This window comes from Heterocephalus glaber, unplaced genomic scaffold, assembly GCF_053883595.1.
Source record: "Heterocephalus glaber isolate CG9 unplaced genomic scaffold, H.glaber_assembly_v1.0 deba00001444, whole genome shotgun sequence".
Lineage (NCBI taxonomy): Eukaryota > Metazoa > Chordata > Mammalia > Rodentia > Bathyergidae > Heterocephalus > Heterocephalus glaber.
Window position 1 is genome coordinate 26,459,187 of NW_028258297.1, and position 61,663 is coordinate 26,520,849.

Below are 61,663 nucleotides of genomic sequence, written 5' to 3' on the forward strand. Positions count from 1 at the left end.
AAATAAAACATAGGTAGAAAGGAAACAAGGGAATCATAACTAAAATCTGTACTTTAAAAAAATCTGCCACTTCCAGGATCCAACCAAAGTTATTCAAGGCGATCTAGTTCTTTGGTTAAATTTAGGCTCCTCTCTTCCAGACACATCACACCCAAAATTCCTCAGAAATATTAAAAAGGCCTAATCCTAAAATAAAAGGACAGGTTGAGAGAGCCCAAAGAATGCTAAGCTTTTATTAAAAAAAAAAAAAAATGGGTCCATACCTATAGAAAGAGCTAGTACCCTTCTAAGGAGCTAGCCCACCTTTTTTTTTTTTTTTTTTTTGGTACCGGGAATTAAACTCAGGTCCTTGCACTTGTGCAGCAGGCTGCAAAACCACTGAGCTAAATCCCTGCCCCTGGCCAACCTTTTTCCAGTGTTTTCACCTCCAAGAAAAGAATAGATGTTCCCTGTCCAGGAAATCATGTGCTTCTCTCTCAAGGGCTCACACTCTATTTCTTTGAATGTTAATATCTGTCTTTTCATATCTGTCTAATAAACCCTCCCCAAACCTCTTACTGAGATATTTTAAAACTTTTATTTCTGTGATGGGGGTCAGCTAATCTGTGAGTCCATTCTAGGGCTAGGGTGTGATAGATTTCATATTTCATCTTTAGGAACCTCCTCAGACCCAGTCTGGTGACATTTTCTCTTGGCGAGCTAGCCAGGAGGTACAAGAGACATCAGGACTGAGACTTTGGTAAGGTTGGCCAAAGGCTTTTCATTTTATTCTTAGACACTTTATCCAACTCCTTGCCCTGTGAAGTGTAGTTTATCTCTTTTTTACCCCTCTCTTTTTTTCTCTCCCTGTCAACAAACTTCTGCAGCCTTAGATATTTTTCCTTTTCAACAGATAGAGTCTCCCAAGTCCCTTGAAAATAAGAGCGTCTTGGGCCGGGGATTTGGCTCAGTGGTTTCGCCACCTGCTGCACAAGCGGAAGGATCTGCGTTCGATCCCCGGCTCCAAAAAAAAAAAGAAAGAAAAAGAAAATAAGAGCGTCTTAGATCATGCACATCTTTCAGTTTTAAACACTAGATAAAAGTAGATCCTCTAAACTGTTCTTTCAATTCTCTCTTCCATTCTCACTCAAAACCAAGGGGCATAGCTTGGTCTGCCTGGTGCCATGGCTCCTCTTTTGTGGGTGGCTGTAAATAGTCCCTAAGCCATGCAGATTCAAATGATCATTCAGATGATAGCTGACATTAACCTTAGGACCTGGTAAAGTCTATGGACTCAAATCTAGAAAAAGCCAACTGATTTTCTTTTTTCCCCCTCTTGCTCCTAAGAAAGCCCCAATTCCTTTCTTTTCTTTTCTCTCCCCCTGAGTCTTTCATCTGTCAGAAAGCTTAAATCCTTTTACTTTCTCTGATATTAATTATGAGAGAGGGAGGTAAAAGTTAGAAAGGCATCAATGGGACCTGAGGAACTCAGGAAGTTTTCTTATGGCTTTGTGGACAGTTCCTAGAGTGTCCCACCATGTCGGAAAAGGAAGCACATTGTCCCTGAATTTTCTTCCTGGTAGTGATATAGGGGGAATGGATGCAACTCCCAAACCTGGTAGATATCTGAAACTTGTGTTGGTGTTCTCTAAAATCAAAGAATGAATTCTAGGAACAATGGAGGTTAAGAGTAGGAAAAAATTATTGAGAGAAAGAAAGCTTCTGTCTAAGAGAGACAGAAGGGGGACCAGAAAATGGGTTGCCTGCTCACCTTGCTTCTCAGTGGTGTTTCATGGGACAAAGACAGAAGATGAGGCAGGTTCAAGGTGGGACAAAACTATAGTCAACTAGTAAGATTGCAAGTACAGTCACTTAGGCCTTATTGATCCAATGAGAAATCACCAGGTGGACAAAACTATGATCAACCAATAAGATTATGACAAGTATAGCTGCTAAGGTAATACTGATTAGATGGGGATCCAATGGGGAAGCAAGTCATGTAGCAAGTGTGTAAGGTTTTTTGGTCAGGGACCTTTCCTGGAAGGGGTGGGTAAGATCTTGGTCCCCCACCCAGATGATTGATACCTATTTAGAATATCAAATCACTGCTATTCATCCTTAGGAGAAGCAAGTGGGTTTGGTAGTTTCTTTTCTTTTCTCCAAATTGACTCCTCCCTAGCCCTGTCTAACTGCCTACAAGATATCTAATTAACTTGTCTATCTATAATAGTAGGAAAAGGCCAACAGGCCCATGGGAAGGGCTGCATTTTAGCCCTTTTCCATTGGGAGCAATTCTACATAATTTTGGGGAAAAATCATTTCACAATTAAATTACAATTAGGCCCAGTTTTCCTGCCTGCAGGCCAGCTGTTGCATGTTGAGATATAACTCCATTTTTGCCTCTGGTCACAGCTAGAGCCTCAATGGTATGGTGATGCTGTGATGCTCCAGGGCAGGATTACGTCAGCTGAAGACATCCTGGGGAGGAACAAAATCTTCATCTGCATAGTTCCTCATTGTTCTAGGCTTATCCCTGCTCCCTGAGTCATCTGTTACTCCCAAGGTACCAAATAAAAGTGTGGCAAACTCGAAGTCTTTCATCTTTGTTGCCCAGAGCAGCATTGATCAGGCCCAAAGCTCAGCTTCTTCTCTATGTCTCATTTTCTGTCTTAATTCATCTTGTGCTATCATGGCTCACAGGAGACTAGGACATGCTGCAGAGGTTCTAGTAAAATCCCCTTTCCCTGTTCCCTACACTTCTCAGCTGTATACCATGACCTTCCGGGATTTTAGGGCTGCCTATTGAACCCTGCCTATGTTTTTTTTTTTTCTCCTGGAGCCTTTTGGGGTTTCTTTATTCTTTACCTTCTTAAACTCTTTTATTGGTAGATTTTAGGTATACAATACATTTACATTTCTCATTGGGAACTTGTACCTTTATATGATGTATCTTGGTTCTTATTTTTTCCCCCTTCCCTTCCCCTCCCTTCATCCCCTCCACCCTTCCCTATTTACAAAGACTTCGTTTCCATTTTTTCCTTTTCTCATATTTTTTCCTTTCCCTTCTTTCCTTTCCTCTATCCCTCCCACCTCCCCTACCCCTTTGGACCTTTTCTTCCTATTTCACATTATCAATTATTCATTTTATTTTATTTATTTATTTATTTATTTATTTATTTTTTATCAATTATTCATTTTAATCCTTATTTACACTTTCAGTTTCTCACATCAGAGAAACTACTCGGTATTGGGTTTGCTTTTCTAATGCCAGCTTGCTTTCTTCTCTATCTTATTTATATCTGGTATTCTTATCATAATTTCATCAAGTTTATCTCCCTACATGAAATGGTATGTGATTTGCAGCTTCTGAGTGATATCTCCAGACTTTTTAAACCCTCTGTGAGTTTCTCATATATAGTACAGATACCTAGATATAAAGATCTTTGGAGTAAATTTTTGAGTAAAGCCCAGCTGTTGTTTACAATTCTTGTCCTCCTTTCCTGTGTAAGACCGAGGGCCTTACCAAATGCTCCAAGGAGCTGACTAGTGAAGCACACCCAGGAATCCCAGCGGTGCCTTCAGAATGTAAGACCAAAAGCCTTACCAAACGCTCCAAGGAGCTGACTACAGTGAAGACCACCCGGGAAGGAACACACCAGCCAAGTTGGGAAACAGACTTTTATTAGTCTGGCCAGACGGCACTCCCAAAGCAAAATAGCTTAGAGAGGTAACTGGCTCACAATCCCAGGCTGTTTTTATAGGGGGTTGAGGGGGAAGTTAACATATCAAACAAAAGGGGACAAAGGTTAGTGGTCAACTGTCACATATTGATGGTTAGCAGACATCTGCAGCTTGTTCTAACAATTGTGGTGCCTATAATATCGGTTCTGGATAAACAAAGAGTTGAGTAGTTTACTCTGGGACCCTAGGTTGGTTACAGATCCCTATCTAGCATCTCTAGACTAACAAGCATCTCCATCTATTAACTCACATTTTAATCACAATGGGGCTGGAGAAAAAGGGGCAAAGGTTATGCAGTCCCACACCTGGTCAGTTGATGAAGCTTGGAGTAGCTGTGTACCAGGAACAAGAACACTTATCCTGGACATGGGCAACATATTTCTGCATGAATAATAAGGATGCCTGGACTAGTCAATGACAGGAAATAGGGCAGAGCTGCCAATTGCAGGTAGTTATGACCCTGGTGAAACAGGACAGAACTGCCCTGGGCAGTTTGGGCTTTGGGAAATGGGGCGGGTTACACATGCAGCATTGTAAGACCGAGGGCCTTACCAAATGCTCTGAGGAGCTGACTACAGCGAAGAACACCCGGGAAGGAACACACCAGACAAATTGGAAAGTAAAACAGACCTTAGTCTGGCCAGACGGCACTCCCAAAGCAAAGTAGCTTAGAGAGGCGACTAGCCCAGAGTTCGAGGCTCTTTTTATAGGGGGTTGCAGGGGAAGTTAACAGGTGAAATTTACAGAAGAGGAACAAAGGTTAGTGGTCAGCTGACATGTACTGATGGTCAGCAGATGTTTGTAGATTGTTCTATAGATAGCGGTGCTCCGAACATCAGTTTCGAACAAAGAGTTGAGTAATTTTCGTTGGGACTTTATGGCTGATAAAGATCTTATCTAGTGTCGGGAACTAACAAGCATCTTTATCTATTTACTCACATTCACAGTTGGGGCTAGGGGAGTTTTACGATTACAGAGTTATGCAGTCCCACAGCATGATTCCAGGATGAAGCAGGCTGCCTCAGGTAGGGGCAGGCTGGCTGCACATATATTGTAACCCCATGATGAGGCAGGGAGCTCACGTAGCCTAATGTCAAGGACCTAAATAGGATTCTGCCTTCTCTATTTTTTTCTTTTCTTTCCCTCCTTATGTGTTTCCAAAAGTACACAAGGGAGATCTTAAAGGCATGTAGTACATCTTAAATGATTAGGGTAATTTAAAGTCTGTCCCCAGAATGTCACCCTTAGGTTATGTTTTATAAACTTAGGACCAATATAAGATGGAAGATTTTTTTTAAGATTTTTTTCCTTCAAATGTAAGTTTAAGAGTAGAGAGACAAGGTATACAATACATTAGAATGCTTTTAGAATGAGGAGGTAAAATGAACAAAGATCCCCTCTATCAATCTACAGCTCTTTTCTCTTCTGATTCCTACTGGTTGTAAATGTGTGATGTTAACTAACAGGAAAAAGGTACTCAGAATAGTTTAAAATGTTTTTAAATTTAATGTCATGACCCACATAAAAAAGAAGCATTGAAAACCCCTAGGGAACGTTCTAAATGACTAGTCTATAGTTATAAACCTGAAACTAAAACTGTGATTATAATTCAACATGGCCAATTCATCTAAAAGTATACTCTGATTTAATGTAAATATTTTATGTGTTCTATAGGTTTTCTTGTCTGTTCATCTTCCTGTTAATCTGTTTTACATTATTTACATGATTACATTGTAAGACTGCATAACTCTGTAATCATAAAACTCCCCTAGCCCCACCTGTGATTGAATGTGAGTAAATACATAAAGATGCTTCTTAGTTCCCAGACACTGGATAAGATCCCTATCAGTCATAATTATCCAACCCTTTGTTCGGACACCACTATCTATAGACCAATCTACAAAGCATCTGCTGACTAACAGTACATGTCAGGCTAATTAACATACAAATATAAGACCACTAAACCTTTGTTCCTTCTGTAAATTTCGCCTGTTAACTCCCCTGCAAGCCCCTATAAAAAGAGCTTCGGACTCTGGACTACGCCTCTCTAAGCTACTTTGCTTTGGGAGTGCCTCTGGCCAGACTAAGGTCTGTTTCACTTTCCAACTTGTCCAGTGTGTTCCTTCTCGAGTGTTCTTTGCTGCAGTCAGCTCCTTGGAGCATTTGGTAAGGCCTTTGGTCTTACATTCTGGAGGCACCGCTGGATCCCTGGGTGTGCTTCACTATAGTCAGCTCCTCAGAGCTTTTGGTAAAGACAGCGATCTTACAACATTACCGTCAGCTGTTTAATTGAAAAATTAAGCATATCAGTTTCATTTGTTTGTTTAACTACTGCCCTTACATACTCCTGGCTGTGTGAAGGCTTTCCATAAAAAAATGATTATACAGATATTCAAGTGTAACAAAAACCACTTAAAACATTAAGAGGTAAAAACTGCTAGGCCCAAGGTTTACATGCAACTTGCAAAAAAACCTTCAGGTATAGTGGCCCATCCTTATAAGCCCAGACTCAGAAGATTGAAGCAGGAGAATGGTCATGAGTTCAAGGCCAGGCTGGTTATACATGATTTAGGTTAATATGTATGTTTCTCTGTTAATTTCCAAGTATATATGGTCCTGTAAATGTTCTAAGTTGGTTAAATTAACACTTATTAGCCCAAATGCTTTTTGTTCACATGCTTAACAGTGAATTAATTTAAATTGGTTGGTAAGATAAGAGTAAAGATTTCTTCACAGTTGGTGACATATTTTTGTCTAGATTATTAGCCAATTGAGATAATAAAATAGTAAGAATAAAAATAGTTAATACATTGTGTATCATTATCTTCAAAGTACTCAGAGTACAAGATATAGATAAAAAATATTTTCATTTACAAAGAAGAAACAAACAATAGTACAAAACATTTTTTCAATGAATTAAGAGAAACTAGTAGTATAAATAAAACAAATTAGCATATATGTTAAAATATTTCTGAAACAACAGAATAGGTAATTTGGGAAATTGTTTAAAATTCTCCATACTTCCTATTTATCTGTCTTCTATTTTGCTCATTATGGTATATAGATAGAGAGAGAGAGAAGAGAGAAGTCATGTGATACTCATGCTTGTATGTCTAATTTATTTCATTTAACATTATGTTCTCAAGTTGCATCTATTTTCCTATGAAAGCCTCAAGTTCATCTTTCTTTTCTTTATGGCAGAGTAGTACTCCACTGTGTTTGTTTCTTTTTTGTAAGAAGGAATATTTTTTGACTATGTCTTCTACTCTGAGTGACTCTGAAGATAGACCATGTATTGTTATTCTCATTATTTTGTTATAAAATTTTGTTTTATTTTATTTCTTCATAAAATAAAAGAATTGGTTTTACAAATACAATGTCCATTATTTTCTGTGTAGAGAATTTTTTCCTTGGTTAAAGATATATATATATATATATATATATATATTTCTTTATACATCATATATAGAGAGAGAGAGAATATTAAATTATAAGCTAGGCTAATATAAGATATGAAAAGAGGGCTCTAAATACTGTACCAGCCCCTGATGGCAGCCCTAACTTATAGCTGCACCTATAACTTAAAGCCATAAAAATTTTTGAGTATGAGACTCACTTAGGTATCCCAGAAATGTGTCCTTCAGCCTCTCAGTACATTTCCATTATGTTATTTGAATGTACTTTCAAGTACTTTTCAGATAAAAATTTAGCTTCTCATATAGGCATGCCTATAAAATAAAAATGGCAATGTAAATACTCTAGTTTCTGGGAGAGGTTTTTTTTTGGTACTGGGGATCAAATTCAGGACCTTGTGCTTTCGAGGCAGGTGGCAGCACCACTGAGCTAAATGCCCGGCCCTAGTAAATACTCTAGTTTCTAATTCTTATTATTTTTGTGTTATAAACTTTTGTTATCAACTTCAGATTTTATGTTTATATTATCTAGAGTCAGTCACTAAAAAGGGTCTTCAAGTTGACAAATAGAGCCCTATAGTAAACATTTTAATGGCCTAAAGGACAAAAAAACAGATATTTTTATTTATTGTACTCATCATTGTTATAGTTAAAATAGGAAGACAGTAAGAGGAGTCTGTATGCTCTTAAATTCCGGCTGTTATATTTGAGTAAAGGCCTCTAAACAAAAGAGGTTAATATAAAAGATAAAAAGCTTATGGCATTACTACTGACTTTAACCATTTTTAGTCACTATTCATCAATATTCTACTTTTAGTGTCTAGCTAGTGCTTGTTTAACAAGGTTCTAAAGCAAAGCTTAAACACCAATGACTTTGCTAATGTCATTGTTCTCTTTCAGACTATCAAGAAATGATGGTTCTGCAAACAACAGAACCTAATATTTCTATCTCCTTTAGACCAGTCAAGGTGAGACTTTTGATCCCTGGCTGGGCAAGATCAATGTCTGCCTTGGCCTAAAGTGGTTACAAGAAGATGGACCAAAGGGCTTGTGAATAAAGGATCAAAATCTTAGGGGTGGAAATGAGGTAGGATAGAAGAGATAAAAGTTAGAAAAGAGACAAGCAAATCCTAACTAAAAATTGGACTTTTAAAAAGATGCAATTTCTGGACCTGGCCAAAGTTACCCAAGGTGATTTACATCGGTATTCCTTTGGTTAGAGATAGGGCTTTTCCCTTCCAGACTCATCATACTCAAAATTCCTCAAAATATTAAGTCCATAAATTGGCTTAATTAAAGTAATAAAGAGCAGGATCCTGATCATAAGATAAAGGAACAGGTTGAGAGAACCCAAAGAATGTTAAATTACCTATTCAAAAGAAAGATAAACTGGGCCCATAGCTATAGAATGGGCTAATATCCTTCTCAGGGTGGGCTACCTTTGCCTGGGAGTTCCACCCTGTCAAGGGAAGCATAAATGTTCCCATTTTAGGAAATAAAACCTCTTTCTCTCTGTCTCCCCCTCCCCTTTCACTTGCATTCTATATCTTTGAGAGTGTAGTAAAATTTCTGCCTAACAAATCCTTCCCGTGCATCTTATTGACATGTCTTAAAAATTCTTTGGTCAGGCAGGGAGTCACCAAACCTGTGAGCCCATTCTATGTTCAGGGTGGGTTAGGTTCTTTTTCTCAGCCTCAGGGACCTCCTCAGACCCAGTCCAGGACAAGACCTCCAACAGGAAGTCTTTCCCTATGTGATGACTTTTATTTTTCCTATCGCTCTGCATTTAATCGCAATCCTAGAAAAACAATGAACTAATTCGAAGAATTTTTAAAATAAACATAAATTTTAATCTTCAACTTTTTTCCTCCTTTTTTCCCCTTTTGTCCAGGATAAAGCAAGCAGTGATTATACAGATCATTTGCAAACTACAAAAACAAAACCGTCAGCAATTCTAGTCAGTGGGTGGAATAACTCATGTATTCAAAGAAAAAATACCTGTCATTAAATGTTAATGTAAACCAACCTAACAAAAGCAAACAAAAAGTCAGATAGGGTGGGGATGTAGCTCAGTGGTGCCCTGCCTGCCTGACAAGCACAAGGTCCTGAGTTCCATGTCTGATACCACAAAAAAAAAAATCAGACAAAAGCAATTATGTAATTCACATTCTTTGTGAAATTTCGTGAAAAATTGCACCAAAGAGTAGAGAATCTTGCCTGTTATTTAACGATTGTACCCTAAGAACCTAGGATAGTTTCTGATTCATCATAGGATATCAATAAGTGCATGTTTGTCAATGTGTAGATTAATGTACTTGTGCATTTATATATATTTATTTATAGACACTAAAAAATACATACTTTAAAAAAGCAATTGTTATTCTTCATGTTGATAATTCTCTCTGATTAAAAATCAATTATTTATCTATATTTCATATAAAAGCACATAATTCTTTAAAAGTAATAATATATATACAATATATATAACATACATATATTATAGTCTAAAATTGTTTGTCTCTTGTAGCCAATTCCATTATCTGACTTCATTTATATACTTCAAAAAGATAAGGACCCTGTCTTTATGCATAGGTATTCTTAGTCAATGTCTATTGCAGTGTCTCAATATTTTCCTGTGTAGGGGAGAAAATACAACAAGAAAACTAACAACTATACTTTGTATAAAAGTCCTCAAGTTAAACCAAACATAGTGGTGCATACCTGTAATCCCACCTGTATGTAATCCCTCCTACTTTAGAGTCTAGGCCAGCCTGGGCAATTTAATGAATCTTGTCTCAAAATAAAAAGCAAAAAACTAAAATTGAAGTGGACTAAAGATCTAAATATTAAAACAGAAACACTAAACTTGCTGGAAGATAAATTAGGTAGAACTCTTGAAGACATTGGCATAGGAAAAGACTTTATGAACAAAACCTCAGTAGCATGGGAACTAACACAAAGAATCAACAACTGGGATTTCATTTTATTAAGAAGTTTCTTTATTGCAAGAGAAACCACCAACAGAGCTAAGAGACAACCTACAACGTGGGAAAAGAATTTTATCAGCTGTACCTCAGACAAAGGACTACTATCTAGAGAACATAAAGAACTTAAAAAAAATCAGACACCCCACATATAAAGACCCAATTTAAAAATGGGCATCTGAAATGAACAAACATTTCTCAGACAAATAAGTAAAAGCAGCAAATAAACATATGAAAAATGTTCAACATCCCGATCATTGGAGAGATGCAAATGAAAACAACACTGAGATACCACCCCACCCCAGAAAGAATGGCTGCTATCAAGAAATCAACCAATAACAAATGCTGTGGGGGATTGTAGGGGAGAAAGGAACCACAAATACAAATCTTATCTATGATAAGATAAGATAAAAAGATAAGAGAAGATTAAGGTGAAACTAAAGATTGGTAGTTCTGATTTCTAGTCCCATATTACAGGATTTGTCACTGACAGGCAGAAAAGAAACAAAGAATGATGAGAAAGAGATAAAGAATGCTGAGTGTTATTTTAAAGTAGGAAGTGTTTTTTTCAAAAATTAGTAGTAACAGTTTATTTTTAAAATTTGTGTTATTTTAAATTGATGGATCACAGTTTGTACATTTATGGAGCACCATGTGATGTGTTGATAGCACTGCACAGTGTAGGGTGGGCTCTGTATGAGTATCTGTTTGCTTTCGGTGAGCCCTACATTGCCCCTCTCTTCTTTTTCTGTTGCTTTCACTTTTGCTACATTATGAGCCATCTCTATTTTAGTCGGGTATGTTGACTTCTTTCCCTGCACCCCTGAAATCAGCACCGTATTTGTAGACGAATGTAGCAGAATATGATGCAGAACAGCACAAACAGGAGGGTGTCTCACAGGTCCCAGTGCTGGATCAACAAGATCTCTGATACTGTTTTATATGTGGGAATTTCATAGACAGTTTCATTCAGAAACTAACAATTGAGCTTTAAAATCCCCAATATTTAGACGTTCTTCACTTGGCACGTTCCATTCATTTTTTAAAGAGAGGCAGCCACTCAAGATAATGAATTGAATCATGATTCAAGTCACTGGTACAGCTCCTAAATTCACAGTACACAACCTTAATGAATGCAGTGGTGATGCCAGCATGGCTCCTGTCACTGAATTATTAAGTGACTGAGAGCCATTAACAAGCTTCTGTGCTCGCTGTCTCGTCAGTGACATGGTGACAGTCTGAAACCTCTCCTGGGGTATTGGCATGATGAATAAAAGAGGGACAGGAAAATTGACAAATGAAGACAGATTCCCTGTGGTTACAACTGCAGCTAAACTGGTATGAATTAATCAAAAGGAATTAGCAGAATCAGGCAGGAATGAATGAGGTGGTGTTGCCACCTGCTGCTTTGTTTTTGTCATTTCAATGCAAATAAGAGGAAGTTTGTATTGATTCACTTGGGAATAAATCTGAAGAATTTAAGCACCCAGGATCTGATTGATAATAAAAATGTTCCTTGCATTCTGCTTAACGGCATCTATTTATTGTATTATTGTATTTAGAAGTTAGCATTTGTTTTGAGCTGTTTTTTAATTCCTTCAATAATTGGAATGTATGACAATGGAGTATTATTCAGCCACAGGGAGGAATGAAATTTTGTCATTTGCAGGAAAATGAACAGATCTGGAGACTGCCATGTTGAGCAAAATAACCCAGATTCAGAAAGACAAATACCCCATGTTCTCTCTACTATGTGAAATCTACAAAAGATGGCAAAGAAAATAGGAGGGAGATAAGAAGAAGGGAATAAGAGGGAAGGAGAGGGGGGAAAGGGCAGGTAATGAGGGTGAGCAAAATATATTGTACACACTGAAGCCCCCCAAAAAGTGAAACTACAAGGATTACAGGGGGCAAAAGTGACCAAAGTACATTATGTGCCTATACAAATCTGCCAAAATGAAGCTCAGTACTTTGTATAACCAATAAGAAGGGAGAAAAAATAATTACTATGAAGAACATTTAATTTTTAATTTCTGCTACCAAATTACAAGTTCCCAGAAAGAAAGGAAATTGCTTCATTTAGTATGAACTCCCAGTATCAAGAGTAACCTCTATATTGTATTAAATAAGTGAATAAATTTTTAGATGTACTATACCTATTTTACTTTATTTTCTTTCTCCTTACTAGACAATGAGCACCATGAAAATAGTCTCTATGTGTATTTGTTACAGTTTAGACTGTTAGACTTAAAGAAAACCCTTCTTTAGAATAAATTCTCACTCGTACAAAGTAAATGAGAAAAACTTGGAGAAAATAAAATATCTGACACTATTAGTTTGATCTCTAAGTTACTGCAGCATACAATTAGAATTTTATCAACTACATAGTAGATATTCTATATCATTTCCAAAATATAATACAAATGCTTACTATGATGGATAAAGTTGCTTTAGAAAAAGTTGCTTATTTTTTTCTTAATATTTGAGATTTGTTGTAAATAAATATGAGAGTGCTGTGTAAGCATCTTATGAAAGAGATGGTTTACATTTAAGAATGTACTGAGGTAGATTCCTGATGTCAGTATTACGGGATGCTTTACTGGACTTAAATAATTCATATAACTATCGATTTGCTTATTCTGTAAGAGTTGGAATTATAAATAGTCTGTCAAATATGCTCCTAATAGAGTGTGACAAGGGGGATTTGAGAAGAGGGAATCAAAGCATGTCCCACAGCGCACTATTCTAACACAACAAAAAGCAACCCTAAGCAGATTTATATACGCAATTAAGCCTAATAAGCCCCTGGGTTATTTGTTCCACACTCTATAACACTTTAAGAATCTACTAACACTTGGAAAAACTGGATTTCAACCTGTCAGAAATTAAAACTAGACTCATACCTATCACTGCACACTAAACTAAGATCGAAGTGGATTAGAGATCTAAGTATTAAGTCAGAAACACTAAACTTGTGGGAAGATAAGTTAGGTAGAACTCTTGATGACATTGACATAGGAAAAGACTTTATGAACAAATCTTCAGTAGCACAGGAGCTGGCACAAAGAATCAACACCTGGGATCTCATCGTATTAAAAAGCTTCTGCATTGCAAGAGAAACTACCAACAGAGCTAACAGACAACCTACAATGTAGGAAGAAATATTTAGCAGCTGTAGCTCAGACAAAGGTCTATTATCAAGAATATATAAAGAACTGAAAAAAATCAGACCTCCCAAATTCAAAGACCCAATTCAAAAATGGGCATCTGAAATGAACAGACATTTCTCAGACAAAGAAGTAAAAACAGCAAGTAAATATATGAAAAAATGTTCAACATCACTGGTCATTTGAGAGATGCAGATGAAAACAACACTGAGATTCCACCTCACCCCACAAAGAATGGCTGCTATCAAGAAATCAACCAATAACAAATGCTGGCGGGGGTGTAGAGAGAAAGGAACCCTTCTCCATTGTTGGTGGGAGTGTAGATTGGTGCAACCACTGTGGAAATCAGCATGGAGATACCTCAAAGAACTAGGACTAGAGGTCCCATTTGACCCAGCTATTCCCCTACTGGGAATCTTCCCCAAAGAATTAAAAGAATCATACCACAGTGATATATGTGCACCTATGTTTATAGCGGCACAGTTTGTAATAGCTAAAGCTTGGAAACAGCCCAAATGCCCATCAACTGGAAACTGGATAAAGAAGATGTGGGTTTTTTTATAAAATAGAGCACTACTCAGCCATAAAGAATGAGAAACTAGAGACATTTATAGCTAAATGGATGCATATTGAGGCCATACTCTGAAATGAAATAAATAGGACACACATATGTAAATACCGAATAGTTTCTCTAGTGTGAGAAATTGAAAGTGTAAATAAGGATGAAAATGATTAAAATGAATAATTGATAATTTGAAATAAGAAAAGGTCCAAGGGTTTGGGGATGGTGGAAGGGAAAGGGGAAAGGGAAGAAGGGAAAGAAAAAAATTATGAGAAAAAAAAATGGAATCAAACTCTGTGTAGACAGGGAAGGGTGGAGAGGGTGAAGGGTGCACAGGTAATGGGAGAAAAAATAAAAACCAAGATGTATCATGTTCTGGTACAAACACCCAATGATAAATGCAAATGTATTTTATACCTAAAATGTACCAATAAATATACATTTTTAAAAAAAAAATTAAAGAATCTACTAACACACAAAAAATTTGTAAGGTATTAAAAAGACAAAAAAATTGAACAAATAGTATACATTGCTAAGATGTCTTGAATTCTTACCAATTTCTGGGCATAACACAAAGTATTACATAATCATTATCCCATTAAATCTTCAAATATCTACCAGGTAGCTACTCTTCATCTCTCATTTGGGGAAATAAAGACATCAAAAGGGTAAGTAACTTGCCTTAGGTAATAAAGTCAGAAACTCACTGGTAGTTGACTCAGTCAAATTTCTGAGCCTTAGTGCTAACCCATCACGTTCTCATTATAGAAATGGATGTATACAAACAATAACTAACTTACATCAATAACATTTTACTGAAAAAAGTGAGTGAAAAAAAGTATTTTAAATCTTGCGAGCCACTTACAGTCTTTGCTTGCTGCAAGTATAATTTTAATAATCCTTTAAAAAAGCGAAAACCAGTCTTACCTTACAGAGAATACATAAACAAGCTATAGGGCAAGAGCTGTACTTGGAGACCTGACTTACATAATATCAAGAATGAGAACACTCAGGTAGTTGAGATCGAAAGCAGCAAATGAACTAATGGGAAGAGATATCCCCAGGAGAGCCGGGATCTAGGAATTTGCCAGTGTCTGTAAAGACTGGAGACAGAAGTAGGAAGGGTAAGGAGAGATAACTTGCAGGCACTGGCGTGGCTGGAGAAGATGGCTGTGTCACCAACTCTGAAACACAAACTACACCAGAAACAGAGTCAGGAAAGTCCTCCAACCTGACAAAGAACTTCAGTACCTAACTACAAAATACTGACCTTGGACTTCTGCTTAAAGCCAGAATGGAGTGACAGGTACTGAATTTATCTTCTAGCCAAAAAATAAACAACAACTGGATCTAAAGCACCAGTTTTCAAAACAGTGGATAACAAGCAATAAAGGACAATGATCCTTGAAAGATGGAAAACAAGCAAGGGGATCTCTGTGCTTGCCCCAGTTTCAATGTTTAGAGGTTGTGGCCACACATAGGGAAGGAGAGGTAGGGATATTGGCAAAGCCACTGCATTGAGGAAATGCAATTGAGAGTCTGGGAAGACAAAGGTAGTCAGAGTTCACAGGAAAGAGTACAGGAGAAGGAAGGCTGCTTGCAGAAAACCCTCAGAGATCTGCTGAGTTCTCCTTGGGTAATCGGCAGAGAGCAGGTCAATGCGCCAGACTGAAATTGCCAACTGGTCCATGGGTAGAACCCTTCAAGAGGATTAAAGAATACCCAGTTCAGGGAAGAATGCTCTTTCCCCACAGTAAAGGGAAGGGAAGAAAGAGAAAGGCAGGGAGGGAAGAATGAAGCAAACAGATGAGAAAGAAAGAGAAAGACAGGCAGGCACAGGGTCTGCGGGATAACTTCTAATAACCTCAATGCACGTGTATTGGGGCCCCTTAAAGTTTGTAGGTGAGGGGTGGGGAGAAGAAAAGTATTTGAATGAACAGTTAAAAAGTTTTCTAAACTTTGTGGAAGTATAAAATCTTAAATAAAATTAGGATCAAAAAATTAATAATCCCTAACCATAAGAAACACAAAAGAAAAAAATGATACCAAGGGATTCATAATTATAAATGCATAAAACCCTAACAAAACAAACCATCTAGAAGAGATAGTATGTGCAGAGAATGACGGATAAAAATGACAAAATATTTGTCATTGAACTAAAAGACTGTAAACCACCACTGCAGCACAGAAATAAAAATCTGTCACCTCATCTTTCCACACCCAATGAAAAAACTTTTCACAAAAAAGATGAAATAATAATATTTTTAGACATACACTCAGAGCTTCCCTACAGGGAATGTTGAAGAAAGTCCTTAAGGAAAAATGAAAGTGTCACGTGATGAAAAAGTGAATGTAGACACAAAGAAATAACTATACAGGTAAATAGATAATATTTTTTCTTATAATTAAAATGTCTTTAAAAGATGGTTCACTTCTTAAACTGATGAAGCATATCTATAGTTTACACCATACTTAGGGGGCATACTGAAAGATGTCTTCCTATATAAAAAGAAAATCTAGCAGAACAAAAAAATCACTAGAAGAGTTCTTTTCTCCCCACACCCCCACCAGCATTTGTTATTAGATGATTTCTTAATAGCAGCCATTCTTTCTGGGGTGAGGTGGAATCTCAGTGTTGTTTTCATCTGCATCTCTCGAATAAACAGTGATGTTGAACATTTTTTCATATATTTATTTGCTACGTTTACTTCCTTGTCTGAGAAATGCCTGTTCATTTCAGATGCCCATTTTTGAATTGGGTCTTTGAATTTGAGTGGTCTGATTATTTTTAGTTCTTTATACATTCTAGATAGTAGTCCTTTGTCTAAGGTACAGTTGCTGAAAATTTTTTCCCACATGGTAGGTTGTCTGTTAGCTCTGTTGGTGGTTTCTCTTGCGGTGCAGAAGCTTTTTAATAAGATAAGATCCCAGTTGTTAATTCTTTGTGCAAGTTCCTGTGCCACTGAGGTTTTGTTCATAAAGTCTTTTCCTACGCCAATATCTTCAAGAGTTCTACCTAACTTATCTTCCAGCAAATTTAGTGTTTCTGTCCTAATATTTAAAGTGTTAATCCACTTCAATCTTAATTTAGTGCATGGTGATAGGTATGGATCTAGTTTTAATCTTCGGCAGTTTGAAATTTCCAACACCATTTATTAAATAGACTATCTTTCCTCCAACGATGGTGGTTGGCTCCTTTGCCAAAGATGAGGTGGCTGAAAAAAAAAAAAAAGATGAAGTGGCTGAGCATATCTGTAGTTGTTTTTGCATCTTCTAATCTATTGCACAGATCCTTGGGTCTGTTTCTTTGCCAATACCATGCTGTTTTTATCACAGTAGCTTTGTAGTATAGTTTCAAGTTGGGGATTGTAATACCCCCAGCCATATTTCTGTTGCCTAAAATTTCTTTTGCTATTCTAGGTCTCTTCTGGTTCCAAATGAATTTTTGGATTGTTTTATCTAGTTCTGTGAAATACATTGTTGGAATTTCAATCAGCATTGCATTATACCTATATAATAGTTTTGGAAGTATGACCATTTTCACTATATTTGTTCTTCCTATCCAGGAACAAGGGATGTCTTTCCCTTTTCTTATATCCTCCTCAATCTTCTTTTTCAAAGTGCTATAGTTTTCAGTGTAGAGGTCTTTGGCTTCCTTTGTTAGATTGATTCCTAGATATTTCATTTTTTTGGATGCTATTGTAAAAGGAATTGTTTCCCTAATTTCTCTCTCAGTGAGTCTATTATTTGTATATAAAAAGGCTATTGTTTTTTGAGTGTTGACCTTATATCCAGCTACTCTACTCAATCTGTCAATTAAGTCTAGAAGTCTTTTGACAGAGTATTTTGAGTCTTCTACGTAAAGTATCATATCATCAGCAAATAATGACAGTTTAACTTCTTCCTTTCCTATTTTTATTCCTTTTATTTCTTTCTCTTTTCTAATTGCTGTGGCTAATGTTTCAAGAACCATATTAAACAGGAGTGGTGATAGTGGGCATCCTTGTCTTGTTCCTGATTTTAGCATGAGAGGTTTCAGTTTTTGACCATTTAGTATGATGTTGGCTGTTGATTTTTCATAGATAGCCTTAATCAAGTTGAGATAAACACTTTCTATTCCAATTTTCTGTAGGGTTTTTATCATAAATGGGTGTTGGATTTTATCAAATCCCTTTTCTGCATCTATTGAGATGGTCATATGGTTTTTGTCCTTGATTCTGTTAATATACTGTATTACATTTATTGATTTTATGAATGTTGAACCATCCTTGCATCCCTGGGATAAATCTGATTTGGTCAGGGTGTGTGATCTTCTTGATGACCCTTTGCATTCTGTTTGCTGGTATTTTGTTGAGGATTTTTGCATCTATGTTCATGAGGGAGATTGGCTTTTATTTCTCTTTTTGGGTTGTGTCTTTCCCTGGTTTTGGAAACAAAGTAATACGTGCTTGCAGGAATGAATTTGGAAGCTTTGTTTCCCTTTCATTTCCTTGATGAGTTTAAAGAGTAATGGCAATAGTTCTTTAAATGTCTTGTAGAATTCAGCAGTGAAGCCATCAGGACCTGGGCTTTTCTTTGTTGGTAAACATTTTATTATGTTTTCAGTTTCACTCATTGTAATTGGGGTGTTTAGAATTTCTATATCTTCTTCATTTAACTCTAGTAATTCATATGTATCTAGGAATCTGTCCATTTCTTCTGTGTTTTCCATTTAATTAGAGTACAGGTTCTCGAAGTAGGTATTGATGATGCTTTGGATTTCTCCTGGATCTGTTGTGACTTCACCTTTTTAATTCTTGATTGCATGGATTTGAGCCTTTTCTTTTCTTTTTTTTTTTTTTTTTTTGGTAAGGTTGGCTAAGGGTTTATCAATTTTATTTATTCTTTCCCAAAACCAACTCTTTGATTCATTAATTTTTTGTATCATTCTCTTAGTCTCCATTGAATTGATTTCTGCTCTGATCTTTATAATTTCCTCTCTTATATGAGCTTTGGGTTTGTTATGCTCTTCTTTTCCTAGGAGCTTGAGGTTCTGCATTAGGTTATTTATTTGAATTCTCACTGTTTTCCTAATATGGGCATTGACTGCTATGAATTTCTCACATAGAACTGCTTTCATTGTGTCCCTTAGATTCCTGTATGTTGTACTGGCATATCATTTACTTGTAGAAACTGTCTAACTTTTTCCTTAATTTCCTCTGTGACTCATTGGTTGCTCAGGAGGGTGTTATTTAATTTCCATGTATTTGTGGGAGTTTTGGAGTTTCTTATGTCATTGATCTCCAATTTTATTGCACTGTGGTCTGATAATACATAGGGGGTAACTTCAATTCTTTTACATTTACTTAGACATGTCCTATGAGCTAGCATGTGGTCTATTTTAGAGAATGTGCAGCTGAAAAGAATGTGTATTCTGATTTTGTGGGGTGGAACACTCTGTAAACATCTATTAAGTCCATTTATTCAATAGCTTGGTTCAATTCTAAAATTTCCTTGTTAATTTTTTGTCTAGATGATCTGTCTAATTGTGATAAAGGGGTATTGAGATCCCCCACTACAATTCTAGTAGAGCTTATTTGGTTTTTCATGTCTGTTAATATTTGTTTTGTATAGTTGGGGGCATTTGTATTTGGTGCATATATATTCATGGTTATCATCTTTTCCTCTTGGATTGTTCCCTTCACAAGGATGTAGTGACCATCTTTGTCTCTCAATTAATTTCATTTTGAAATCTAGTTTGTCTGCAAATAGGATTGCTACCCCTGCTTTTTTATGGGTTCCTGTGGAGAACTGTTTTCCATCCTTTTACTTTCAGTCTATGTATTTCTTTTTGAGTTAAGTGTGTTTCTTGTGTACAGCATATTGTTGGTGGGAGTGCAGACTGGTGCAACAACTGTGGAAATCAGTATGGAGATACCTCAAAGAACTAGGACTAGGGGTCCCATTCGGCCCAGCTATCCTCCTGCTGGATATCTTCCCAAAAGAATTAAAAGAATCATACCACAGCGATATATGTGCACCCATGTTTGTAGCTGCACAGTTTATAATAGTGAAAGCTTGGAAACAGCCCAAGTGCCCATCAACTGGAAACTGGATAAAGAAGATGTGGGGTTTTTTTTCATAAAATGGAGTACTACTCAGACATAAAGAACGAGAAACTAGAGACATTTATAGCTAAATGGATGCATATTGAAACCATCCTCTTAAGTGAAATAAATAGGACACACATGTGTAAATACCAAATAGTTTCTCTAGTGTGAGAAACTGAAAGTGTAATTAAGGATACACACAGATGAAATGGCCTAATAACATATTTCTCGGATTGTGTTTCCATCATGTGTCATATGACTGTATCGAAATTTAAATTAGGGAGAAGTTTAGCTAATGTGGAGTCTGCTAACTAACTGGAAATTTTTTTCCAGATCACTATTTGTTCAGTGTTGGTTTTGGGGACCGTTCTGAAACAAATCACATCCTCTAGTGTCTTGTTGATGCTTGAGATGCTTTTTTAAGTTATATGGAAAAATGTTTAAGTGATTTTCAGTTTTGTTTTGGTTGAGTTCTACTGTATTTGAATATTATTGTATTTTTTTCTCCTTACATTGTTCTTCTTTGAATGGTTTTAATTTTTTGTATGTGTGTGTTTGATAATAAAGTTATTTTAAATTTTTTTTAGAAAAACCACTAGAAGAATGAAAGGAATACATCAAGGTTTCAGGATATAAACTTAACACAAAAATCTACTCAACTTCTATATATTTAGTAATAAATATTTGTAAGTCAAAATTACAAGTCAGCTCTGCAGCTATCGTTGAGCCATGGGCATCTCCGGGGACAACTAGCACAAGCCCTGCACCACAAGCAAGCCCTGCCACCAGAAGCTGAAGCGCAAACTGGGATGCACCACTGTCCACACTAAGATTGGCCCCCACCACACACTGTCAGTCCAGGTGCCAGGAGACAAGGAGAAGTACGTGGCCTGAGGACTACTGGTGTTGTCCACCGTGGATCCAGCAAGGAGTGGCCTGCACCTCACCTGGTGAAGAACTGCGCTGTGCTGACAGAGCACCCTAGGGACAGCGGTCCCACCCCACCTTGCATGGCCCCGTGCCACAAAAAGGGGGCCATGCTGACTTCTGAGGAGGAAGAGATTTTAAACAAAAAACGATGAAAGAAAATTCAAAAGAAATGTGAGGAAAAAGGGAAAAGGACCCCAAAATCAGCTGTTCTGGAGGGCCAGTTCCAGTGGGTCAAGCTTCTCATGCACACTGCTTCCATGTAATCCCAGCACTCCGGGGGGCTGAGGCAGGAGGACTACAAGTTTGAGCTCACTTTGGGCAAATTAGAGACTTAATGATTTATCAAGACCCTGTCTCAAAATAAAAAGTAATAATGGATCCATCAGATGGAGGAATAGGGAGGGGAGCGAATAGAAATGGAAAAAGGAATTAAGATGTGTTATGTACTCATGCCAACTCCACACATGGAATGTAAACATTCATCTACCCAAAATATTCCCCTTCCTCCTCATAACCAAACCCTTATCCTACCACAGACTCTAGAAACCATGGATCTCTTTTCCATGTTTTTATTTTCTCTCTTCCAGAATTAGTAGTATACAGTGTGTAAAAGTAAATAAATAACAAAAAAGGCTGAGTTCAACTGAGTTCAAGCCCCAGTACAAACAAAGACTGGGCCAGTATGGCTGAGCAGATGCCTCTGTGCCAGGAGTCAAGAAACTGGAGTCAGAGGTGAGGAAAACCAATTCCCAGAAAGGCAAATGAATCCCCTCCTGCCTTAGGTCATATAATAATAAGGGGATATATATATATATATATATATATATATACACACACATTGGAACACTTCTACATTGTTGTTGGGAGGGTAAACTACTACTACCACCATGGAAGCCAGCATGGAGAGTCCTCGAAAAAATAAAAATAAAAATTTCATTCGACCCAGCTATTCCCCTTCTAGGTATCTTCCCCAAAGACTTAAAGATATATTACAGTGATACATGCATATCCATGTTTATAGTAACATAACTCACAATAGCTAAATCTTAGAAGCAGCCTTTAAGTCCATCAACACATGAATGGATAAAGAAAATGTGGCATTTATACACAATGAAGGACTCTGTGCCATACAGAAGGATAACCTTGAGTGATTGTAGAAAAATGGATGCATTTTGAGACCATTATGTTAAGTGATGCAAATGAGGCACAGAAGCTTAAATATCACATGATTTCTTATATGAGAAACACAAAATATAAGTAAATTAAAGAGCAACATAAAAGATAGATAATAGGAAGCAGAAGTTAGATCTTTTGCAAAAAGGAAGCAGGTCAAAGGATGAAGGGAAGAGGAAAGGAGAGGAGGGGAGGAAGATTTTTTAAAAAAAGATTGCCCTTCACAAATTCTGACACAGATAAAGTGGGACTGGGTCATTTGTACTCTGCTGGCAGAACTGTAAAAGGATGCAAATTTGGGAAATGGATAAGCAATTTCTTAAATAGCTAAACATACACTTACTATAGGACCCAGATATCACACTTCTAGGTTTTTACCTAAGACAAAAGAAACTTATGTTCACACAACTTGTACATGAACATTCATAGCAGCTTTATTTGTAATTATTCAAAATCTAAAACAATCCATATTTAATTAACAGGTAAACATATAACAAACGAATTGTAGTATGCCTCAAAAGGGACAATCAACATTAAACAAATGATTGATACAAACAACGAGATAGAGATATATGAAACCAAACATAGTTACACAAAGTAAAAAAGTCAGAAAAAAAGACATATTGTATGATTCCATTCATATGGAACCCTCCAGAATGCAAGCTGAAAGGTGATTAGTGGCTCAAGGGGCAGGGAATGATTAATCATTTGTAGTTGTTGACATGCTCATCATAATGTTTACATAATGTTAAACATCAAAATGTTTACATGTTAGCATGTGGGAAATGTTTCAAATTGCATACTTCAAATATGTTCAATTTATTGCATGCCAATCACACAGCAACAATGCTGTTAACAAAAGAAAACATCTCTTGTCTTCCTGGGGATAATACAGAACATATATGTGTGTGTGTGTATATATATATGATTTATATATATATATATATGATTTACTGTTATGTGCATCAAAATAGAAAAGTTTCTTTTACAGTAGAATGGTTTGTGAAGGGAATAGAAGCTCTGAAAATAGAAGAGGTATTTCTAATTCCATCTGTTTGTATTTCTCAATATTTACATACCTGGCTCAGTTTGTTCTTGAATTTAGTGTCTATATTTGGTCTTGTATATTTCTGAATTATAGAATAACATGATAGAGTTGAGGAGAGATTGTCTACAAATAGTTTGTACTTTGGTGGAAAAATTCAATTTTTGCCTCTGGGACACACATTTTGTAATTCTGATAAACACTGTATTAGGCTATTTGGCAAAGAAAAGATGAAAAAATAATAACAGTTTCAGAGATGGATAATGAATTGTGGGTTAGTTCTCAGAAAAGACTATGAAATTGCACATCACTTTCTGGGCCACCAACAACCCCCAGAATATGTGGTATGTGTGTGTCAGTGGTAGAGTTTGGAAATGGAACACAATTAAAAAGCCAATAAGTGAGGCCCATTAAGTGGAGAACATGAGATTCTTGAGCACACAGTAGCCTTTCCTTTGATTGGTCTCGTCACGTTCACTGTTTCTGGGCACATTTCTCCTTTTTTGCCTTCCTCATTTTCATGCAGCTGGGCATGTTGTTCTGCCCTCTCTGTAGTTGCAAAAGTCAGCACCGACATAGAGAAGACTGAGTGTACTAGCTTCCCAAGCTTGGCGATGGGTCAGTTTTTAAAACAGAGGAGGAGAGAAAGGCCTGAAGGTTGGCAAGAAGCTTGGGACAGACTACTCGGAAAACGTATAAATGGGTAAATAGAATCACAGCTTTTGATCTGAAAGTGTCAGGCAGCTGGAGTCCCAGTCTTAGTCTCCAATGCACCGAGTTTTGGACTCTGCTAAGGAGTCTGAAGCTGGCTCATCAATATCAGTTCTCAGAGCTGTTATGGTTTGCTCCGAAGAGATGAAAAATGGTCTAAATTCCAGGAAAAATCCAAAGACCTTCCTTTTTTCTTCCAGCTTCTTCAAATTTATTGTGTCCACAACAGATCTGCTGCCTTCTGACATATAGGGGCCGCAACTAAAATGCAGTTTTCATGGAAAACATCTCCCCGTTGTAAATATGCACAAGTATCTGGAGAATACATATTAGGAAAAGCACCTTGAAGTTTAAACCTATAGTTGGGAACAGAAGAAAAAGTTAGATTAACTGTCACCTTAGCAGTTCACCTACTGTCAGAAACTTAGCCTTGTCTTAAACCTTAACTCAGAAATGAAAATGGGAAGGAAAACTCCAGAAAAGGAGTGAAGGGTCAGTTGGCAAATCCTTGTGGGAGAGAGGTGAGGAAGGAGACTTGTACAAATTCTGCAAGCTTCATTCTGGCAAGAAGAGGACATCATGGAATGCAGCAGTGAATTCAAAGCAGGGTTAGCAAGGAAAAGAAAACTTAGCGCAGGCATCAAAGACAGTAGGAAACTTACAAGTGGGGCCTCAGAGGAGAACCATCCTCCCAGAGCCATGAATTCCTGGGTTTCTGCAGTCTCAGTCCCATCCAGAATGGGAGATTAGAATGGGAAGTGGCTTCCCGGATGAAATCCTGTGGGGAGTAATATGTCTGAGCTGATGGAATCAATGTAGGAGTTGGGAATCTGGAAGTCAGGTAGCATTACATTCATGAGACTAAAAAAACAAAAAAACAAAAAGGATCTTTGGGATCCCCTTCATGATTGTACAGAAATGTTTACTGAAGCCTAGAATATTACATAGCCTGTCAATCCAATGTCATGCTTGTGACCAGGCTAGGTTAAAAAAAAAGAACAAAACAGGTATTTTTCACTCTTAAGTGCTCTTCCACCCAGGACCTAATGTAGATTTATTTTACCATTAACCAACACCCCAACCCCTGCCCCCCAGTCATCCATGAGCACTTACCAGATCACCCTTGTTATTAATTTTCAGCAACTGGGCACCCAAAGCTGAGCAGTTCTTGCTACTCTTTTCCCAATTAAACATTCCAGAGGAAAATAAGTAGCAATTTTCTCCATGCCAGATCCAGTCCTGGGGACAAGGTCCTAGGAAGTACAATAGATCTGATCACTGAGTTATGTCTGAGTAGAAGGACTTCTACAACTCTATTTTTTTTTTTTTGGTACTGGAAATCGAACTCAGGACCTTGAGCTTGCGAGGCAGGCTGCAGAACCACTGAGCTAAATCCCTGGCCCCAGGACTTCTACAATTCTTAAGCTGACTTTCCTTCAGTCCTCCCATCTGCATACCATTTCTTCTTAAATGAAAATACAACCACACTCTGAAAATACATAAATAGCCTCAGAATCATTATTTCTCCTTTTTTCTGAAGAAAAAGAAAAAACCCTGATTTTAGTAAACTAAATTTACTTCTCATTTAGTGTTTTACTTCCTCTGTTAAAAAAAGAAGTTGGGGTATCATTTTACAACCTATTATTTTTTAACTTATATTTGGCAGAATGCAAGTGAGAAGTACAGAAGTGGAGGTATAGAAATTGAAACAGGGTCTTCCTTTGTAGTTCAGGCTGGCCTCGAAATTCCTAGGGATTCTCCTGCCCTTACCTCCCAAGGGCTGAGATTACAGCTGTGCACTACTATGCCCAGCTAAAAATGGATATTTGATAGCTATTTCATCATTAAGAGTAATCTTTATGTATTTTAAAACTTCACATCTCGAATAGGATTTGGTTCCAAAGGAGTGTACTTTCTGTTTTTAGACAAGTGCTGATCAAGACAGTAAATGTGAATTCTACGCAATGTAGATTATTTTCATTAAGAAGTGCTGCAAAATATAAAGTACACATCAGACTTTGAAATTTAAGTTGGAATAAACATAAAATTTCACATTTATAATGGTTAGTATTGAATTGGTATTTCCAATATCTTGGGTTAACTAAAATATTACCAATTAAGATGTTACTAAAATTTGTTTCATCTCCTTCTTTGTCTTTTTTTTGTTTGGGGGGGATTTTTTGGTACCAGGGATTGAACTCAGGGCCTTGCACTTGTGAGGCAGGTGCCTGAACCACTGAGCTAAATCCCCGGCCCCTCTTCTTTGCCTTTTTAAAAAGTGTGATTATGACAAAATTTAATGTTAAATAGTAGCAAACACTGTATTTCTTTTGGACAAATTGGTTCTACAGAGACTATTATATTGGTATGAAAAGAGCATCTCAGTTGCAATAAGATTTCAGGAAATACAGAGATTCTCAGCAGAAAAATTTCCAGGGAATCCAACAAGCCCAACTGCAGGTTTAGGCAAATGGTTTAGACTTGTGCCAATGTCTCCATGTTTATAGATGGTTCCAACAGCCCCAAAATCATCACCATCAACACTGTCACGCACATCTTTATCTTCTCCTTGTGTTAGTAACACTCAGAACCTCTTCAAGAAGCACAGCTAGGGCCGGGGATTTAGCTCAGTGGTTTTGTCACCTGCTGCGCAAGCGCAAGGACCCGACTTCAATCTCCGGTACAAAAAAAAAAAGCAGCACAGCCCTTTAGTCTACACTATCACCAAAATGTGACAGAAATTAAAATCTTTTAGAGAGTTATATTTTCATTTTGATTGAGTAGACTTTACCAGGAAGGAGAAAGTAAGAGGGCACTGGAAAAAATGATAAAAGTGAATGGGAAAGGTCACACAAAAGGTGGGGCAACATATTTCTTAATTTCTTCAGCTTCATATGTAAAAAATCAATTTTCATACTAAAGAATTAGGCTAGACAAATTGTTCAAACTATGACAAAGCCGAAAAGACACATCTCAAATCATAGTATGTATACACACAATGTATATGTATACTACATACTATTATATATAGTATATAGTATATAGTATGTATTGTATATACATATATATGAATATTCCAAGTTGTATACTATATTATATAAGTATATATAGGATACATACAATATGTTTATATTCTATGATTATTTTATATATGTATATCATGATATACTATATATGTGCATATTATATGATATATACTATATTACACATGCACATTATATGTATATGTTTATAATATATAGTGTATATTATATGATATGTATTGCATATGTATATTATATGATATATACTATGCTATATAGGCTTTAACAAATATTATTTATGATGTCCCAGGAACTATTGCAAGTGCTTTACATATATGAACTCATTTAAACCTCATGACAACCCATGTCTTCATTTGGCAGAGAGAAAATGGGAAATTGAACCTACACAAGCTAACTTTTGGAGGCTATGTGTTTAACCACTACAACACATGACATCTCAAAGTTCTAAGTTTAAACCATCTGAGAAGGTATATCTCACTGCTCCACAAGATATTCTGATATAGAATCTTGGGGTCAGTCTGGAATCTGCCATTTTTAACAAAGTATTTGCATACACCTAAGAAAAAGAAACAATTCTGACACCAATGACACAATATATTATTGTGATGACTCTACCTCTTACTAATATGATGACCTCCAGCAAGCTTGTGTTGACTCCTCATAGCCTCTCTCTCCACATATATATATATGTGTGCATGTGTTTGTGTGTGTGTGTGCATATATATATATATATATATATATATATATATATATACTGCTATACAACTGATAAAGAAAGAACTTTTTAATAGCCTTGTTGTGAAATAAATCCTTGGTTGGTATGTGGCTATAGCTGCTTATCTAAACATGGCTGCCCTTGACATATAAATCTTGCTTACTTAAACCTTCTTTGAGGTACCATAATCATTTATTGCATTGAAAGACACCTCCCTAAAAAGATGAAATATGTGTTTGACATTTGCTAAAGATCAGTTTTTCTAAAAATTTTTGCTTATCATGGAAATTTAAGTTGCTCTGCAAATAGTGAAAGGATTTATGAACAACAAAACTTCACACAAAAAACACTAATTTTCAATTATCTCAGTCTCAATTTTTGTCTATAAAATAAAGAGGTGATTATCTGAGATCTAGTGTGTAATCTTTATGCTAAGAAGTTACGTACTTGAAATTAAGTGAGCTGTCCAGGCAAGAAGCTGGAGAAATCTGTGTTTTAGTGGCACTTAGTCACTAATTTAGAAAATAGGGCTCTCATTCATGCACTTCACAGAAAGAGAAGGATATCTAAAAGAGTCTCCATCTCCTACCTTGGAATATGGCTCATGGCTGAAAACAAACACTTGATTTAATTACACATTGTAAAAAGAGTAATTTAATCATACCAGAGTTCACATCATACTTTTTTAGATGTTATTTCTGTCTGCCTCCTAGATTCTAAATCTCTTCAGAGAGCTGAGATTAACTCAGTTCTTACAATAACTCACTTCTTGGACCCTTGTATGCTTGTCTAACCTGAGGGTATCTACCTGATCCTTCCAAGCAGCCTCCCTCCATTGATTCTATTTAGACTGATGGTAGTATACTTTGTAAGTGTCACAGAGTGAAGCTGATGCTGAAGTAAGGGTAAAGAGTTACAAGAAAGACCCCTTACAAAGAGAAATCTGATGACTGAGACACATGAGAACGGAAGAGGTGAGTATCTATGGCACAAGGTGAGGATAGGAAGATTCTTCCAGATAAACCTGAAAGTTAGAATTTTAAAGAGAAACAAGAGGCTCCTCTTTTAAAGAAGAAAACACTAAATCTACCAAAAGTTGTGCTTAATTAAATCTGATGTCCCTAGAGTTAACATAGGTTAGGGTGGAGATGACAAATTAGAGAACATCTGGGCACAGAACATTGTGAATGAACACTGATACATGTGTCAGTATGAAAATTTTATCCCTACAGATATATGCAAAAAATGCTTAAGACTGAACAGGAAATGTGCTACTACCCCTTCTTCACTCCTCCTCCCCCACCACCCCGTACCTGAGTAGTTTTCCATTCTCTCCAGAGCTTCTTGGAGATGCAGATTCTGCTTGTGAAGTTCCATTTTCTCCTTGGCTTCTTCATCCACCTTCTGGTAAAGGCTATTTATCGTGTTTTTGAGTTCCCTCTGTGAATTCTGGCAATGTTTCTCTGCTTGCTGCTGGGCTAAGAGCTGCCCTTTCAGGATATTTGCCTGGTGAGTAAGGTTTGCTTGGTATTGTTTTAGAAGGTCAGATACCTGGAATACTAAACCATAGTTGGATTATGATTTCATTTTCAATCTCCAATATAAAACCTGCCTTCTGCATTTTAAGGAAATCAAAACACAGAATCAAATGATCTACTTTGACAACAGGGAAGTATTTATAGATTGAGAATAGAAACATTGCATGAACTCGAACAGTGAGAAGCAAAGAGCACTTCAAAAGCTGATGGAAATGATTTGAATTTACTAAGAAATTCTTAATTTGGAAGTTATCTGATAGTCCTGCAGCATATTTTAATGTCTAGAATTATGCAGATATTTATGATTAAAAGATTGACCTCTATTTTGTTTTGTGAGACTTACACACAAAATAAGAGTAATGCAAGATAAGTACTATCAATGAAATAAATAAAATACAGATAATTTAAAATAGGCCACAACCCACTAGGCTCAGTATTAGTAAGAATTGGTCTTGGTGATTTACTACTGGTGTTTTAATTTCTCTACTTCATCTCCTTCTATTCTGTCCATCCTTCCAGACTTCCCAATTTTATTCAGGAACTGTAACATTTGCCCTGTCTTGAGGTGCCCATCAAAAAGATTAAATTACTGCATCACAACAATCTCCAACTTTTTCTTTTCTAATTTTTACTTTTAGCCATAGCATACTTTAGGAAGATGAGTGATAAAACTGAACTTGTGAAATCCAGCAGCAGTGAATGCTATGGGCCAGAGATCTCACTTCTGGAATCCGCATCGTGCAAACAAAGCACGTACCCTGGCTTGAAGGCCAGAGTAGAGACTTTCGCAAAGTGATCAAAGCCTCAGAGGAAGCCTTTTCCAATCCTGGCCACTCAGTCGAAGACCCTCTTCCCACTCATGAGGAAAGCCGCACAGTGTTATAGACTGAAAGTAAAAATATGTAATGAACTGAGCAATGGAGAGCAAACAGCACTTCCAAAGCCTTAGGGCTGGGGATCTGAGATTTGGCCAGCTGAAATAACTCAGATCTACAGCCTAAATGTGCAGGTGTCTCCACTGGAAGGTGGACACCTTTTCTTTCTTTCCTGGTTAATCTGATCCTTATGTTTCACCTCTTTTATTCTCAATATTCCTTCCTTCCTTCCTAAATGTTCATGTAACAAATTTAAAGTACGATTTGTTTTAAATTCTTTACTTACTAAGGTTATCTTTCTGGTTGTTAACATTAAAATGGTGTTTAATCATCTCTATTAAAATGCAACAAGAACTAAAAGATGCTTGGTGAAAGCAGAACTTGATTTAGTATCTATGCTCCTTTGCCTTTGGCACTATCAAAGAATGGAAATTGTTATTTGGCACATCTACCAGCAATGGACACATTATCTACTATGCTTGGGTATTTACAGATGCCTAACATTTCAGGAGTTGGCTTCAACTGGCCCTCACATAGATTTAATCCCATCAGTCTAATCCATTTACAACTGATAAAGAACTTTTTAATAGCCTTGTTGTGAAATAAATGCTTGGTTGGTATGTGGCTATATCTGCTTATCTAAACATGGCTGCCCTTGACATATTAATCTTTACTTAGGCCTTCTTTGAGGTACCATAATCATTTATTGCATTGAAAGACACCTCCCTAAAAAGATGAAATATGTGTTTGACATTTGCTAAAGATCAGTTTTTCTAAAAATTTTTGCTTATCATGGAAATTTAAGTTGCTCTGCAAATAGTGAAAGGATTTATGAACAACAAAACTTCACACAAAAAACACTAATTTTCAATTATCTCAGTCTCAATTTTTGTCTATAAAATAAAGAGGTGATTATCTGAGATCTAGTGTGTAATCTTTATGCTAAGAAGTTACGTACTTGAAATTAAGTGAGCTGTCCACGCAAGAAGCTGGAGAAATCTGTTTATTAGTGGCACTTAGTCACTAATTTAGAAAATAGGGCTCTCATTCATGCACTTCACAGAAAGAGAAGGATATCTAAAAGAGTCTCCATCTCCTACCTTGGAATTTGGCTCATGGCTGAAAACAAACACTTGATTTAATTACACATTGTAAAAAGAGTAATTTAATCATACCAGAGTTCACATCATACTTTTTTAGATGCTATTTCTGTCTGCCTCCTAGATTCTAAATCTCTTCAGAGAGCTGAGATTAACTCAGTTCTTACAATAACTCACTTCTTGGACCCTTGTATGCTTGTCTAACCTGAGGGTATCTACCTGATCCTTCCAAGCAGCCTCCCTCCATTGATTCTATTTAGACTGATGGTAGTATACTTTATAAGTGTCACAGAGTGAAGCTGATGCTGAAGTAAGGGTAAAGAGTTACAAGAAAGACCCCTTACAAAGAGAAATCTGATGACTGAGACACATGAGAACGGAAGAGGTGAGTATCTATGGCACAAGGTGAGGATAGGAAGATTCTTCCAGATAAACCTGAAAGTTAGAATTTTAAAGAGAAACAAGAGGCTCCTCTTTTAAAGAAGAAAACACTAAATCTACCAAAAGTTGTGCTTAATTAAATCTGATGTCCCTAGAGTTAACATAGGTTAGGGTGGAGATGACAAATTAGAGAACTTCTGGGCACAGAACATTGTGAATGAACACTGATACATGTGTCAGTATGAAAATTTTATCCCTACAGATATATGCAAAAAATGCTTAAGACTGAACAGGAAATGTGCTACTACCCCTTCTTCACTCCTCCTCCCCCACCACCCCGTACCTGAGTAGTTTTCCATTCTCTCCAGAGCTTCTTGGAGATGCAGATTCTGCTTGTGAAGTTCCATTTTCTCCTTGGCTTCTTCATCCACCTTCTGGTAAAGGCTATTTATCGTGTTTTTGAGTTCCCTCTGTGAATTCTGGCAATGTTTCTCTGCTTGCTGCTGGGCTAAGAGCTGCCCTTTCAGGATATTTGCCTGGTGAGTAAGGTTTGCTTGGTATTGTTTTAGAAGGTCAGATACCTGGAATACTAAACCATAGTTGGATTATGATTTCATTTTCAATCTCCAATATAAAACCTGCCTTCTGCATTTTAAGGAAATCAAAACACAGAATCAAATGATCTACTTTGACAACAGGGAAGTATTTATAGATTGAGAATAGAAACATTGCATGAACTCGAACAGTGAGAAGCAAAGAGCACTTCAAAAGCTGATGGAAATGATTTGAATTTACTAAGAAATTCTTAATTTGGAAGTTATCTGATAGTCCTGCAGCATATTTTAATGTCTAGAATTATGCAGATATTTATGATTAAAAGATTGACCTCTATTTTGTTTTGTGAGACTTACACACAAAATAAGAGTAATGCAAGATAAGTACTATCAATGAAATAAATAAAATACAGATAATTTAAAATAGGCCACAACCCACTAGGCTCAGTATTAGTAAGAATTGGTCTTGGTGATTTACTACTGGTGTTTTAATTTCTCTACTTCATCTCCTTCTATTCTGTCCATCCTTCCAGACTTCCCAATTTTATTCAGGAACTGTAACATTTGCCCTGTCTTGAGGTGCCCATCAAAAAGATTAAATTACTGCATCACAACAATCTCCAACTTTTTCTTTTCTAATTTTTACTTTTAGCCATAGCATACTTTAGGAAGATGAGTGATAAAACTGAACTTGTGAAATCCAGCAGCAGTGAATGCTATGGGCCAGAGATCTCACTTCTGGAATCCGCATCGTGCAAACAAAGCACGTACCCTGGCTTGAAGGCCAGAGTAGAGACTTTCGCAAAGTGATCAAAGCCTCAGAGGAAGCCTTTTCCAATCCTGGCCACTCAGTCGAAGACCCTCTTCCCACTCATGAGGAAAGCCGCACAGTGTTATAGACTGAAAGTAAAAATATGTAATGAACTGAGCAATGGAGAGCAAACAGCACTTCCAAAGCCTTAGGGCTGGGGATCTGAGATTTGGCCAGCTGAAATAACTCAGATCTACAGCCTAAATGTGCAGGTGTCTCCACTGGAAGGTGGACACCTTTTCTTTCTTTCCTGGTTAATCTGATCCTTATGTTTCAACTCTTTTATTCTCAATATTCCTTCTTTCCTAAATGTCCATGTAACAAATTTAAAATACAATTTGTTTTAAATGTTTTATTACTAAGGTTGTGTTTCTGGTTGTTAATATTAAAATTATATTTAATTACCGCTATTAAAATGCAATTAGAACTAAATGATTATTGTTTTACTTTGTGTTGCTCTGATGATCTTGTGGATTTTTTTTTTCTTTCTGTACTGAGGCTTGAACCCAGGGCCTTCCTCTGAGCTCCATCCCCAATCTTTTAATTTTTTTCTCCTTTTAATTTTGAAGCAGGGTGTCATTAAGTCACTAAACTGCCCAGATTGGGCTTGAATTTGCAATCCTCCTGCCTCAGCCTTCAGAATGCTGGGATTACTTGTGGGGAACACCAGGCACAGCTACTTAAGATTATTTTATTCCCCATCATGCTAGTGTTTATGATGTCTCTGTCTCTGACATTATAAAAACAAAATAATAAATATAAAACTTTTACCATATATAATCTTTATCCCATGCCTCTATCCATTTAAGAGACAAATACAATATTCCAATTCTTCCTCTCACTGACTCTGAAAACATTTAGCCTAAAATAAATCTAAATCAAGGCCATTTCGCAGTTGTTAAAAACAGACTGATGAACTATGTTTATGAACCCTCACCCCACGCCCATTTTTCTGTTTCAGCACTTACGTTGCTCCCTCAGCAATACAAGGCTCACCAATAATCCCAGGCTAAGGATGCCTAGAGTCACAGCAGCAGGGCACCAGCATGGAGAAGAAAGGAGACGAAGACCTAGAGGGTGGGGGATCAAATCAGCAAGGCCAAAAAGATGGACCAACCCTTCAGGTCATACTTTGGATCCTGTCTGTCCCTGATGTTCTGTATGTTCTGTATTCCTTACCTCTCATCCTCCCAATGGCTCTAAATAATTCATTGCACACACACATGGAGGAAAATATGGACAGTTAAAGAATTTAAGTAATTTACTCATGGGCCACACAACTGCTAAATTTAAGAGCTAAAATTCAGTATCTGATATCTGACTCTAAATATCTGATTCTGAACCTTGTGCATTGTCTACCCCCTACAATGACTCTTTAAAGAACTCTCAGTCCAACATGTTTGGATCAGCTGCATCCACAGAGACAGGAGCCTGATGATTGTAATATAGATCATACATGCACATACGTGCACACACAAACATACACGTTTTATGAGTAACATGATGTAAAGCTCAGATGTCAAGCAAATAAGTTTTTAGCCAATTAGTTGATATTCCTTCAAAGAATTCTCTACATAATTTTATGTTTTAATTTTCATTCCACTGTAATTACATTTTGAAACTGGAGTCACTAACCAAAATAAAAGAGGAATGAAAACTTAGCATTAATTTGGCTTATACTAACAGTATCCCTTATACTCACAGCTACTATAGGCTACAGAAAAATTTACCATTTTAATAAAAACAAGTCATGGAGCTCAAAGGTGTACCTATATCTGAATATGGATTCCAGATACTTCTTTGGCAAGAAACAACCTACCTCTTGAGATAAATAAAGCACTAGTAATGTTCACCTCTGTATGTAAAGAAGAAAAGTGAAAGGTTCAGTGACTTGTTTAAGACCATACCATAAAAAGACCACACCAGATATTAAGACCAAAACGTGGGTCTTTTAGTCAGTAGCTACATTGCTTGGAACATTATATAACAAAATTCTCTGTGTGAATGTTCAATGATCCAAGTCAAACAATGGTCAGATATATTCATGGAGTTCTCAAGCGTCAAAAGCATTATGCTAGATTCTACAGATGTTGAAAAGAAAATAGAAATGTTGACAGGGAGGAACATATTTCCTGATTCAATAGTTATCGTCTCCTCCCATGTGGCATGCAAGCTAGCAGAGAAGTAGCAAGAAATTTCATCTCTTGCAAAGAATTGCCTAATCTTAGCAATTATCTGTGAGTACATCTTTCTTATTCTTTGCAGTAGGCAACAAATCCAACCAAAATTATATAAGTATAGTTAATTTTATACTTATAATAAAAGTCAGACTCAATATTTACTACATGAGTGATGAATGAGTAAGTGAATGGATGAATGAAAGCATGGCTATTGTTAATTTGTAAAGTCTACCAGTAAATGGCAGAAGTGTTTTCATATTAAGTTAGTCCATTAGCTCAAATGTTAATTTATTCCATGCTTACCCTTATTTCATCATTTGAAAGAAATTTCTATTTTGTTTATAAAAACAGGATTTGAAATTTATCCAAATTTCTGACAATATTTGTCTGTCTTCCCCTTCTTGTGTTTTATTCCTTTTTCTCAGAATATAAAACAAAAGGCAATTTATCTGGGTTTCCTGTGGAATTTGACTTATAAATTAATGTATACCTAAAGAGTTGAATTTACTGCATGTGTCAAATAGAAATCATAATTTTCCAAAGCAATACTATAAAATGAAATATAATTTATACTAAACCATACTGAGTATCCCTTAATCTGCTTTGGATAATTAATAAAATATTACAGGTTTTTGCAGTATTTTAAGAACTGTTGTAAAAGTTACCACTCTATACATTAGTGAATTGATTTCTTGAATCTCTGTCATGGATTGAATACTGGATACTGGGAGTTTGTAGTACGATCCTAGTTCTGCCACTTACTAGCTCTGTTAAACTAGGAGATTTTTGTTAATCCTCTGCATCCCAAGTTAATATTCTGTAAAAGGAAATAATAGACTATCAGTCTCAACGTGTCATTGTAAAGATTCATAGAAATTATGCATTTAAAGTGAGCAGTAGAAAACTGCTTACAGTAACTAGGGTAAGTTAGCTATCAGCAGCAGCAGCAGCAGCACAATTATATCCTAATTGCTTTTATTTAAGTGGTATTGATTCTCTTATATTTTCTGATTTTTGAGTAGTTTAGCTTTCTAAACACAATCTTCAGTAAATTTACATTTCTGGAGCTACCACTGAAATTCTGTCCTTGTACAGAGTCATCCACCCCTGGTACCTTTAGCTTTCTTTCCAAATGACTTCTGATCTGGCTGGTCCATCATAGACTTCATCTTGAGATCATCAAAAGTCATTTCCAAATTCATGCTAAGAATGAGAGAATGAAACAGTCAAGAACTTTAACAAAATGAAAATATGTGAGCTTCCTCCGGAGTGTTTAAATAGCTACTGTTATCTAATAGGAGAATGACTCAATCGTTGCTAGGAGGAAGGGGAGGCTTTGCTTCATACTGGGAAGTTGGCTGACGCAAACTCTTGGGTTATGTCTATTTCAAGTGGGGAAAGTAGTGATTCTGATGGTGTTTCATGATATTTCACAAAGTGGTTTTTTTTTTTTTTGAAAGGGAAAACTTACATTTTCCACGAGAAAGGAAAGGCATTGTCCCACTTATCAGATATGGAAAGTTTAAATTCAAGAGAGTAAGTTACAGTCAAATTGTGGAAGAGTGTTCATTAGGACCAGATTGTTTGATTCCAACGTTTTCATTTGTTTCTTTGTTAATTTCATTATGGGACATTTTCTCCACATGGTGCCTTTCATAAGTCACTTGTTTTCCTTTTTAATATTCATTGTTTCAACTGACAATAGACTTAGGAATTTGAGGTGAATCTCATATGACTCTTATGTGTAGAGTAATCTTAGAACTGAAAGAGGTGTACTGTTTCATACAATGACAGTGTGACATAGCACCAGAGAGTCAGTAGAACTAGGCATGGCTAGTGCAAATCTTTCCCTTGGTCTATTGTCTTGGGGAATTATTTAACACCAAATCTATGTCTTTGTCCATATAATTTTGGGAAAATGTTAGTGTACATGACAAGCATTGTACTTGGAATATAATAAGAACTCAATAAATAATAATAACAACTATTATTAGTAGTAATATTCAGCACAGTTAAATAACCCAGAAAAAACTACCTTTTAGTTTAGCCCATGACTGACTTGAGTCACAAAGACTCATCCATAAGATCCTCATAGATATGTCTATCTATATACACAGACAGAATCTTCACCTATTTTTCTCTCCACAACCCTCCATGTAGAAAATAATTGCTTGGGCTGGGGATTTAGCTCAGTGGTTCCGGTGCCTGACTCTCAAGTGCCCAAGGTCCCGAGTTCGATCCCCAGTACCAAAATAAAAAAAAAAAAGAAAATAATTGCTGAAGTTGTATGTACTTAAAAAAATGTTCACTTATAAAAGATATTTTCTGAAGTATATACATGCAAAATTATGGTATCTGAAATCTTAAACCACTACAGGAAAAATAAAGATGAAATGATAGATAAAAGAAGATTGGAAAACTAATAAATACATAAAGTATGTAGGTAATTAATTAGGAAAAATCACCAAGGTTCACAGTCTAATTAAAATTCCATTTCCTTCCTCCCCTATAAGTTTCCTGAATTCTCCTTTTCTGTGCAGAATATCCAATACCAAATTGAAAATAGTTTATCTGCTATTTAACCCAGTTCATCAAAACTCACCATGTAGCAAGTACATCCTTGCCAAATCAGCTTATAAGAAGTCCACGTATGTATATGTACAAACTTCCTATGATAAATGTAATCATTATGCACTGCAAACATGTTCTTAAAATATACATTAATTTTAAAAAAAGAAGGCCACGCTGTCTTTATCACCAAGCCCCATCCCAGCAACCTTGGCTGTGAGTGCCAGGAAATCAGGTCCTGCATCAGACACATTTCTGCAATCACCATATCGGTCACACAGGTGGAATCTCAGGAAATTTCTCATAATAATGCATTAATAAACACCAGAATGGCATCATAATGAAAACAGAAATGTATGATTCCCACAGTGACTCTGTTATTTTAGATGTCATAAAATGGTGGCAATTTTAACCATTTTAGATGCACTGATCAGTGTGGCATTAATACATTTACAACGTTAGGTAGCCATCACCACAATCCACTTCTCGAACTTTTTCAATCTTCTTCTGGTGAAATTCAACATTAAACAACAACTCCAGTGATGGTAAATTTTATTTATTGTCTTGCCTGAGCCACAGGGTACCAACGATAGGCAGTTTGGGTATGAGGTTAACACATTCAACATTAGGATAAAATAGGCTTCAATCCATAAAGTGAGTGGGCCTCATTGAAAAGATGAAGGCCTGAAGAACAGAAAAACTAACCTTGCCCCTAGTAAGAAAAAATTATCCAACAGATGCCCTTGGGCTGAAACTATACACAACTAACTCTTTTAGGTATTCACTCTATCAACTGGAATGGTCACATTCACTCTCCTGGATTTTCAGTTAGCTGGCAGGGACCAAAGATTTGGACTCACCAGGTTCTATAATCATCAATTTCTTGATGATTAAAATATATATATATTTTATTCTAGAGAACTTTCATTACAACTCCTGCTTTTTTCACCTCTCTTTATCAGCCAACATTCTATTTTCTAACCCTTCTATATCTTTCCATCTAGACTTTAGAAGCAAACATGTACTGATCCCACAGCTCCAAAGAAATGATCTTGCCTAAGGGAACTTGCACATAGATCCCTCCCCAGTTGAGCCTTTGTGTAAGAATGCAGCCTAGCAGCCGGGTTTGTGTTGTTGTTTTTATTCATTAATGTTATTGGTACATTTTAGGTACACAATATGCTGACATTCATTATTGGGACTTTGTACCTTTACAAACTCTCTTGGTTCTTATTTTTTTTCCCCCTTCCCCTGCCTCCATTCAACCCTTCCATCCCTCCCTATTTACAAAGACTTTGTTTCTGTTTTTTCCTTTTCTCATATTTATTCCTTCTCCTTCTTTCCTTTCCCGTACTTCTCCCACTTCCCTTCCCTTTTGGACCTTTTCTTCCTATTTCACATTATCTATTATACCTTTTAGTCCTTATTTACACTTTCAGTTTCACACACCAAAAAAACTATTCGGTATTTACACATGTGTGTCCTATTTATTTCACTTAAGAGTATTGCCTCAATGTGCATCCATTTAGCTATAAATGTCTCTTGTTTCTCATTCTTTATGGCTGAGTACTACTCCATTTTATTTATTTTTTTTTTTTGTACCGGGGATCAAACTCTGGTCCTCACGCTTTCGAGGCAGGTAGCAGAACCACTGAGCTAAATCCCCGGCCCTCCATTTTATTTTTTAAAAACAAATTTTTTTATCCAATCTCCAGTTGATGGGCAATTGGGCTGTTTCCAAGTTTTAGCTGTTACAAACTGTGCCACTATGAACATGGGTGCACATATATCACTGTGGTATGATTCTTTTAATTCTTTTGGGAAGATACCTAGCAGGGGAATAGCTGGGTCAAATGGGACCTCTAGCCCTAGTTCTTTGAGGTATCTCCATACTGATTTCCACAGTGGTTGCACCAGTCTACACTCCCACCAGCAGTGGAGCAGGGTTCCTGTCAGCACTGACAGCATTTCTTATTGGTTGATTTCTTGATAGCAGCCATTCTTTCTGGGGTGAGGTGGAAACTCAGTGTTGTTGTCATTTGCATTCTTTCAAATGACCGGTGATGTTAAACATTGTCTCATATATTTATTTGCTGTTTCTACTTCTTTGTGTAAGAAATGTGTGTTCATTTCAGATGCCTATTTTTTGGATTGGGTCTTTAAATTTTGTGGGTCTGATTTTTGTAAATTCTTTATATATTCTAGATAGTAGACCTTAGTCTGAGGAACAGCTGGTAAAAAATTTTTCCTACACTGTGGGTTGTCTCTTCTCATCTTATTGAAAAGCTTCTGCCCAGCAAGAGAAACCACAGTGTGAAGAGACAAAGGAACCAGAAGTAAGCATTATTTGGCTACACTTGTTACAGTGCTTGTCTAACAATTTCCCAAAGTGTAGGTGAAAAGGTCTTATTCATGCACCTTCCATTGGTTCCAATCCAAGTCCTTAACAGTGTGGGAACAAGCTAATGATTCACAAGCTTAATGGGACCACACAGGATTGTACCAGGTTATATGGACCCCAGCTGCTATCCTCTGTCTCTGCACATGTGTGCCTTTTGCAGTCTTCCCACCTAAATTATTCGTAAAAAAAAAAACCCTACATGGAGGTCCCTGAGTTAACACTCTCACAAGGCCTAATTACATTCCTTAGGACAAAAAAGAAGTTTTATTTCTCCAGGTAATACTCTAGTGAGAACACAGAAATGGCAATAGTAATTCTAAGAAAGCAAAATAACAAGGTAGTCATTAACAGAAACCTATTTTGTTCAAGCCTGTTAGGAAGCTGGAGGGCAGAAAAGATGATGGCAATCATACGCAGGAAAGTGCAGCGAGGGGGGAGAGCCTTGTTAATTGCAGACCCGCTCATGCTGGTGGAAGCTGGCATGGCTGGGAAAATGATGGCCGAATGAGCAAGGGGGAAACAGCCAAGAACCAGAATGCTGTATCAGGACGCTAAGACACAGTCTAGAGAGGGACTGCTATAAAAATGGACACAAGAAGGATGAAAGACATTAATTATCCAACATTTTGAAAGTGGGGATCATTTTTAAATGATAGTTAAAATGAAAATCATCTCGGCTAACATGAAACACTTGTTATCAGGACTATTACTTGCATTGTGCATATTAACTTCTTTACTTTTTTGAAGTCTATGAAGTGAATATTATATGAAACCCACAGAGATATGTAATAACCTTTCCAAGATCACAGAGCTAATAAATGAAAAAGGAAGTAATGAATCCCAGGTATTCTAGCTGGGCCATTAGCCATGATGTTTTACTGTCTCTCTAACAAGTACAAGAGAGGGGGAAAGGTTCATGATGCTTCCCACGGATGTGTTATTGAACAGAAATATTCTATTCAAAATGCCTTCTTGACAGGCACAATAGCACATGCCTATAATTCCAGCTTCTCAGGAGGCTGAGGCTGGACAATTACAAGTTGGAGGCCAATTTAGTAAGACCTTTTCTCAAAGTAAAAATGTAAAAAGGGCTCAGCTGACGATTTAGCTCAAGTATGAGTGCTTGTCTGGCAGGTATGAGCTCAAGTTCAGTCCCCAACATACAAAAGGAGAGAGAGAGGGAGAGAGAGAGAGAGAGAGAGAGAGAGAGAGAGAGAGAGAGAGAGAGAGAGGCAGGTGCAGTGATGCACATCTGAAATCCTAGCACTGGAGGAAGCTGAGACAGGAGATCACGAGTTGCAGCCCAACCTGGGCAATTTGGAGAGATCCTCTCTCAAAAACCAAAGGGAATGGGGCTGGGGGTGTAGCTCAGTAGTAGAGAACCCTGGAAATGAACCCAGGACTGGAAAAAAGGAGGGGCTGTGGACAAAGCTCAGCACTCCCTGGTTTCAGTCTCCAGTGGGGAGAGGTGGGAAAATTTCTTGTCTCTCATTTTATTCTTTCTATGAAATAACACCTAACATAGGCCCAAGCAGGTACTTCACTCCTGCTTTATGAATGGGAAAGGACTGGGGAAACTCCGTAACAATTTAGTGAAGGGCCATAAATAAAGTCCTGCTCTTCTTGTCCTATACAATGCCTTTCACCTTGCCAAGTGTTCTATTAAAATCTGGAAAGCATTCTTCATCCTAATTCCATTAACTTTACATTTTAAAAAAATCTGTATTCACTTTGTTTTGAAACAAATAGATTTTAATAACCAACATCATACCAGGATATTGTCTTACTCTGTTTTCTTTAGGTGAAGAGAAAGCGTTTGTCTTCTGCATTCTCACATCACAGTGTCATGGTGTGGGACAACCTTTTGGGATGTGGTCAGTCCCGATCAGCTGCTGCCCCTCAACAATTGCTCAGGATAATCAGCCTTTCAGAGTTAAAAGGCATCAGACATGGTTTTATTCCATTCTTACGAGATACATTTATCATTGTAAACTAATGTCTAATATTCTTATCAATACTTTGTATTAAGTCAAAGATTATCTACTAGAGTATAAGTGCTTCATTCCTTCCAGTAGATATATTCCTAGTATCACATTCCAAATGTGTTTATTTTTTCTCTGACCATAACTTTTGTTTTCTAGAGTGAAAAAATTTTCTTTTTCCTTTTCTTTTCTTTATCTTAAGATTGGGGCCTCATTTTGTCTCCCAGGATGGTCTCAAACTCCCAAGCTCAAGTGATCCTCCTGCCTCAGTCTCCCATATGGCTGGGCTACAGGTGCACATCATCACGCCTAGAGGCTGAGTAGCAGGATCTATTCTCAATTGCAATGCTCCCTTTCCAGAAAAGAGAATGAAGATGAAGAAGGTGGAAGAAGAGGATGAGGAGGAAGAGGGGAGGAGGAGAGAGGGAGAGGGTGAGAAAGGAGAGAGGAGAGAAACGAAAAAGACAAAAACACAAAGAAATCTGTGACTCCTAGGAGCCAGTTTTTGCAACTCATGTTTGCATATCTGGCTCATCTGTTCCAGTGAGAAATGTGGTTAGAGTGGAGCAGACCATGGAGTGCTCCTGGAAATTCTCATGTTCAAATCTCCTCACTGCCAAGGTGGGATGGCTTTCCAGTTCATTTGGCAGCTGCTCAGTCCCACCTCAGTGGTTAAGAATAAATGACCCAGAACTGGGAGAGTTGATTATCAACACAGTGAGGGGAGAGTTTCAAAGAGCAAGAAAGGGGAGTGTTAATCACATGGAAAAGGGGTGAAAGGAAATTGGCAGGGTGACTTTCAACTTTCAACAGTCACCCTGGTAGACTGTGATAAGGGACCAAGAAGCACTACCTGCTTTCTGATGAAGACCAGAACATCTGGCATCACCAGTCTGCCTTGGACCTTCCTCAGAGCCAAGCTTCTCACCAATGATTAGCAAACCATCTAACTTAAGGGTCAAATGGATCTTCCTTGAATGTTTTCCTACTGAGAGCAGCCAGGGGAAGAAAACTGAAAACACAGAAAGGCTTAACAGCAGGATGGAAGAAGGCAAAAGGAAACAAATGCAGAGTCAATAAAATCAGAAACAGAAGTAGAGAGGGAACCCAGGAGAAAAGAGAGGTACCCTCAAAATCAAAACTCAGAGGGAGCAAGAAGAGATAGAAGGAAAAACTGATTTATTGCTGAGAAACATTTCTCTTTTAAGAGCTTTAGACCAAGAAGTCAAGCGTGCGGAGGAGGATGGGAAAGAGGCAGCGGATTCCCACTGTGTAATGGAGGAGCAGGAGTCCAGCCAGATGGGGGTCCCCACCCGTGTCCTGATGGCCTCTGGCCTGGCTTGCTTCACCCAGGTGAGTTCAGCTGTGAACAGGCAGGAGGGAGAAGGCATATTTTTTTCAGATCAATCAGCTCTCAGAAGAATCTTGTAGAAAATGGATGAGGTAAAAAGACAAGTACAGAATCTAGGACATAGTGGGGAAAGGGAGAAGTGGCATGATCTCCTAGTATTGTGGGGCTACACAGATCCATATGTGACTAATATTAAGGCTCATGAACAGGGAGACAGATTACAGTAAGCCGGGCATGGTGGTGCACCCCTGTAATCCCAGCACTCTGGGAGGCTGAGGCAGGAGGTTCATAAATTGGAGTCCAGCCTGGGCAATTTAGTGAAAGCTTATATCAAAGTAAAAAAAATAAAAAGAACTTGGGAAGCAGCTCAGTGCGAGGGCCCTGGGTTCAATCCCAAGTAACACACACACATGCACATACACACATGCGTGCATGCACACACACACAACCATAGACACTTGTAGGATAGTTATAGCATTTTAGAAATGATGTACATTTCTCTTATTTAGTATATTATCACCATCATTCAAAATCTCAAGTAAATTGGGAAAATTTACAATTTACACAGAATTTGGGATCATTTACACATAATTCCCCTAAATGGAATTTCCTGCATCAGCTCTAATGTTACTCTAGCAGTTTAGGTGCCTCCATTCCAGAAATAAGAGGGAGGACTTCCCTGGGAGGCCTAGGCAAGGAGGACCCCTAGTTTGGCCCTAGCCTGGGCACTTAGACCCTGTCTCAAATGAAAAAGGGACAGGTGAAGTAGTTCAGCGTGAAGCTCTAGGTTCAATCTCCAGTATGGGAGGTGGGGATGAGCATGAATGAGGGAGACTCTTTAAAAATATTTTAAATCTTTTATTTCTCCCCACTATGAATCAGTGGTCTGTGAGGAATCTGTTGGTGGGCAGAGGGGTCGTCAGACTGAAGGATTCTGGGCAATCACTGGGATTGACTAGCATGTAGTTATAAGATCTAGCCAGATGGGCAGCAAGTGCGCAACCTGGATTGTATCACATTGCAGTTCAGAGCAAGCCGGTTGCTTTGCTTGCTAGACATCAACTAACCAATATCCAAAAGTCTTTTTATTTTTCTTGCATTTTTTTCTAGCTTCCATTTCTCTTCCTTTTCCTTCTCTTCCATTCAGTTTTCTTTTCGTCTCTCTGCAACAACCCTGAGAGGTGGCACATCACCTGCTGAGAACTTTAGATTTCTTTTTACTTTATGAAGAAAGGGAAGCAAAGGAGCAGGCTTGGCCTGAGGAAACAAATTCTTGGGCATTTCTCTGGGCAATCACTTGTCAGTGAAAAGAAAAGCAATGACCAGGAGCTTCTCCAGGGTCACCTGCACAGGGTGGCTCCCAGTGCTTTCAGGGTCTCTTTGTACCTGATGTATCTTGAATATGCAGGTCCCTGTCCTCCTTCAGTTCCACCTATCATAAAAGCCTCTGTTGTTTTCCTGAACTATCAGGTCATTTACATTTTTGGAAGACAGAAGCAGCTTCTGTGAACAAATTTGCCTGTAAAGGGTCTTTCAAGGAGGAAGTCGTCTGAGATCTAAGACAGAAGGAGTGGAAGGATTTTTGATTTTGCTTTATTGCTGTTGTTTATGAGGAACAAAAGGGAAGGCAGCACCATGGAGGAGTTGTAAGACCAAACTTGTCAGTAGCTATATTAATTCATTCAATACATATTCGTGATGATAGAGTCAGATCTGAATTCTGACTACATCCATGGGTGTGTGTAGTTAATCGCTTTACTTAACAACCCTGCGCCTTAGTTCTTTTACCCTTCAAAATAAGGTTAAAGATGCCCTTCTACAGAGTTATTGCAAAGAAATGTTATGCAATATTAGAAATCAATAGTCTGATTAGCATGGGTGATCTATTCAGCACCCCCGTTCCCCTTTTTGTCTTGTGTGGTGAGGTATTGGTGTATTGAGGGCATGAAAAAGGACAGTGAGGAAAAATGCATTTCACAACTGGGCAGGAACGAGGACCACCAAAACACCCTGAAGGACAGGTCAGGAAATTTCTAGGATAAACAAATTGACATAAATGGCAGCTCTTCATTCACAAGCAGGAACCCTTATTCACTACTAAAAATCAAAACAAAACAAAAGAACAAACGGAAATCAGGTGAGATAAATATCTATTCCAAGTTCTCCACCTCCAGTCAGCAGGCAGGGGATTGATTAAGAGTCAGAAGTCACCGTCCTATGTCCATGTCCCTCCTACATCCTACGTGTGCCTGACCTTACAAACATGCCCTCATCCTTATCAGTGTGTCTAACACACCACAGTCAGGGGAGACGATTGCTAGGCGGCCGAGCATAGTAGGCAAGATGATTTCCCTGTCTGAGACTGTTTCCCTTCCTACAGCTTCCTGGAGCAAGATGTGAAGAGAGTTGTGTCAGTCCTGAACAGTAAGTATCTGAGAGTCTGAACTGGGAGAAAGGAAGCACAGGCAGAACATCAATATCCAAACACAGGTCAGAATGTCATTAGCTCTCTGCAACTTCCCTTTATCTCTATTTAAATGGGCATCCGCCTACTATCACAGACATACATGTGTCATTCTGTGCACTCAAAATAGCACTGCTGACAACATTTTTTCCAAAGCCAGTTTTCCCATCAAAGCAGCACAATTCATCTCAATTTTTATAGTCATGGAGACTTGCAAAAGGCATTCTTAGCCATACATCCCTGTGACTCATCCAGCAGACAGGATTCATTATCTAGTCACTGGCTTATCTCCTTGGGTGATTTCTGAAGTGAAATCCTGATTTCATATCAGCACAGAAATTTCTGGGTTTTTAGAGCAGTTAAGATTTATTGGAGAATTCGTTTATCTATCACTTTGAGGGAGTTAGTCTATAAACTCACACTGTCAGGAGTGAGTCTCAGGCAGTGATAGGGAACATAAAGATAAACATTTATGCACCAGGCCTGGTTTTAACCCACAGTACTGAAAGAAAAAAAAAGGGAGGAAGGAAGGAAAGAAGGAAATGAAAGGAGAAAAAAGATTTGTTCAGGCTGAAGGAAATCAAATGGTGACTACCTTGATTACTTATCGCACGCATGCACGTTGGAGCGTGGCAACTTGATACTGCCTGAGGCTTTAGACATCTAACCCTATAGAAAAAGTCTTTTCTATCAGAATCAGAATATACTGTATAGCTAAAAGGGCTTTGAACACATGATGAATTTGAAAAAGCCAAAAGTATAAAAGGTTCAGTAGAAAGAAACAAACTGTTTTCTATAAATGTGTAGTCAAAAGGGGATCTAGAAATAGATTTCCATAGGTGAATGTATTACAAAGTATGATTAAAGAACAGAAGTTACTAATCTACAAAGACATACAAATACTTTGCTTTTCCCCTCTCTCTTATTCCTGGTCTTACACTGCTTCTCCCATACAATACTCATTTTTTTCACCTCTACAGAGGAAGTTCACATTTGCCACAGTTAATTCAGAATATTTAGCTAGCTTTCATCATAGGGAAACCTTTTCCCCTGTTTGGCCTCAGTGAATACGGCTATTAGGGATGTAACCATTTAGATCCCTTTTCGTGGTAACTGTTGCAAGAGCTTGTGAAACATAAATTACTAACTTGATTGCTTTCATGCTTTTAACTGAAATTTCCTTTATGTTTACATTCTATTGACCTCAAATATATATAAACCTTAACATTCATATCCATTTTCCAATTCACTCTTTATAAATATATTCCAAATTATTTTTTGGCAATTTTCTTCATACCTGTTTACAACAGTTGTAGATCCATTTTCCATTGACACTGTTTATGGTCACTATTACTGTGTTTTGTAGTGATTTACAGAATAATTTGCACAATGTCATATATGGTATAAAATACCATTTACACCATTTCACAGTAGAATTAGCTCATTACCTAGAACTTGAAAAATTATAACCTTAGTTGCTTTTATCATAATGGCATCAGGTTATATTATAACTCATATTTGTGATTTTTAATGTAATAAACTTTATTTTTTTTCTCCATAGCTGCCTGACCACAGATTGGGTACATCTGTGGTATATATGGTAAGTTTTGGTTGCAATACCCACAAAGATATTTCACTTTACAAGGTCACTAACTATATATGTGTATATGATATATAGATGGATAGATAGATCGGGAAGATGAAGTTTGAGACAGCCTGCCTACTTAGTATCTCATACAGTAGAGTTACTTCACTTAGTCATTAGCCTATGAGATAATAAGCCAGGGTATCCTATTTGAATACAATCTCTTCCACCGAGATCAAAAGATTGTTGTGCCCTTTTGGGATCTGCTCAAGAAATATCTCTGCAAAGTTTACTTCTGTGGAGAAAAAAGCAGCTACATATCTTATTTGTTCTAATCAGCTAACTTAGTCCTGCTAACAAATAAAGAAGTATATGTGAATTGGAATCTTATCATGATTATATAAAATGTCAACAAGAATCAAAAGGCAGGCATTCAAAACTGACCATGCCAGAGCTGAAACAAGCCAGGTCTCCAAGTGTGCCCACCCTCCCGGCTCTTGCAGGTTGCTGGTGGTAGTTGGTGTCCTGCTTCTGCTCTGCGGCCTGACTTCGGTGTGCTTCCGCTGCTGTCTGGTTCGCCAGCAAACTGGGGCAGATGAAAGTCAGCCACCCTACGAAGTGACCGTCATTGCTTTTGACCATGACAGCACTCTCCAGAACACTATCACTTGTGAGTACACTACGCTGATGTGGCCAAGAGACCTCGGTTAAATGAACAATTAGGAGACCACATAGATATAGCAGCACTGATCAAATAACTTTCAGGTTCTAGGACTCAAAGCAATTTTAATTTCTAGAAGACCAGTGGGGTGCTGAGCGGGGCTCTCACTGGTGCTGTATTCTCCAATGTTGGTCTGGCTGCTGATAGTATGAAGAAGGAAATGAAACGCTAGAGACAAAGTTGGAGACATTGCATAGGGAGAATCACAGTTTATAGTTTTTTTGTTTTGTTTGTGTTTTTCATTAGTAGTCCATGTCTGCAGGACATAGCATTTACATTGCCTGTGTGGGCTCAGTACATGTTCGTAACACATCTTCATTCCTTTCTTCTTCCCTTTCCCTCCTCTTCTTCTCTCCCCCTCCATCTCTTGATCTACTTCCTGTTAGAGAAAGATTTCTCTCTCTACTTCCTATTAGCTGTCTTATAAATCATTCTCACAAACTAAATTTATTTAGAAGTTCATAAATAGCTTTATAATCTATTTTCAAATGCTGAACACATCTTTCAAGATGTCTTAAATTCCGTGAAAACCTGCATTTCTTTTGTTTTATGTTTTTAAGGAAATTAGTTTGCACTTTGAGTTCTGTGTCCTTCAAGTCTTGGTATACTCAGTTTTTTGCCCCAACACCCATTTGATCGTTATTATGAGACATTTTACATTACTGTGTATTCTTTCCTAAAATCAGGTTGTAAATGCAAAGTAGAACAGCAGGTAGCAAAACTCTAATATTTATTTTGCAAGGAGAGCAATATGACATGCTGTTGTTCACCTTCCCTACCTCCCTCTTCTCACTGCATTTTAGAGAAGGAATAAAGCTTGGGGTCTGCGGTATCGGCAGGTGGGTGTACAGGGGTCTAAGTCTGTGGGATACGGGACATAACGTAGATTATTTAAAGACACCGGAGAAGACAAGCTCTTCTAGCAGAACCTGAAGCTTAGAAAGTTAAGCCTCTTGGGAGTTCATACACTTTGTGGCAGAGGTGACAATGAGCCAGATACTTATTAAAAAATAAAAGGAGATTAGTGTGATGTCAACCGTCTGAGACCTGAAAACAACACATTTAAGCCAGCTCTGCTCCTTCTTCCCCTGCAGCCCTGCAGTCCAGGTTTGGCTCTGCAGCTCGGAGAATTCTGGCGGTGACTCATTCCCACAGCTCCCTCGGCCAGCCGCCCTCCTCGGTGGACACCCTCCCAGGCTATGATGAAGCTCTTCACATGAGTCGCTTCACTGTGGCCAGGTGTGGACAGAAAGGACCTGAGTTATCCCCAGTGCCTGAGGAAAAGCAGCTGCCTCCAGTGGAGAAGGAATCTGCTGGAGTAGAGTACCCTTCACTGTGATGGGGATTTTGATCTGTAGATGGGGCCAAGGTTTCCTTGGAGTCTATAGGGATCCTCGGATTAACTCCCAGAAGCTTTAGCATGGCATCTAAACCTCATTCCGTGGAAAAGATGGGTACTAAGTCTTCATGCTTGACCACAAATCTTTTCAGATATGGAGTGCTCTTATCAGGAACTCTGATTCCTTATCCAATGGTCAAAATTCACTGTGTTGATTACTAACAAACCAGGAGAGCATCGAGTGTCCTGAATTCCTTCAATCATTCAGGGCATATAAAATTCCTTCACAACATGATACTGAAAGTTGGTTTTTCTTTCTACTAACTAATAGATTGTGCCAAGCTTGAGGAGAAAGAAACTGTAAGCACAGCCATGGTCATTAATGCACTGAACTCAGGGAGCTTTTCTCCTGAAAGAATAACCAATTTTACAATGGTTGAAATAATCATCTTTAATATGGTGAAATAGCCTTGTGGTAATATAGAATCCAAGGGTGGGATTTCTGGTGTAGGATAAGACAACACAGTATAGTATGTGTCAGATATCAAAATCTGTCTTTCACTGCAGTTCAACCCCCCAGAAATATGAAAAGCTATTCAGAGTGCAGTAACAGCACTGTTACTTCTTCACTTCCTCTGCCCTACAAATACACAAGCAAGCATGTGTGCAAGAATATATGTACCCTTTTTAAACTCTAAAACAATTGCGTTGCTTTACTTCTTTCCTCCTTCCTGCTTCCACCACGTAAAGCCAGAGCGTGTCCACAGTTACTCACACTGGCTCACTGCCACCTTGTGGAGCTAGGGTAGAAAATGCACTCTCTCCTCTGGGCCCATCTATATATCTCTCCGTTCTTGGAGTACGAAGTGGTCAACTAAGCATGGCTGAGATCCTACCCCTGGCACCATCCTGATGAGTAGGCTGCGCTAGCAACATAACACACTTCCCCTCAAAGTACAGTTATTGCAAAATCAAGGCGGGGAAAAACGACGTGTCTACATATAGAGAAGTTACTGAAATCTTGAAAGCACAGTTTTCTCACCTGTAAAATAAGGACTAAAGACACCTCACAGGTTTTGTTGTGAGAACAAAGAAGCTAAATTATGTGACTTGATTTATAAATCATTATGCACATGTACTTGCTATTATGCTTAATGTTGTCATCTAATAGTCACCTGCCTGCTCTAATTCCGCTAAGAATTATGTCCTGGTTTGTCCTTTTGCCAGTCTGCGTAACTGTAAAGTCATACCTGGCACAGCTTCATTTTGTTAATAAACATTTGTTGATTGAGGTAAATAACATAAAGATGTAAATGATTCTTGTTAGTATGTTCTGCGTAGAGGTGAGGAATGTTTAAGCCGTCAGATCCAGTTTTCAGAGGAGGCAGCACAGACCCAGAGACCAGCTGATTAAACACAGTCTTGAAATAGCACTGAGGAGATAATGTTCTGAGCGGGCGCGATCGGTTTTGCAATCTCACTTTCCCCCGAGTCACGTGGAAGCTGTTGAGATACATGGATTGCGAATGGCGCCTAAGGGGGCTGTATTAGTTAGGGCTCATAGAGGAGCAGATTTAACATAAAAAGTACGTACATGACTATATAAAGGATTTGCGAGGTAGGCTTACGGGATCAGAAGCTGAAGAGTCCCAGTGGACACCAGCGGAATCCGAGGTGGAAGGGTGCGAAATGGCCGTCTGCGCTCCGGAGGGCTGAAGGATTGGGTGAAAGACTGAAGGCCTGGAGCTCACTGCAGAGTCAAGGAACTGGAGATAAATGCCCAACAGCAACGGCAGAGGCTGGAGCTCCTTCAAAAGAGAAGAAAGGAAAATTCCTTTCTCCTTTCTCTTTTGTTCTGTCCAGGCTACTAACCTATTGCTTGATGCCACCCACATCTGGGTGGGTCTTCCCTCCTCAGTTTGCAGCCTGAAAATCACCCATAGACACGCCCAGAGCTGTACTAATCTGCTAGGCATTTCTTATTCAAGTGAAGTTGACTTGACGAATCACTCGTAAGATCACAGTGGCCTTGTTTTACTACCACCAAACGAATCTTGGGGTTATGACACATTCCATAAAATATTTGAAGCATCCTTCAAGACACGACACACTTTAAGAAGTTAAGATGCTAATGGGTCTTGAAAGATCTTGGAGGGAATTCTGCTTATAAGGTCTTATCCTACCCTACACATTCTCCCCAACTCATTGGATGTGTGGAATCACTTCCATCCATCTCTGTCTATCCTATTTCTCCATCCTTAACTGTGTCTTTTCATAATCTGTTTCACATGGAGAGTCCTACAACCACTCCTCAGCTACGTGAAGTCATTTACTCCCTCCACTCTCATTTTTGTTATAAGCTATTAGCGTGCTTTTGACTTTACTTCTTTATCCACTCAATCAGAGATACGTTAGATCACCTGACTCATTGTCACTATTGCTTTCAAGTTTCTAACCCTTTTAAACTTTCTTCTGATTTGTTTTTCAAACTTCAAACACTGTTTCAAGGAAGCTGATTCCTCCTGAATGCCTACACTGCTGAGCAGTGCTGGAGAAAATATGTCAATTTTGCTAATTGAGGTTATTCTAGAGTGAGACCCTCCAATACTTTGCATTCCTTGTACATTTCCTCCAGTATTCTCTGCATTCCTTCTAGTATTCAAATTGCAGTAGCTGTCTTCATACCTCCTGGTCCATCATCAATGCATTAATTTTAGGCAGGGAGCTTATTTTCCTAGTTCAGAGAAAGAATCAAAGCTTTGGGATAACTTCCTGCCCCAAAGATGCAAACCTCTCTATAGATGTATATTTATCCTCTCCTCCATCCTTTCAGTATCATCGAAATAGATGTACTTTCTCCTCCCCAGTAATCTTACTTCTAGAAGTATTTTACATTGCATTAATTCACCAGAACTTTTTTTCAGCAATTATTATTTAATAAATGTACTAGGGATAGTGAAGAGGCAGCTGGGTAAAAAGAATGTGCAAGAGAGAAGGGCCGGGGATTTAGCTCAGTGGTGCCACCACCTGCCTCAAAAGTGCAAGGTCCCGAGTTCGATCCCCGGTACCAAAAAAAAAAACCAAGATAGAGTATTTGACTCCTGTTTCTGACAGAACTTACACTGTAAGTAGGTAAAATAAATTTAAGAAAACGTGAAAATGAAATGATAAAATTTGTAAGTACAAAGAACTAAACAGAGGCTGAAATGAGAAACAACAGGTAAGAAAGGGTAGTTAACAGTTGGGAAAGAGAGTGAATGAAAGCATTTTCAAAGTTGAGAAAATATTAGTTAAGATAGAATAACTGACAGACTGGAGTAGCTGCTTATAAGTAAGCCAAGGAGATAGCTACAGAAAATGGAGGGTAAAAGGGACTTTCAGCCTTCCAACTTCGACCTTTCTGACACAGACTCACACTGGACTCTGCAGTGAGCTCCAGGCCTTTGACCTTTGACCCAACCTTCTGGTCCTTCATCACACACAGACAGCCATTTTGGACTTTTTCACACCCAGTTCTATACGTGGCCATCGTAAGCCTACCTAATAAATCACTGTTTTGTATTAAATCTTTTTCTCTACTGAACCCTAGCTGATGTATTATTGCCTTATTTATACCATGCATATGCTTATTAGCATTTTTCTTGGCGGTTACTTGAGCACATCGTTATTTCAAAACTATTTCTTGTTTCCTTCAGGTGGTCACTGCTTCCTCAGGGGCTTTCATGATATGAGGAATTTATGAAAGAAATTTATGAAAGATGAGTTCTAATCTAAATCAGATCTCAGCTCAACGAGAGAGGATCTTTAACAAATTTCACATTTCTGAAATCATTGGGCATAGGCCATGAAACCTAGAAATACTGTAAGCTTCTTTTTGGAAACAGAAGGCCAGGTGGCCAGGTATGTACACAATGTGTAACCATAAAATGTCATTGCTCTGTGGGATCATTTTGCGTTTGAGAGCCAACAAATGATTAAAAATGTATTACACACGAATTCTTTTCATTAAGCTGTATATGTATGTAAAATGAAGTTTTCTTCATTTAATAACTGGCAAAACATGTTATTTTGGACTCCTCTTTTGTTCCTCACACCTACAAATAGTAGACAAGAGATGATTATGGATGCTGTGGTGACAGGGGGAAAGCAAAATGTTCCTCCAGTTAATTATTTAGAGAAACTTCACACCTCTCTCAGTAAGAGAAGGGATCTAAAAGTTGTCCTATTATAAAAAGAAATGTAAATGTGTCTATATAAGTAAATAACACATGCATACAGAGGATTTATCTTGTATTTTCCCCTTCCCCCTAGGAAAGGCCTTTTTCTGGGAAGAAGAGGTTGGCATCTCACAGCTGCCGCAGATATTAACATAGATGCTGGCTACTGGAAAACTGCATATGCATAATGACAACCCCGCTTGCTAATCAGATCCTCCCCACACCCTCCCGAGGCTGCACCTCCTCCCTTTTCCTGAGTACTCAAGCCTTCTCTCCCATGCTTTAGTGCCTTAGGTATGTATACCATGTGTTCTTTTTCCTATAATCACCTGTTATCAGTGTATTTTATAGACTAACATAACCAGCTCCTCAGAGTAAATTTAAAATTCCCTTCCATGATTAAGGGATATGTTATGGCTTGTGTCTAGATCTGCCCCCACAACTTCATGCAGTCATAGGTGGGGTTTTTCAGAGGTGGCTGAATCTACGGTGAGCAGTACTGAGATTAAGTGTGTGATTACTAAATTCATCCACTGATTTTTTTCACATAGTTCTGGGTGTAAATAATGGGAAAGCCCACTCCAGGTGTAGGTGGCACCACCCAAAAGGCTGGAACTCTGTATGGGATAAAAGGGAAAGGGAGGCTGCTGCTGCTTCTGCTGCTGCTGCTGCCATCGCTTGCTACTTGCTGCCTTCTGTCTGCCCTGACATGCCATGGTGCTGTGGCTTGTGTTGGATGTCCCCCCAAAGCCTCATGCTTTTTCCAAGGTAGCTGAATCTAGAGTGTGTGATTGATTCATGGTGGGGCTGAGCCCGAGGGCACTAGGATTAAGGGTGTGAGTGCTGCCCACCCTAAGTAGTCTGAATAAGATGGAAGGGGCAGAGGGGACACTGTGAAGGTCCCTTGTTGCCTTTGCTGTCTTCTGCTGCCATGAACTATTGCTTCTTTTCCACCCTGCTTTGGAGCCAGCCGATTATGGACTGAAACCTCTACAAACTTTGAACCGAATAAACCTTCCTCCTTTAACTTTGGGTATCAGGTATTTTGTCTCAGCAGTGAGAGAAAAGTAACTAAAATGCATGGATTGTTTCTCTTCTGTGATGCCCCTCCCTCTGCCACCTGGCCTTAGAGCCAGCCCACTATGGGCTGAATCCTCTACATACTGTGAGCTAAATAAACCTTTCCTCCTTTAACTTGTGGTGTCAGGTATTTTGCCTCAACAATGAGAAATGTAACTAAGACAGAATGGAAGTGGAGAAGAATGTAGGGATTTGAGACAGACTTTGAGGGAAGGGTTAACAAGGAAGGGGATCAAGCTGGCCCTCCCACCAAGCCAAGATGCCACCATTTGAGAACTAGGACTAGGGTCTGATTGATCATTATCTCAGTCATGGCTTCATAGCTGTAGAGCTTTCATGACTTGAGGAGTGTTTCCATTGCCATGAAATGACTGTGTCCAGGATACAACATCAACACACAAAAATCAACAGCATTCCTGTACTGTGAATACATTGAGAAAGAATCTAGGAGAGCAGTCCTATTTCCAATAGCTTAAAATTTAAAAAAAAACAAACAAACCCCTAAATACTTAGGAATTAACCTAAGCGAGGAGTGAAAGATCTCCATAATGAAAATTACAGAGTCCTGAAGAAAGCAACTGAAGAAGGGCTGCGGAATTAGCACAGTGGTTCCACCACCTGCTTCACAAGTGTAAGGTCCCAAGCTTGATCCCCAGTAACAAAAAAAAAAAAAAAGAGAGAGAGAAAGCAATTGAAGAGAACATTAGAAAATGGGAAGACATCCCTTGTTCCTGAACAGGCAGAACGAAAATTATCAAAATGGACATATTACCAAAATTGATAAGGAGATTTAATGGAATCTCCTTCAAACTTCCAACAGCATTCTTCATAGAACTAGAAAAAAATACTAAAGTTATATGAAACCAGAAGAGACCCAGAACAGCAAAAGCAATCGTTACCAACAAGACCAAAGCAGGACATATCATAATCCCAGATTGCTAGTTATCTTACAAAGCTACAGTGATAGAACAACATGGTATTGACATAAAAACAGAAATGTTGACAAATGGAACAAAACAGGGTTGCAGAATAATCCCCAGGCACATTTAGTCATCTGATCCTTAACAGAAGGACCAAAAACATACACTAGAGAAAAGATAGCATCTTGTTAAAATGTACTGGAAAAACTGGTTATCCACATACAAGAATGAATCTAGACCCGTATTTCTCACCAGATACTAAAAAAAAATTAAAATGGAGCAAAGACCTAGATGTTAAAACAGTGAATCTACTAACAGATAAATACATAAAACTCTAGAAGACAAACATGCTCACTTCAGCAGCACATATACTAAAATTGGAAGACAAAAGCATAGGAAGGAACTTCTGGAATAGAAGCCTGACAGCACAAGGAATAACGCCAAAGATCAGCAAATGGCATTATATGAAATTTAAAAGCTTGATCACTTTCTAAAAACCAAAGTAGTAGAGAAGTTAATGATTAGCAAACAAAACACAGCTTCTCCGGGACCTAGAATTAAGATATGTGGAAAATAAAAACTTGGTGAAGGGAAAAAAAAAAGAAGATAGGAGATAGGGTGTGGCAAAGCTGTCTGGGGTAGTAGGTGTGACCTGTTACAAGATCCTCCACTCATGCCCAAAGCCCTGCATGTGGACTTCTCTCAAGAACTCAAGCAGGTTTTCAATATTATGGCCTACACTTGATATCAGCCTGAGACACGGGATCCCAGCACTGCCTCTCAGCGCCTGTCTGTAGAAGTTCTCATGGGTTTCCTCAAGACTTGGACACTATAAAAGCACACCAATGAAGAGCACTTAGTGAAGAAGCTTGCTGTCTTAACATTCCACAAAAGCCCATGCTGTTTTCCCAGATGCAGCATGTACTTTTATTTTTGCTTTCTCCCTCTTTTTCTCTTTACTCAGTCAAAGCTAGCTTTGCAGAAGCAGTTTCTCCCCTACTCTTCACTTTTACTTTCTTGAATAAACTTGGCCACTGCTTTTTGTCCTTTTGTTCAATTCTTTGTTCCAGGCAAGAAGAGCCTGGAATCTACTCTAGAAGGAAAAGCACGCAACCCAGAACCTGGTAAGGTTTAGTTGCTGAGCTACTTTTAGAAGCAAGCAACCCAGTAACATATCTGCATGATTATTTTAAACCAAAAACTCCCTTCTACCAGGTGGAATGTTAGACATCTCCTAATTTTGGCTTTCTTTAGCATTTGATTTCAAAATTTTTAATGTGATACTTTTTTCAGGCTCCAGCATCTTGCTTCTCTTTACTTATGCTCTAGATACCTTTGATGAAATCAACATGCTAATTAAACATGAGACAGCCAACCAGATGATGTGGCAACTCAAGGTCCTCAAGATTAAGGGTTGAAATAAGCAAGGAGGAAATTGTAACTGGCAGTGCAAAATGGAACTTCAAAATTGGATTTTTTTTTTTTTGAGATCGAAGAGGATATCAGAAAATGCAAAGGCATCCCTTGCTCTTGGGTAGGAAGAACCAATATAGTGAAAATGGACATACTTCCAAAACTGCTATATAGATTCAATGCAATCCCAATTGAAATTCCGGCAGCATACTTCACATACCTGGAGAAAAAAATCCAAAAATTCATTTGCAACCAGAAGAGACCTAGAAAAGCAAAAGCAATTATAGGCAATAAAGACAAAGTAGGGGGTATCACAATCCCCAACTTGAAACTATACTGCAAAGCTACTGTGATAAAAACAGCATGGTACTGGCAAAGAAACAGACCTGAGGACCAGTGGAACAGATTAGAAGATGCAGAAACAACTCCAGATACACTCAGCCACCTCATCTTTGAAAAAGGACCCAAACAGCCTCATAAGAGGAAAGATAGCCTCTTTAATAAATAGTGCTGGAAAAATTAGGTTTCAACTTGCTAAAGATTAAAACTAAGCCTATTTTTCTCACCATGCACTAAACTAAAATTGAAATGGATTAAATATCTAAATATTAAAACAGAAACACTAAACTGGCTGGAAGAGAGGTTAGGTAGAACTCTTGAAGACATTGGCAGAGGAAAAGATGTCATGTACAAAACCTCAGATGCCTGTGAACTAGCACAAACAAGTGGGATCTCTTCTTACTAAAAAACTCCTGCACAGCAAGAGAAACCACCACAGAGTGAAGAGACAACCCACAACGTGGAAAAACATTTTCACCTGCTGTTCCTCACAAAGGTCTACTATCTCAAATCTATAAAGAACTTACAAAAATCAAACTTCCCAAATTTAAAGACCCAATCCAAAAATGAGCATCTGAAATGAATAGACATTTCTCAGACAAAGAAGTAGAAATAGCAAATAAACATATGAAAAAATGTTCAACATCACTGGTCATTCAAGAGATGCAGAAGAAAACAACACTGAGATTCCACCTCACCCCAGAAAGAATGGCTGCTATCATGAAATCTAGTCTTTCAATGTATCTCCATAGTGACTTCCACAATGGTTGCACCAGTCTACACTCCCACCAGCAGTGGAGTAGGGTTCCTCTTTCCCCACAGCCCTGCCAGCATTTGTTATTGGTTGATTTCATGGGAGTGTAGACTGGTGCAACCACTGTGGAAATCAATATGGAGATACTTCAAAGAACTAGGACTGGAAGTCCCATTTGACCCAACTATTCCCCTGCTGGTTGTCTTCCCCAAAGAATTAAAAGAATCATACCACAGTGATATATATGCACCCATGTTCACGGTGACACAGTTTGTAATAGCTAAAACTTGGAAACAGCCCAATTGCCCATCAACTGGAGACTGGATAAAGAAAATGTGTTTTTAAAAAATAAAATGGAGTACTACTCAGCCATAAAGAAGGAGAAATTAGAGACATTTATAGCTATATGGATGCACATTGAGGCGATGTTTTTAAGTGAAATAAATAGGACACACATGTGTAAATACAGAATAGTTTCTCTGGTGTGAGAAACTGAAAGTGTAAATAAGGATTAAAAGGTATAATAGACAATATGAAACAGGAAGAAAAGGTCCAAAAGGGAAGGGGAAATGGGAGGGATTGGAGAAAGTAAATAAGGGAATGGAATTAATATGAGAAAAGGAAAAAACAGAAACTAAGTCTTTGTAAACAGGGAGGGGTGGAGGGGTTGAAGGGAGGGCAGAGGAATGGAAAAAAATAAGAACCAAGAGAGATTATGTAAAGGTACAAGAAGTGGGGTCATTGCTGTGATTATACCTGACCATGAGTTTCAGGAGCCTTCTGGACTGGCTTGTAGGAAGAGTTTGGAAAGCTTCAGAGAGGCCAGCTGAAAAAGTAGAGCTGGAGTGCCTTAAACTGTACTTGATGGGAAGGTCTTGTCAAAGCTCAGAAGATCAGAAGGCTTGGGCTGGGGATTTAGCTCAGTAGTTCTGCCACCTGCCTCAAAAGCACAAGGACCCAAGTTCGATCCCCAGTACAAAAAAAAAAAAAAAAAAAAAAAAATTGCCAGAAGATCAGAAGGCTGATAGAAATCTTGCTGCTAAAGACCTGGTTTTGGAGCTTTCTGCTGAGAAGGAAGGATCGCATTGGTTGTTGGACTTCAAACGATATGCATTATGACTCAGTAGGAAATTTGTCTGCATTTTTCTCATGTCCAGAGCCTTTGCCTAAGACTAAGATTAAGGGCAGTGGGCTAATTAATCTTGCAGAAGAAATTTTAAAAGTTTATTATTTTTTTTTTATTTTTTAATTTTTAAAGCCATCTTTAATTAAAAATTATTCAAATAGGAAAATATATGAAATAAATAAGTATCATAATGAATATTCATTTCATCAACAGTTTGCCAAAATGTCGATGTCCTTTTACCTCTAGTTAGGTATACACTATTTTTTTTCTTTTTTCTTTTTTTTTTTTGCCTCCTTTCTGTCCTTCTGCAGCTGGTTTTTTTCCGTATCCATTTAAGGGCACCTCTTAAGAGCAAATTTGCAACTTTTTTTTTTAAGGGCGGGGGAATAAATTTTATTTTGATTAGTACATGATGCAAATACATAACGATTACATTTATCATGAGGCCTTGGTACACGTACATAACATCTTCATTATAGTCACCACCCTCTCCCCCTCCACAATCCCCTCCCTTTGAACACTTTTTCAGTTTTTGGGACAAAGTCTCCTGTGTACCCCAGGCCGGCCTCCAACTTGCTCTACTGCCCAGGCCGACTCCACAGCTCTCAGGCTTCAGTCAGGGGCTGGTGTGGTGTCATCGGGGGTCAGGGCAGCAGAGCGGTCCTCCTGCCCTGGGACTTCTCGCCCCAGACGCAGGCCTGGAGCTGCCCACACAGGAGGAGCCGGGATCCAAGCCCAGTCTGCTTCTCCCAGCTCGGCCTCTGGGGACTCACTCGGGCCCTGGTCCTGGGCACAGTGAGCTCCAGGAGAAGCCAAAGCAGCTGAGCCACGGGACCAGGAGGACCCGAGGCACCTGCAAGACCACAGCCGCACTCAGGCGGCCGGGGACATGTCCCCCACCTGATGCTGCTCCCGGCCGGCGGCGGCCAGCTCGGCCCAGCTCAGCGGGGGGCTGAGCACGCGCTGCAGCATCGCGTGGCCCCGGGCCTGGCCGCCCGGCTCCCCGCTGCCCAGCAGCCCCCACAGCCAGCGCTGCGCCCCCGGGGGCCCCACCACCGTGACGCGCGTCTGGCCCGCCGCCGTGGCCCAGGTCTCCAGCTGGATCAGCGTGTGGCTGTGCTCGATGCGCCGAAGGTCGCTGTCCTCGCGGCCAAACACGCGTTCCTCCTGCTCCGCGTCCACGTAGAAGACCAGCGGGGCCTGGAAGTGCTAGGCCACCATCCACCAGGCGCGCCTGCCGCCGCCAGCGCTGCTCTCCATGGCTCCTGGAACTCTTGATTTTGCTCTGTGAAACTTCCTTTGAGAAGTGTGCTTGTTTGCAACCCACTTTCTGGTCCCCTCCTGTCTCTCAGAAGTTCTCTCTCTCTCTCAAAATTTCCCTCCTGTGAACCTCCGTAGTTCCTTAGAATTCAATCTTCGATTCTGGGTCCTATGAACTCGGTATATCTGATATCTACTGGGTGGGGAGATATATTTCTTTCCCCTATATCACCAGGGCTGGGGAAACAGCCTAGAGTTCTGGATCCTCCTGCCTCAGCCTCCAGAGTGCTAGCACGCACCACCACTGCCTCAGCTCCATTTTAAATGTTGAGACTGCTGGGTGTGGTGGCTCACGCCCGTAATCCCAGCACTTGGGAGGTTGAGGCAGGATGATCATCAAATTTGCAACATTTTATGAATGACATATTGTTTTTTAACCTTTTGATTTTCTTTGTCAAAACAATTTAATGTTGAGGCAGTGGCATGGCAGCTGTTGGGAGTTTTTAGCCAGTTCAATCTTGACAATCAAGAGCGAAAAAGTCAGCAAAATGATTTAAAACATTGTGCGTTTGACCAGAAAAGAAGCACCAGTAAAACTGTGGACTACAAACATGGAGCAGGGGAGATCTTGATTGCTGAAAACGAATAGAAGACTAGAAAAGATAGCCTAAGGACACCACACAAAACTGTAGGACTCCACCCTGTGCAATCCCAAAATTGCAAAAGTGAAAGACTTTGTTTTAAGAAGAGAGCCCCAGAGCACCATGTTCTAGAATGGTGGTGGCCTAGGGAAGTTGTTCCTCAAGATTTGGTTCATTAGGCACTCTACCCCTACAGCCAAGAGAGAAGGAAGCCTGTCTACTGCTCCAGCTGGCAGCAGACCCTGACATCATACATGTGGAGCTGGTTTTAGGCACATGCAGAATGCAAGAGTTGTGGGGTCAGGAAGGCTTCCACCCAGATTTCAGAAGAAGGCCTGGGAGGCCAGGAAGTGGGCCCTCAGAGGGTGGTGTGTGAGTCTGTGAGTGTGAAGCCAAAGGTGCATTGGAGACCTCAGAAGTTCGGAGAAGCCAGAAACGTGGATGGTCCCAGGAAGGCTGAAAGGAGGGAGCAGAGCTGGCACAAGAGAGAAGCCACGGGAGCTACAAGTA

General features: G+C 38.5%; 2 protein-coding genes and 1 pseudogene across 4 annotated transcripts; 1 reads left to right on the forward strand and 2 right to left on the reverse strand.

Annotated features, from left to right (window-relative positions):
• Nucleotides 1-22,435: 22,435 nt before the first annotated feature.
• Nucleotides 22,436-36,258, reverse strand: LOC101710182 (oxidized low-density lipoprotein receptor 1). The gene is made up of 7 exons (XM_021259179.2): nt 36,107-36,258; nt 33,781-33,882; nt 31,791-32,036; nt 28,867-29,112; nt 24,908-25,047; nt 24,457-24,572; nt 22,436-24,150 (listed from the first exon to the last, which is right to left on the reverse strand). Exons 1-7 carry the CDS (start codon nt 36,192-36,194, stop codon nt 24,006-24,008), a joined length of 1,083 nt encoding a protein of 360 aa, XP_021114838.2. The 5' UTR covers nt 36,195-36,258; the 3' UTR covers nt 22,436-24,005.
• Tmem52b (transmembrane protein 52B) lies at nt 31,848-49,698 on the forward strand. 3 transcript variants are annotated; one of them, XM_004845888.3, is made up of 6 exons: nt 31,848-31,986; nt 43,152-43,296; nt 45,675-45,718; nt 47,320-47,358; nt 47,847-48,013; nt 49,159-49,698. In XM_004845888.3, the coding sequence occupies exons 2-6, from the start codon at nt 43,219-43,221 to the stop codon at nt 49,401-49,403; spliced, it is 573 nt and encodes a 190-aa protein (XP_004845945.1). In that variant the 5' UTR covers nt 31,848-31,986; nt 43,152-43,218; the 3' UTR covers nt 49,404-49,698. The 3 variants fall into 3 exon arrangements, with proteins under 3 accessions (XP_004845945.1, XP_004845944.1, XP_004845943.1); XM_004845887.3 differs by lacking the exon at nt 31,848-31,986 and adding an exon at nt 42,641-43,066; XM_004845886.3 differs by lacking the exon at nt 31,848-31,986 and having other exon boundaries at nt 42,641-43,296.
• A 10,166-nt stretch (nt 49,699-59,864) lies between these two features.
• Nucleotides 59,865-60,592, reverse strand: LOC147827517 (KHDC1-like protein pseudogene; annotated as a pseudogene).
• Between the last annotated feature and the right edge of the window lie 1,071 nt (nt 60,593-61,663).

Bases quoted from the DNA above. Each gene is read 5' to 3' on its own strand.
- LOC101710182 (XM_021259179.2), bottom strand. From the start codon at position 36,194: ATGAATTTGGAAATGACTTTTGATGATCTCAAGATGAAGTCTATGATG. The intron at 29,113-31,790 runs GTACGGGGTGGT...ACTATGGTTTAG, and splicing joins GAGAATGGAAAACTACTCAG to TATTCCAGGTATCTGACCTT. The intron at 25,048-28,866 runs GTACGGGGTGGT...TGTACTTCCTAG, and splicing joins GAGAATGGAAAACTACTCAG to GACCTTGTCCCCAGGACTGG.
- Tmem52b (XM_004845888.3), top strand. From the start codon at position 43,219: ATGGAGGAGCAGGAGTCCAGCCAGATGGGGGTCCCCACCCGTGTCCTG. The intron at 43,297-45,674 runs GTGAGTTCAGCT...CCCTTCCTACAG, and splicing joins GCCTGGCTTGCTTCACCCAG to CTTCCTGGAGCAAGATGTGA. The intron at 45,719-47,319 runs GTAAGTATCTGA...TTTTCTCCATAG, and splicing joins AGTTGTGTCAGTCCTGAACA to CTGCCTGACCACAGATTGGG.